Genomic DNA, 72089 nt, shown 5'->3' with positions numbered 1-72089 from the left:
GATAGTTTCCCTGCAAGTCTTTTTACCGATATGCTATAACTTACTTAAACTCACCATGCATCAGTGAATTTTGATTCATTTGAGATAACGATGTTCCATGATTCCTAGACAAATAGTACCACCAGTTGAATATTGGGATTAAAAAGACAATCTTTGGCAACAGGGAACAGCTTTGGGATTGTTGAAAACACAGTGAAATTTCCCAATTGTGAGCCAGCCTAGTCTTCTCCTCCTTTTCAACTCAGGGCTTTGTTCTTTATCCATCAGCAGTGTCTGTCCAAGATACTGGTAAATTAATTCTATGAACCACCCAGTTTACCACATGTTATAATCTTAGCAGTATGGATTTTTCACAAACTTGTTTTTTCCTGGGTGGAGTGCTAGTCCAGTCTCTTTTGAGTGGCTAAGTGGAGGCTAAGACTGTTTTTGGAGACTGATGCAACTAGCACAGATTCACCTGTAAACAGAAACTTGTAAATATCATCACCCTAAAGTAATGTAGAGACTCTTGGCAGGGTATCCATTAAATGGAGTGTGGACAGTATTTATTTTGATAATAACATTATTATTTGGATAGATCTATGATTAATATAGATATTCCCACACATGGAAGGCATCTTAGTATAATGGAAAGACCACTGGCCTTGGAGTCAGAAGACCTGGGAAAAATCCTGCCTCTATTACTTATTACCTGTGTGACTTTGGACAAGACATTTAATCTCTCTGGGGCAATATTAGATGACCTTTACTTCCTGGCCATTTCAACATCTTGCTACTTTCTCTCCTTCCCAACCTGCATTTGACCCTAGAACCTGCCCCTGGGGTGCCAGGCTCTAATAGATGAGCTTTTTCTTTATCTGGCCCAGAACCACAGCCACTTCTATACTATACCTCTACTCTCTGAATTTCATCTCCATTTCCCTTAGCCTGAACTTTGGACTTTGCCCTGGGAGGCAGGGCTCTGATAGATGATAATTTGCTTAATCTTGCCTGGAACCAAGTCTCCACACTACTTCCTGGATGTCTCCACACCATACCAGCATGTCAAGAGTTCCCCTTTATGTGTTCTCTTCCCTGATTAGAACATAAACTCCTTGAGGGCAGGGACTGTCTAGCTTGCTTGTAATTATTTGTCCAGTCTTAGCAGTTAGCACCTAGTAAAGTCTTAGCACCTAGAACATAGTAAGAGTTTAATAAATGTTCTCTTTCTTCTCCCCTCCCTTCCTTTTCTCCCTCTCTTCTTCTCCTCTATTTTTCCCTCTCTCTCTTTCTCTCTCTCTTCTCCCTTCTTTCCTTCATTGCTCCATTGGTGTGGAGATGGACCTAATATGCTGGAGGCCCTCTTCTATTTATTTACATTTTGAGAGCACCAATGAAGCACTTTAGCTATCCATCTGTTACCCTTCACTCATGCCACATGACTGCCACATCTCCTTTTCCAATTATATAGCTATCTCCTTTCTTGAGTTTAGCTCGTTATTGGAAACATTCTGCTGTACTTGTGCTCACCCTTCACCCATCCATTGATCTTTTCATTACCTGCAACTTTAATTCCACAAAGATTGGCATCCTAAAATTCACAACCATAGAGGATCATCTGGGAGAATGTTTGTATTGAAAAGAAGATGGGCTTTCACATCAAGGAGGAGCTGAGTATCATTCCGAGCACTGCAGTTTTCTAAATGCAATCAACCTTCTTTCTATTTTATTCAGTCTAATTGACTGTCTGTCAGTAGTACCTTTCCTCAGGTATGTACTCATTGATATACTTAGCTGTATGAATTGGCTATCCAACTGCATAACTGGACAATAGACATTTTTATCCATTTAGCTTTTTTTTCTTGTATAGATGGTTAAGCTGATGTCTTTTGAATAATCATAGTTCTCATTAAGGAGGCTCTGTAATGTTCTAGGGATTTATTGATCAGCACAAAATCATTTGCAAACAGGGACCTCCCTTTTCTAAGCAATCTGTCTTCTATTTGGACTTTGCACAAGACATCCTCTGTAACAGTGGCAATTCATCTTTGGCAAGACCACATCTCCCTGTTTTAGTTCTTATTTGAAATTAATAATCAGAGTATCATTCAGCAGAGTCATTTATGTAGTTGTACACATCGAGGAAATCTTTTATGTTCTTATACATGTTATTGTTATGGGAAAATCTAAAACGACTTTGTATTCAGATACTGTCTGTGTGAGGAAAGTACATCTGTAATGACCCATGTGAAGGGGCACCTCTCCGTTTGCAGATGGGTATATTTCTCTGCAAATGGTCAGACTGATCTTGAGCAATTTATAAAATGATTTAGGACCATTCAACACCATCAGGACTATTAACTGATTTGTGATAAATACAATGAAAAAAACATTTTGCAAGTGGGAAGCGTCTTCTCTATCCATTCCTGTTTTTCAAATTCATCAAAACAATTCTTCTCAAAGCTTAAAAGTCTAAATAAATTCATCTTAAAAATGTATTTTGTTTATATGAAGTCAGAGATAACTCGATACTTAAATTGTAAACAGACCCTTTTCAAAGTATGTTGACATGTTAGCTAGTCTTGAATATCCTCAAAGAGCTTTCCCTATTTTGGCATTGGTTGTGTATATATTGGCATCTTAAAAAAGATATGGATGTTAACATCAAATAATGGAATCTCAGATTTGAAAGGGCCCTCAAAGTTCATCTAGTCCAGCTCTTAACAATACAACAAGTAGTAGTTCAGGCTCAAACACGCTAATTGAACTTCCTATCTAATTAGATAATCATTACATTTTTACATAGCTAAGATGGCTTGAGACTTCTTTCTTCCTTAATTGCCTAGGGAATCCTAGAGCACAAAGACTTGATACCTTGCTCCTTCAATCAAGGAACCATAGACCACTTAGAAGAAGAGAAAGCTCATGGTGCCTGGGCATCAGCAGAATCTTTTTTGACCCTTCTGCCCTTAAGCCAGAAATCTACATCACAGAGCCCCAAGGACCTACTCCTTTAATCAAGGACACAACAGACGTGGAGGAGGAACTTTTAGGCAGCACACCCTCTAAAACAAAAAAAGTTCTAAATTCTGTCTTTAGCTCTGGGAAGAATGAACTGTGCAAATACTCTGTTGGTTAAGTTCAACACCGTACTTGTTCCCTAATTCCAGTCATCCAGCCTCCTTACCAAAGATGCAAACATCATGCCTGTATGGCCTTTCTTTGAATACTCATCCCTATTTTGAGCACCTCTACTATCCAGGCTAATTCTTAACAAATTCTGTCATGTTCTTTGTAACCCCTTTATTGTCAATAGGCTCCCTTACTTTCTTGAATTTTTCAACCAACATTTCTTCTGTCTCCTTGCTTTAATATAAGCTTGCCTATGCTTTGAGGGAATCCTATCCTATGCAACCATCTCCACTGCTGTCCAGTTTTTCTCCCATTCTCTGAGCTCATAGGACCAGGAGGAAAGGTTCTCCATGGACTCTTCCAAACTGTTCCTAAACCACCACCACTCAATGGAGTTTTCTATTTGAGAGATGTGTAGTTTCCTTGTAACACATACTTCTCATCCTTATTGCTGTTATCTAAGATAATTTGTATGGCTATTCCCTAATTAATGGGGACCCACTTTCTTCTTAATTCTTTACTACCACAAAGAGTATTACAACACATATATTTTGGCATATTTTAAATCTTTTTTTTTAATCTTTCAGGTATATGCCTAGTAATAAGATCACTGGGTCAAAGGATATGAACAGTTCAGTCGTTTTGCTTGCTCCATTCCAATTTGATATCCATAATAGTTAGCTCAATTAACAGTTCCAACAGTGTTTATTGTTCCTGTTTTCCCACAGCCCTTATAACATTAACTGCTTTGCTTTTTTTTTATCTTTGCCAATATACCTAATGTGAGATAAAATCTCATAGCTGTTTTCATTTGCATTTTTCTTATGATTAGTGATTTGAAGTGTGTTTTTATGTGGTCATTTATAGATTCAGTTGCTCTTTTAAAACTTTAAAAATAAAACATCCTTTGACCAACTATCTATTAGAGAATGGCTCTTAGTGCTATATATTTGTGACAATTTCATGTATATTTTAGATTTCAGGTAAATATCTGAGATATTTTATGCAAATATTCTCCTCCTCCATGGTTTCTCTTCTAATTCTATCTTTGTTGATTTTATTTGTGCAAAAGAACTTTCATTTTCAATCGTTTAAATAGTTAAAATATAGCTAGGTTCTGCCAGATTGCTTTCTACTTTTACCAGCAGTTTTTGTTAATTCTTGCCTTAATAGTTGGGCTCTTTGGGCTTATCAAACACTAGGCTATTATGTTCATTTGCTTGTATGTTGTGTACTTAATCTGTTCTACTGATCAACCTCTGGATTTCTTACCCAGTACCAAATCTGAGATAGTTTGAGACTTGATACTGCTAGCCCCCTTTCTTTCCCATGTTTTTAATTCATTTTCTTGATAATCTTGGCCTTTTTCCCTCTCCAAATGAATTTTATTATTATCATTATTATTATTATGACCTCTATAAAGTCATTATTTGGTAGTTTATTGGTATGGCACTGAATACATTAATGTAGGTAGTATTATTATTTTTATTTTATTGGCTCTGGCCAATAAGCTATTACTATCTCTTCCATATTTAGATCTGTATTTGTATAAAGAGCATTTTGCAGTTGTGTTCATGTAGTTCCTGTCTCCAGTTATTTAAAGGGCTTGTGACATGGAATGGGGATTAGGTTTTCCTTAACCCCAAATGGCTGAAAGTAAATAAGTAGAAGTTGTAGGGAGGGTAGAGTTTGGCTTGAAGTAAGAAAAAATAGTACCTTAAGAATTTCCAAAAGTGAAATGCACTGCTTCAGGAGGTACTGAGCTCTTCCTCATTGGATTTTTAAAGTAAAATACAATGGTGTTTTGGCCCATTCCAAGACCATCTAAAGTGGAGTCATCTACATGGAAGATGCTAGAGACCTGTGTCCTGGAGACTGGAGGAGTGTAGCATGTGTGGTTTTTCTGTGTTAGTTGGGAGCAACCTCCTTCTACTTTCCATGGCTGGAACCCTCTGTATCTTTAAAACTACCTGACTGAACACTATTGGGACTTTTCAGTGAGTATGAATGGACTCCTTCACTCACAGCTGGTAACACCATGCAATCAAGGCAGAATGCCTGAGTGCCATCTCTTTTTCCTCCTCTTGTTTAAGGAATATGTTCCCTGGAAACTGGCCTGGGGTTTTGGTATTTTCCTTTTTATTTTCTGTTATGGTGTAAGGAGTAGAGTCTCCTACCCGAGATTTCAAAGTATAGAGAGTTGGAAGTTCAGGAATGTGTCGCAGCCAGCCCAGCAACAAAGGCCCTGACGAGCAAGGGTTAGGGAAGCTAGGGCAGTGTGCCTTTGGATTTGCACCTGGCAGAACTGATGTCCTATAGGAAGAGAGGTAAACTGTGAACCTAATTTCCTCCTCTTCCCGGAGATTGAGGAGGGGTAGGGGAGCGTTATGCTCCTGAAGTATTGGAGAAAAATGCTTGTTCTTGATATTTTTAAAAATAAATATCCCTTCATTAAAGCTAATCTGAAATTAAGTGGTTAAATGGAACTGGAGTCACTAAGCACAAGTCATGGGACCTCACACTGATGGCAAAGAAGACATTCTTTTACCTCTTCCCCACTCCCATAGGGTAACAGAGAAACCAAGGGTTTGTGGAGATGATGGAAGGGAGTCTGACAGGCTTTGCCCTCAGACAGTGGGGCCAGAGTTAATTCCTGTTCATCAGGGGCAGATGAACCTTGTCAGGGAAATTGTAGAGGGGACTCTTAGAGAAGTACAGGTTGGACTAAATGTCCTCTGAGGTCTCTTTCAACTCTGAAAATCTATTATTCTATCATGGTGTAGTCATCATTCAGGACTTCTTCAAAGTGAGGGCTATTTTACCTAACACAAGAGTTTATTGGAGTGGGTCAAGCCACAGTTATCACCTGGTGATAACTATGCTTTTTCAAACGAGAACTTATTTTGTTGCTACTCTCCAAGTTCTAGGTAACTTGGAGGTTATTGTAAAAGATTCATGGCCTGCATCCTTGTTTTATTTTCATCTTTGCTGATATCTGTACAAAGGAAATACAAAGATTATTCAGGGGTAGGAGGAAGGGGAAAAAAGAAACTATTAGTGACAAGAGGGGAAAATCCTCCCTGGGAGCATCAGTCTTCTGTGTAGCTTAAGTGATATATAGATGGCAATAAGGAAAGTCAGTTTTGTTGGGCGAAATAGATTCTGTCTGAGTTGTCCAATTAACTAGGTCATACACCATCTGTTTTCATGAAGCTGGCTGTATTGGGAATCAGCCAGTTTTTTTTAGAGCACTTAACCTGGTTCAGGAAAATATATCAGGATCAAATGTTTGCTGACAAGAGAGTCTCACTGGAAAGGTACCACTCAGGTCTGGCAGTAGCTTAAACATAGTATGAGAAAATTCTGAGAACACTATACTAACTGGAAAAAAAATCCTCAACAGAAACACATCTGGCATTACTTGTCTATTTACAAAGTCATACTCCTCTCACTCTGCACCTCCGCCCCATCCTCTCAAAGACAAATGACTTATGCAAGTGACCTTTAAGGATGGATAAAATGGGATGAATGTCACCACTGATTGACAGGGTTCAATAATTTATGGACAAATGCAAAGACCTTTTATGTCTGTTCCTATTTTTTTTCAATCTCACTTCAGTTTGGGCCTTATGGAAAGCATTTTAGAAGACTGTCATTCTTGGGTCTTATTCAGCAATGAGGTATTAATAATGATAAATCAATAAGCATTTATTAACTGAGTCTACTGTATACCAGGGTTGTGTTGGCTGTCGAGGATTCAAAGACAAAAAAGAAATAATAATTGTGTATGTGTGGAACTTGAAACTCTAATATCGAGAGTGGCTTTTGAGAAAATACTTGTATCATCTGAAGGAAGTGAAAAGTACTATGCCCATTTTATACAATAATAATTAAATTAAATAATAATTAAATTATTATTTAATTAATAATTAAATTAATAATTAAAACAAGTAAATAAATTCATAGGAGTTTTGAGGTCGATGCAGTATTGGAAAATAATTCAATTCCTTTGTTTTATAACACTTCAATAAATGTTAATTTATTTATTTATAAATCATTCATTCATTCATTCATTAATTCATTTATTTATTTATTTTTAATGGAAGGGAACTGTGGCCCAGAAGGGCTGTGACTTGTTTATGGTCGCACAGCTTAGTTGGCCAGAGAATCATAGATGCTAACTGCAAGGGACTTTTTTTGTGCATAAGGATTGTTTTATTTGTACTTGTATTCCCAGCTCCTAGTCTACTTCCTGCCCCCATAGTAGGTGCTTAATAAATACTTGCTGATTAATGTGTTCATCCTGATTTTACAGATAAGAAATCTAGGGAGACTGAATCATATTCCCACTGTCACATGGGTAGTGGGCATCAGAGGCAGGCTCTAAAGGCAGATCTTTTAATTCCAGTGGAGTTACTGTGACTCCCAGACTAGCACTTTCCCCACTAGACCTTGTACTGAGTACTTGTATATACATTGCTGCAGGAATTTTCCAAGGAGTTGCCTCAAGAAACTGACAATTTATTCCATTGGTTATAGTTCTTTTTTACAACTGGACTATTATGTAAATAAGTTCAATGTGAAGGCATACGTAGAACCTACATTGAATTACATGCTGTCTTGTGGGAGAGGAGAGAGGAGAAGGAGGGAGAGAAAATTTGGAACCCTAAAACTTGTGGAACCAAGTGTTGTAAATAAAAAATAAAAGATAAATCTATTAAAAATTTAAAAAAAACAGAAAAAAAGAGACTTAGAATTTTGGGGAGAAGATAATAAAATGAACCAGTTAATTAATAAACAAGTGGTCACCCCATACAGTGTAGCCCTTGTTTATACACTAGAACTAATGAACCAATGCCTGCCTTTTCCCATCTCTTTCCATTATCCTAATTACTGATTTATCCCCAAAAGTTTTCAGTTTCCTAGTCAGACATTTTGGATCAATTCAATTTTTCAATAAGCATTTATTATTTGCAAGACTCTGTTCTAGATGTAGGGGATGCAAAGAAAGACATGAATTTATATTATACTGAGGAAGAAGGGGTAGGGATTCTATATGTACAGAGATAAATACAAAAAGTAGTTTCAGGAGAGGGAGGGAGGGAGGGAGGGAGGAGGAGGAGGAGAGAGAGAGAGAGAGAGAGAGAGAGAGAGAGAGAGAGAGAGAGAGAGAGAGTGAGAGTGAGTGGGGGGAGGGAGTTGAGGTGGCAAGCACACCAGTTGTCTGAAAGGCTTCCTCTAAGAGTTGGCACCTGAGCTGAGCCTTTGGGGTGCAGCAGAGGGGATCAGTGAGTGAATTCCTGAAGTGGATAGACATCCTTTGCAAACGCAGCAGGAGATAGAAAGTTGAGTGCAGAAACCAGCTAGTAGGCCAATATGTCCAAAATATAAAATGTGTGAATTATATCTCAAAAGCTAGATAGGAATTTAGTCAATAATTAGGATAGTTAATTTATTACCTTTCATTATTGTTATATGATCAATTTAACATATCTTTAAAAATGCAAATGTATGTAGAAATAGTAATAATGGCTAACATAGGATAACTGCTATGTGCCAGGTATTGTGCTGAGTACTTTAAAAATGTTATGCCACAAGATGCTCACAACAACTCCGAAGGTAGGTGCTAATATTATCTTTGTTTTTACAGTTGAGGAAACTGAATGAAATTGAAGTTAAGTGCCTTGCCTGAGGTCACACAGCCTGAGGTCACACACAATGGCCAGATTTGAACTCAGGTCTTTCCAACTCTATTAACTCTGCCACTTAGCTGCCTCCATTTCACACATACGCAAGCATATACACACATATACAATATAGATCCATAGAGATATTTGTCGTAAGCATACTGAGGCAATTTATGTTGTTGTTCAGTCATCTTAGTTGTGTTTGATTCTTTGTGACCCCATTTGGGGTTTTCTTGGCAAAGATCAGCTTGCCATTTCTTTCTCCAGCTCATTTTACAGGTGAAGAAACTGAGGCAAACAGGGTAAAGTGGCTTGGCCAGGGTCACACAGCTAGTAAGTGTCTGAAGTCAAATTTGAATTCAGGTCTTCCTGACTCTAAGTCTGACACTCTATCCACTGTGCCATCCAGCTGTCCAGCTATGCCTGTGCCTTTATAAAGAAACAGAGATAAGTCCTAAGAGTTTAGGGAAGTATAAGATATGGAGGGACTAATTGAAATAAAGCTTATTTGAACTACTGTACTTTGGAAAGGCTTCATCAAGGAGTCGAGACTTGAACAGTGATGTGGAGGCAAGGAGGACTATAGACTATGATGGAACGGAGTAGGGAGGATATTTTGGGAAGCAGAATGGACAGGAAGTGGGTGTCTACGTGTAATGTCTTTCTCTTGTCTCAGAAAGTGGGAGATGGTGGTGATTGTGAGACAAGGTTTGGCCCATTTGCTGAGTGGGAGTATGCCACTGCTCTTCAGTTTTCCAATTCTGTGAGGTCCAATGACTTTTCTCCGTAATGAGGCCCATTACCCAATTACATTTGGCTAATTGAATCGAATTCATTCCACTAACACATTTGAATATATTATAAATTTACCTCTACTTGGTTCTGCAATACTAGGTCCCACGCAGCAGTTAGTTAAAAAGCAAATTTATTTACTTTGGCCCTGAAAAGACAGAGAGGCCAGTTTTTGGCTAAATATACTGAATCAAAGCCCACCAAAGTCTTAAGAAATGCTGATTAATTTTCTTAGCATGTTTTTCTTTTACCTGCACACGGAAAGAGTGAGGGTTGCAACATTTTGTGGTCCCCAATGCAAATAATTACATTAATATTTCCCAATGTAAATACGTAGATTGAAAAAATATTTCCTTCTGTGATCCCAATGAAAATTTTATAGGCCTCTGGAGCAGCCTCCTAATGTGGAAGTGGAAAACATATGAAGTAGAAACAGCTCAGAGACAGTGGGAGGCAGAGCAAGAACCCTTTTATGGAGAGGTCAGGGTTGTATGTTCGCCTGGCAGCAGAGCTGGATTTGAGGATCTCAGCTAAAATGTCTCAATCTATTCCCTCTTAAAGGGCTTTCTAGCTGTGTCTGAGAGCCCCCAAAGCTTTATAAAATAGGTTCAAAATTAGCTCTTAGAGATAATAGTTATTTAAATGGTGCTTTGTGTTAGTTGAGGTGGGTCTTCCAGCCATGCTGAATGTGATTCTGTCTTCTCTTTTGCTGTTCCTCTACTTTGATCTCCAATGACAGCTTTGAAGTTGGACTCATCTTTTGATTTTTATGCATGGGTTCTCAAATATTTGTTTGATTCCTTGGAAGAGGCAAAAAGGCTTATATTCCTTTTGCGCCTGTTTTTCTTTTCTTCTGGAAAGTTTATATACAGTTGTCTTAATTCTGCTCTCTTCCACACGGGGTGGGCAAAGCCCCCTTTGAAGGCAGTGGAAGCCTAGTGAGGGAGGGAGATTAAGGGCTGTGTGGAAAAGATCTAACTGCATAGGAGTTCTTTCCTATGTTTGATGTTATTTTTTTAAAAATCTCAATCAACTTTTAAAAATGCAGCTATCAGTTACTACGTTATCTTGAGCAGACCTGGAAGCCTTGCAGTGTAGTAGAAAACAGACCCAGGCTCTGTGACAAATTAAAGCCCTTTGAATAGAGGTGGCTGGAAATGTGTGCTTTTGAAATATTTCTGTGGACTTAGAAATCATCCTTTGTGATACAACAGAAGTCTGTTGTAACCCAGTTCTTGTTACAAGAATTTAAAATTATCCCAGGTCAAAACATACTCCGATGTTCATATGAATTTGTTATCTCATTGTTGTGCATACTTCCACGGTTCCTGCCCTCATCCTCCCAAAATTTGCCATAGTGGGGGTAAATGTGGACAATGAGGCGACTAGGTGCTGCTGTGGATAGAACACTGGGACTGAAGTCACCAAAGCTCATCTTCCTAAGTTCATATCTGGCTTTAGATGCTTCCTAGCTATGTGACCCTGGGCAAGTCACTTCATTCTGTTTGCCTTGGTTTCCTCATCTGTAAAATGAACTGGAAAAGGAAATGGCAAACCACTTCAGTATCTGTGCCAAGAAAGAAAACCACAAATAGGGTCACAAAGCGTTGGACATGACTGAAAATAACAGAACAACCATAATATGTGAACGACATGTTTCAAGTCTTTTTTGTATTCTTTTGAAATATGAGGATCTCTGGCTCTTAAACTGTCTTTTTCATCTATGTATACATATACACACATACATACACACAGACATATTATATATACATACATACACATATGTAATGACATGCTTGATTATTCTCACACTTAATTGTTCATAAATTATTGCAGTCTAATTATGGCCACCTTGTTTGCCAAAATGTCTCTCTTGAAATCAATTAATCAATAAGCATTTATTAAGTGCCTGCTATGTGCTCTAGGTAGTTTGCCAGTCCTGCCCTCAGGGAGCTACAATCTAATGGGTGAGACAACATACGAACAAATGTATACAAGGCAAGCTATATACAGGATAAATAAGAAATAATTAAGAGAGGGAAGGCACTGGAATTAAAGGGGGTTGGGGAAAGCTTCCTGTAGAATGTGGGATTTTTAATTGGGATTTAAAGGAAGACAGGGAGGCCAGTCTACAGAAAGGAGGAGGGAAGATCATTCTAGGCATGTAAGATAGCCAGAGAAAATGCTTAGGGCCAAGAGAAATATAATTGTAGTCATAAAAGAAAGATAATAATAATTTAAAAAGTTAACTTACAAGGGAAGGGATCAACCTGGTCCCCTAACCTCTTGTTAGAAAGGGATTGATTGAAGGATTTAAAGGTGAAAGAGATTTTAAAGATCTTATAGGTCAGCCCCCTCATTTTACAGCTAAAGAAACTGACTTGATTACAGAGGTAATAAGTAAAGCAGTGGCTTGGTAGTCAGAGGGCCTGGGTTCAAATTCTGCCTCTGCCTCTTATTTTGAACAAATTAAGAACATGCCCTTGATCATGGGAATAAACCAGGAACTCCCCATCTGGCCTCTTGCCACTTACGTACCCCCTCCACTTTTCCACTTCTTGTTCCGGGATTGATAGCCAAACAAACATTATGATTTATAAGTTACTGTTCTTTCATATGGAGCCATTTAATGAAAAGGCCAGAAAAATAATTTTTATGAAAAGGAAAAAATTAAGTGAACTAGTGAATTGTGTAAGATATTGCCTCATTCGTAGAAAAACAGTTTGATTGCTAAAAGGAATAGTAAAAGAACTAAGATTTATTTTAAAAATATAATTTATGTATCAAGATAGTTTTCAGATATGATTTGAGCAGTTTGGGACAGAAAATGGACTGTGACATAAACATAAAGGCTTAAATCACCTTTTGAAGGATGTAGGATGATGCTTTGTTTCGAAATAGTTTTATGCTTAAAGTAGGCAGAGAAAAAAAACCTATATTTATTAACTACTAATGCCATCAGAGTATGAAAAAACACAGTTTTAATAACACAGAATATAGTGGATTGCTATGAGACTTGAAAGCTATAGGTCTTTGTGATCCTCCCAGCTCATTTATACACAACTGCTTTAAAAATTAAGAGGATAAAACTTTTAAAAAAATCAGACAAATAACTGATGAGTAGGTAAGGATTGTTGATATCATAGGGGAAATTTGCTGAGTGGTTATCCCATGAGTGAAATGTGAGTTCATGATTACTGTTAGGCCCCCAGATAGTGCAGAGGACAGAGCATCAAGCCTAGAGTCGGGAAGTTCTGAGTTCAAACGCGACTCAGACATTTACTGGGCAAGTCAACCTCTGTTTGCCTCAGTTTCCACATCTGTACAGTGGGGATGATAATAGTGCCTACCTCTCAGGACTGTTGTGAGAATCAAATGAGATGATAACTGCAAGGCCTTAGCACAGTGCTTGACAAATAATAAGCACTATATAAATGTTAGCTATTATTATTCACTATTGTCATTTTTATAACTACTAGGAAACTCATTTAAGCCATTGGTGATGAAGGAGGCCAGAGGGAGAAGATAGGCTAAGTCTGAGTCTGGAGTGATCAAACACAAGGAGAGAAAGACCTAAGGAGTGGAGTTGAAATGTAGCTCTGTAAGAATTTTTGGAAGAAACAAACAGCAAAAGTAGTCAGATTAGCTGAATAAAGAGTGTGCCTGTTAGGCTATAGAGGAAGAAAGCTTCAGTTCTAGCTATTGGCTTCTAGCACCATCTTAAACAGGGATTCTTAATATTTTCGTGTGCCTTGGACCCCTTTGGTGATCTGGTGAAATCTATGGATTCTTCAGAATAGTATTTTTAAATGCATGAAATAAAATAAAATATACCATATAGGATTGTATAAGGAAATAAATTATATTGAAATTACAATTAACAAAGTTTTAAAAAAAAGCTCAGGGAACCCAAATGACAAACCCCTAACCTAGAGCTTAATAGAGCAGAAATTTCTCAGAAGCATCTGTTGCTTTTTATAGCTGCCTCTAGTTTGCTAGAGAAAGCAGAAAGAGGAATAATAAGCTCTGTGGCTGCTTTGTTTCAAAAGAAGTCAGTCTGGTTTGCTTTACCCAGAGAGTCAACCTGAACTGTTTTTCTATGAGCTTTGTTCTGATTGGATGTCACAGAATCTTATTGATTGAATAACTGGCTGGATTGGCATATTATAGACATACCTAGCTTGATGTGCTTTTCAGATATCTGACTAAATGTAAATGGAGCTGATCCAATGTTGTTTAAGTGTGATTGGGTGTTAAAGGAGATTGTAAATGTTACATAGGTCCAAAAATAAAAGAGAAGAGGATTCGCCCGGATGGGGAACAGTAAGAATCTGTACAATAGGCTTCCATATGGTACAGATGATTCTTGTAAGCAACTTGAGGGCAGGGACTTTTTGTGTCCCTAGTGCTTAGCACAGTGCCTGGCACATAGTAGGTGCTTAATAAATGTTTATTGAATGATTGATTGAATGGACTAATACCATCATCAAACGCTGAAATCCGGTTATGAGTTGCCCCTAGCACGTGGATTTTCCTATCTCATGTATGTTTTTTCTGTCAAATGTCTGTTGTGTGGGCCACCTCTACCCCACAGATATCAAGTATTTTGGTGAGAGAGTGTATTGTGAGATATTTATTTTCCTGTCATTCTGGATAGCATCAGAAAAGTTAATTCAATTTATTTAAGACTTTAAGACAGGAGAACAGATTAATGTACTAGTTCTCCTAGGGAACTTATTTGCATTTTAACACAAGACCTTAATCCACCAGAATGGCAAAATCTAAAGGGAGGGCATTTTGGGTGTGGGGCCTTCTTGGTCTCCTTAAATTATAACATATTGACAGCTGCCCCTGGGACCAGCTTGCAAGATTAGTCCAGACTGTGTAAGAAATCTTCTTAAGACAATTGAGTTTTCTGTAATTTAGGTATCTTAGCATTCATGTGTTGAGGTTAAGGTGAATTTTGGAAATGATTGCTTCAGCCCAATAAACAACCACCTAATTAGCGCTCAGTGAGTAGCTTACTCATCTGAAAGTTCTCACTCATTATGGCTGAGTAATCTCTTTATTTAATGCACTGATAGAAGTAAATTTCTTTCTTGGACCAATAATAGAAAGCCAAGAGACAAAGGATTATTTAGGAAGTTTGTACCAGGGAGTTGTTCAGTTGTTTTCAGTTGTGTTTGACTCTTTGTGATTCCATTTGGGGTTTTCTTGGCAAAGATACTGGAGTGGTCCAGGAGAACATTGTACACAGTATCAGTAATATTGTATGATGACCAACTGTGAATGACTTAGCTAGTCTCAGCAATACATTGATCCAAGAGAATCCTGAAGGATTCATGATGAAAAATGTTATCCACCTCCAGAGACAGAACTGATGAAGTCTGAATGCAGATCAAAGAATACTATTTTTCACTTTACTTTTTGGTCTGTGTCTTCTTTCACAATATGACTAGTATGGAAATGTGTTTTGCATGATAGCACATGTCTACCCTGTATCAAATTGCTTACTGTCTCAGGGAAAGGGGAGGTGAGGGAGGGAGGAGAAAATTTGATACTCAAAATTTAAAAAAAATGAATGGTAAAATTGTCTTTATGAGTAATTGGGAAAAAATAAAATATTAAAAAATGACACTGGAGTGGTTGGCCATTTCCTTCTCCAGCTCATTTTATAGATGAGGAAACTGAGGCAAACAGGGTTAAGAGACTTGCCAAGGTCACACAGCTGGTAAGAGTCTAAGGCCAGATTTGAACTAAGGAAGAGGAATCCTCTGACTCCAGGCCAGGCTCTCCATCCATTGTACCACCTACCTGCCTTGGGGAGGCAACACTTGGGTGCTAAGGATAGCAGTGGTACACTGTGCTGCTGTCAGCATGAACTGGCATGCCTGGACCTACTGTAGCCATCAAAATGATCTTCATAAAGTAGTTAGTGGCTCCCCATTCCTTCCAGGATCAAATACAAAGTCCTCTGGCCTTTAAAGCTCTTCATAACCCCGCCTCTTCCTACCTTCCCAACCTTCTCACACTTTTCTCCCTTCCACATACTCTGTGACCCAAGAACACTGGCCCCCTTGCTGTTTCTGCCACAAGACCCTCTCCATCTCCAAGCTGAACATTTTCTCTGGCTATTCCTACCCCAGGAACTCTGTCCCTCCTTACATCTGTCTCCCAGATTCCTTCTGGCCCTACCTAAAATACCACTTTCCTACAGGAAGCCTTTCCTGATCTCCTTTAATGCTAGCACTTTTCTTCTGAGATTATCTCTAGTTTATCCTAGATATATCTTCTCTGTACATAGCCATTGCATATTGTCTTCCCCATCAGGCTGTGAGCTCCTTGAGAGTATGGTTGGTTTTTAAGCTATCTTTGCATCCTCAACGCTTAGCACAGCACATGGAATATTGTTGCTATTCAGTCAATGAAATTATGTCTGATTCTTCATGACCCTGTGGACCATACCTTCCATGGGGTTTTCTTGGCAAGGGTACTTGAATGGCTTGCCATTTCCTTCTCCAGTAGATTGAAGCAAATAGAGGTTAAGTGGCTTGCCCTGTTAGTAAGTGTCTGAGGCTGGATTTGAACTTAGGTCTTCCTTTTTTTAGTTTTTTTTTTAGGTGCATATCCAATTCATTGATCTGTTCTTTTTCTATTTTGTTGATGTAAGAATTTGGAAAAATAAAATTTCCCCTAATTACTGCTTTGGCTGCATCCCATAAATTTTGGTATGTTGTCTCATTGTTGTCCTTCTCTTTAATGAAATTATTGATTGTTTCTATGATTTGTTCTTTGACCCACTTATTCTTTAGGATTAGATTATTTAGTTTCCAATTAATTTTTAATCTATCTTTCCATTGCCCTTTGTTGAATGTAATTTTTATTGCATTATGATCTAAACAAAATAAATTTAATGTTTCTGTTTTTCTACATTTGATTTTGAGGTTTTTATGCCCCAATATATGGTCAATTTTTGTGTAGGTGCCATTTGCTGCTGAGAAAAAGGCATATTCCTTTCTGTTCCCATTCAGTGTTCTCTCAAGGTCTGTCATATCTAACTTTTCTAATATTCTATTTACTGCCTTAGTTTCTTTCTTGTTTATTTTTTGGTTGAATTTATCAAGTTCTGAGAGAGGACAGTCAAGCTCCCCCACTAGTATAGTTTTGCTGTCTATTTCTTCCTATAACTCTCTTATAACTTCTCCTTTAAGAATTTGGATGCTATAGCACTTGGCGCATATATGTTTAGTGTTGATTTTGTGTCATTGTCTCTGGTACCTTTTAGTAAGATGTAATTTTCTTCCTTATCTCTTGTAATTAGGTCTATTTTTGTTTTTACTTTGTCTGAGATCAGGATTGCTTCCCCTGCTTTTTTTGCTCTAGTTCCTTAGTTTTATTCTGTGTGTTCCTCTCTGCTTCAAGTGTGTTTCTTGTAAATACCATATTGTAGGATTCTGGTTTTTGATCCACTCTGCTATCTACTTCCTCTTTATGGAAGAGTTCATCCCATTCACATTCACGGTTATGATTACTGTGTATTTCCCTCCATCCCATTTTTCCTCCTGTTTGTCCTTTCCTTTTACCTTGTCCCTCCTCACCAGTGTTTTGTTTCTGTCTACCACCTCTCCTGATCTGCCCTCCCTTCTGTCAGTCCCTCCCCCCTTTTGCTTAACCTCCTTCCCCCTACTTCTCTTTCAGGTAAGACAGATTTTTATATTCAACTGATCACGTATATTATTCCCTCTTCAAGCCAATATTGATGAGAGTAGAGGCTCAAGCGATGTCCATTGCCCACCCTTTCATCTTCCTCTCCAGTGTAATAGGTCTTTAGCTCCTCTTCATGTGAAAAAATTTACCCGTTCTACCTCTCCCTTCCTTCTGCACTCATTGTATTCCTCTTTCTCATCCCTTAATTATTTTTTGTTATTCCCTCAAATCCACCTTATACCTGTACCCTCTGTCTATGGATATTCCTTCTAGCTGTACCATTAGTAGTACAATTTTTAAGAATTACAAGTATCGGCTTCCCATGTAGGGATGTTTAGCTCTATTGAATTTTTTATGTTTTCCTTCCCCTTTTTACCTGTTTATGCTTCTCTTGATATTGGAGATCAATTTTTTGGTTTAATTCTGGTCTTCTCCTTAAGAAAGTTTGAACTCCTTCTATTTCATTGAATGACTATTTTTTCCCTTGATGTATTATGCCTATTTTGCCGGGTAAGTGATTCTTGGTTGTAGTCCTAGCTCCTTTGACTTTCAGAATATCATGATCTATGACCTCTGATCCTTTAATGTTGCAGGGCTAAGTCCTATGTAATCCTGCTTGTGGCTCTCTGATATTTCTTTCTGCCCACTTGCAGTATTTTTTTCCTTTACCTAATACTACTGACATTTAGCTACAAAGTTCCTTGGAGTTTTTAGTTTGGGGTCTCTTTCCTGAGGTGATTCTTTCAATGCCTAAATAGGCATTGCTCTCTGGTTCCAGGATATGAGGGCAGTTTTCCTTGATAATTTCTTGAGAGATGCTGTCTAGGTCCTCCTTTTGACTATAGTTTTCAGAGAGTCCAAAGATTCTGACATTGTCTCTCCTGGATCTATTTTCCAGGTCAGTCGTTTTTCCAATGAGATATTTTACATTTTTTTCTATTTTTTTCTTTCTTTTGAATTTGATTGATTCTTGATGTCTCATAAAGTCATTAGCTTCCCCTTGCATAATTCTAACTTTTAAGGAGTTGCTTCCTCAGTTAGCTTTTATACTTCATTTTCCATTTGGATAATTGTACTTTTTAAGCAGTTGTTTTACTCAGTGGATTTTTGTATCTTTTTTTTTCCATTTGGCCAATTCTACTTTTTAAGCAATTATTTTCCTTTTCCAAGCTATTGACTCTTTTTTTCATAATTCTCTAACATCCCTCTCATTTCTTTTCCCAATTTTTCTTCCGCCTCTCTTCTATGATTTTTTAAGCTCCTTTTTGAGCTCTTCCGTGAGTTCTTTCTGAGTCTGAGATCACTTCTTTGTTTTTGTTTGGGGCTTTGTCCATAGATATTTTGACATTGTTGTTCTCTTCTAAGTTTGTGTCTTGGTCTTCCCTGTCACCATGATAACTTTCTATGGTCAGATTAATTTTTTGTTGTTTTTTGCTCATCTTTTTAGACCTTTTCCCTTTCTTTTAAATTTGAACTCTGCTCCCTGGACAGAAGTAGCACAGTCTCAGGCTTTTGGTGCCAGGGGCTGCAAGACCCTGGCTGAACTCAGGTCTTCCTGACTCCAGACCCAGTGCTCTCTTCACTGAACCATTTGGCTACCCTCATGGAACATAGTAGGCACTTAATAAAAGCTTATTGACTTAGCTTGAAGCAGACACTAATGAAGCTCTAATTTGGCATCTGTATTTTTTACATTTTTTAATTGAGTCTATCATTTAAAAAATTTGAGATCTGTATTTTCAGGTAAAAATTCCTTGACTTCAATTGAATTGAACACAGTGAGCATTTATTAAGCATGTGTCCAGAGAATACACAAATATTCAAGTAGATCTGAAGGCAATTTATTAAGATGCTCCTTAATTAGATTGTTTTGCTTGAGTGACACTTTTTTTATAATTAAAATTTTTTTATTTTTAGTTTACAACACTCAGTTCCACATAATTTTGAGTTCCAGATTTTCTTCCCCAGTGACACTTTCTACATGAAGCCTTGAAAATCCCTCTGGCAGCTGCCATTGCCCCTGCCCCCAATTTCCTTGTATTTACTTTGTATATACTTTCTATCACTTTCTCAATGGAGTATAAGCTCCCTGAGGGTAATGGCTGTTTGGTTTTTGTCTTCCCATCCCCAATACCCATAAAGCACTTAATAAATGCTTGTTAGGTTAATTGATTTTCTTCGTGCAGATCACACTCCATCTATGCCTTGGGAGACTCTTGTGCATTGGTGATATAAAAACAAAAAAATTGTCCCTGCCCTCAAGAAGCTTATATTCTACTGGATGGAAACCAAATGTACACAGATTACAAAATAATCAAGGGGGGAGGGAAGAGCACTGAGAATGGGGAGATGGTCAGAAAAGGTCTCATCTGGGAGGGGGCACTGGAGCTGAAGGGAGTTATGAAATCTAAAAGAGAATATTCCAGGCCCAAAGATGGGGAGATAAAATTCCTGTATGACTGGAATGTGAGGAGGGCAGGAGGGACAAAGTCAGCATGAAGATCAGTATGAAAAGAATATGATCATAGATTTGGAACTGAGAGAGATATCAGAGGCCACTTGGTTCATACCCCTTCACTTTAAAGATGAGGAAACTGAGGGCCAGGGAGGTTAATGTTCTATCCATTCCAAGCTAAAGGATAAGTGACTTGCCCAAGGTCATATATGCAAATAAATGGAAGAGATGAGATTTGAACCCAAGTCTTCTGACTCCAGAACCAGTGCTTTTTCCACTCTGCCACTGAGACTGTGAAAGGCTTTTATTACCAAATTGAAGAGTTGGAATTTTATTCCAGTGTTGATAGGGAGGTGGCAAAGATTCCTTATGCAGCTATATTAGGGACTGTGATTGAAAACCTAACAATTAATTCCATAGATCATTGCTTTCTATAAGAATTTACAAGCTATAAGTCAATGACTGGAAAATAAAAAAAATAAAATGAAATTTAAAAAGAATTGCTCCATAAAAAGAAAGATTAAATGAAAATTCCCTACTGTTATTGTAAATAGGATGGTAACTTCTTGCCTCAGATCCCCCACCTTCTTCAACCTAGACTGCTTTTATTTCTTGAGATTTTAGGCTCTGCTATTATCTAAAAATAATAACATCTGAAATGACTTTAGAAGTTTCAGATGCATGGACTCTACTCTTTATGAGAAGCTAGAATGTGAATTTAACACATTTGTGTCCCTCTGGGTGAACAAGGAGTTCACTTATCTCCTTTTCCAGAGCACAGCCCTACCAGGCCCCAGCACTGTATTCATGGGTGTGTCTTGGGTTTTGTTTTCCTTAACTGTATAATCAATCACTTAATCATTAAACAGTTATTGAGTACCTGTTATGTGAACAGCGTTCTGTTAAGTACTTTGGGTGATATGAAAAAGAATAAAACCAGTCTCCAGAATGCAAGGAGCCAAAAATATAATTAAGGAGGATAAACCAGTTACTTAACTGATAGAGGGAAGAAAACCCACATTCCAATCCTGCATCAGTCTGTTACTAGCTGTGTGACCTTGGGTAGGTCACTTTAACTTTTCTCAGCCTCATTTTTACCATCTGTAAAATGAGGACAATAATAGTGCCTATTTCACAGGGTTCTTGTAAAAATCAAATGAAATAGCATGTATAAATCACTACATAAACATGTTATGGTGTTCTTCTCTGCCTCCTCCTTCTTCTCTTCCTCCTTTTCCACCTTCTCTTTTTCCCCCTTCTCCTCTTTTTCCTCCTTCTCCTTTTTTTCTTCTCCATCTCCTCTTCCTCCATCTCCATTTCCTCCTCCTCCTTCTCTTCTTCTTTCTCTTTTTCCTCCTCCTCCTTTATTAGTATTATTATCATCGCTTGGATTACAAAAGCTTGACTTTTTCTACTGAAACTTGTTTGCTCTTTCTCATTTACTCCAACTTCTTGACTTCTAAACACTTGACTTTTTTCTTTTCTGGACTTCTATTCCTCTTCTCCCCTTCTAAGGCCTTATACAGAGTGTCTCTAAAGTCTGGACACATAGGCAAAAGTGCACATTTTTCAAGAAATGAAATGAATGAAATTTTCAACAACATTTTATTTAATTGGAATATTAACAAATAACATCTTTGATATGATTTCCATCATTTGTGATGCAAAGGTTGATGTGCTTTGCAAGATCCATGTGAACTTGATGCAATAACTTCACATTGCCATCAATTTTAGCACATTCACTCTTTATGTGTTCAATCAAGTGTGTTGCATCTGTGATTTTCATTGAGTACACCTTCTCCTTTAGCATATGCCAGAAAAAGAAGTCAAGGGGACTAAGGTCTGTTAATATTCCAAATATTTCAAAATATGCATCTTTGCCTATGTGTCCAGACTTTAGGGACACCAGGACCAGAACTAGAACTGGAATGTTGCTTCACTTGCATGGCTGTTCTACTTGGGTAACTGAGAAACTTCATCTTAATGCCATTAAGTAACACACGGCTCTGCTCTCTTCTGTTCGAAAGGGCGTCATCCCCAGACTAAAAAGGCAAATTAAAGTCTTGCATAAAACTTGACCTTGAAGCTAAGCTTTTTTTTCTCTAGAAATATTGTTCTTCAAATGGAATTAACTTAGAGTAACTCAAGCTCTTTGAATAACAGGGGGTAAGTAGATGTCAGTCTCAAGTTAACATCCCAACAATAGAGTAGTAAAGTTGTATGTTGTAGTGGGAAACCAAAGAAAACAAAAACAAACCCCAAGATCCGAAGTCAGAGTGTGTGGGTTCAAATCTTGGCTCTGCTTCTTATTCCTTGAGTGATCTTGGACAAATCATTGAAACTCTCTAGCTCTCATTTTCTTATGTGGAAAATGAGAGGGTTGTACTAGATGACCTCTAAGTGTCCTGCCAACTTTTAATCTGTATTACTAAATCTTATGATTCTGCTTTCTAGGAAGTAATATTTACAATGGAAGTTGCTGACTGTCCTTTGTAGTTTAATGAAAGAAAGGGTCTAGTCTGGGAGCAAATGCTTAAAGGAGGTAGAAAATTGAGAGAAAAATTGTATTTGATATAAAATTTGCTTTTCTTGAATTGTAGAATGCGTAACACATATTTACTCTTCAAGTTGGGGTTTAAAACTCCCACCACATATATGTATACCTATGATAAGCACATGTACATAGGCATGCAAAGTGGGTAATGGTTTCTCTTTATCTTGAACTCTTTAAACTCTGTGAATACAATCTAATAGATAATGATCACTGTATTCAATGAAGTTCCTTTTGCACATTTCCATATTAGTATGCTTAATTTCTTCATTTAAATTAGCTCATTCTACTTTACTACATGTACAAATGAAATGAACTGAAATGATCTGGAATATTAATATATAAATATAGCCCTGCTTGGGTCACTGCAGCCAAACACTGAGAGAGGTGTCTGGAGAACTGATCTTTCCCGCTCACTTTAGGTAAATTGTAGGCAAGCCCCAGGGTGTACATCTCCATACCTGTGGTGGGATTAATAATTAGTATGAATGTCTGATAGTCTTAGGCCATTAAAGTGATCTCACCCAGATGCTTAAGAAGAATAAATTGGAGAAAATTTAAGTTCCCCCTAAAATCCTGGACCTGAAGAAATCAGTCTCTTGGGGTGGATGCCCAGCCACAATATTTCAAGTGGGAAGGACCTTAGTGCAGAGTTTCAATTACACACCGCCTCATTTGTGCAACTAAGCACAAATGTTAGCCTCTGAAATGGAGCTCAAGTGGAGACCATTTTTGGATAAATCTCTTGTGTGCAGAAAGAATAATGGGCAAGAAGATAAAATGACCAACTTTTGGTAGAACTGTGAACTCATCAATACAAGTACTTCCTCCAATGAGTCAGACCACAATTCATCCATGCTTTCTGGCACCACGTACCCTTTGTTCATTTTGTTGTTGTTGTCATTCAGTCGTCTCAGTCATATCCGGCTCTTTGTGACCCCATTGGGGGTTTTCTTGGCAAAGGTATTGAAGTGGATTGCCATTATCCTCTTCCAGTTCTTTTTATAGATGAGCAAGCTAAGGCAAACAGGGTTAAGTGACTTGCCCAGGGTCACACATCTAAAGCCAGATTTGATTATCATTAAGGAGAGTCTTCCTGACTTTAGGTCTAGAGTTTCTATCCACTCTATTCATTGTGCCACCTTGCTGCCCACCTTTTATCCATACTCTATAGTAAATCTTCTATTGGTGGTTTACCCAATACTCTAGGAGTTTGGTTCTAGATTGCTTGATACTGTATAAATACTAAAGTGGCACTTAGGCAGTTCATGTTTATCTTTCTCAAGACATCCCTCGTGGGCATGCTTTTCCAGTCATATATCTTTCTGATGACATTCTTTTTATTAAAAGTTTATTTATTTTTATTTTTCAACATTCACTTTGTTAAGTTTTAAATTTTTTCCTCTTCCCTCTCCTCCCCCTCCCCAAGATGGCATGCAATCTGATATAGGCTCTACATATACATTCCTATTAAACATGGCATTGTTTTTGTAAAAAATGGTTTATGATGCCTTTTGTTTTTTTGTGTCTTTTTTAAGTCATGTCCAACTCTTCGTGACCCTATTTGGGGTTTTCTTTGCAATGATACTGGAGTGGTTTGCCTTTTCCTTCTCCAGCTCATTTTTACAGATGAGGAAACTGAGGCAAATAGGGCGCAGTGACTTGTCCAGGGTCACACAGCTAGTAAGTGTCTGAGGCTAACCTTGGACTCAGGAAGATGAATCTTCCTGACTCCAGGCCTGGCATTCTACTGTGCTACCTAGCTGTCTTTACCTTTTTTTTCTTAATTCATAGTTATTTTGGGGAAAATTATACTCTCTCTTGTGATAAAGAAAAACAGACCCCTAAACTACCCTGTTGGGTACGGTGAACTCTTATGACAAGGTAACAACAATTTTTTTATTTGCTTAGAGTTTAGCTTTCTTTTGGTGACCTTTTCACTTATTTTGTTGTTGTGTAGCACAGACTTTTGGTGATATTGGTAGGATATCATCTTGTTGTCAGTCACTATCCCTATGCATCTCTCCATTGCCTTATGTGTGAATCACAACTTTAGTTACCTGGGTCTGTGGTAGTCTATGATTCACACCCTGAGAGTCTATATGATTCATTGGAAGAACACTGGTGTTAAAAAGGATAGGCCTTTGTTTCAAGGAGAATTTGGGGATCATCATTGTTTTGGTCTACGCCTGTAATGTCATCAGTGTGGGGAGCTCCATGGTGAAGAAATTGCTTTTATGTCCTGCCACTTGTTATCTTAAATATTTATCTGGGGCACTGAGAGATAAAATAACTAACCCATGGCTACACAGTCAGTATGGGTCAGAGAAGAGCCTAGAACCCTGGTCATCCTGATTCTAAAGCTGTCTCTCTCCTCCTGTATCGTTGGGTACCTTAGAGTCATTAAAAGCACTATGCAACTTCCCAAAGGCAGTCCAGCCTACTTTCTTCTTAATAATTAGTATGAATGTCTGATAGCCTTAGGCAATAAAAATTAAAAAAAATTCAATTCTGGACCCAGATTCAGAATCCTTAATGTCTGTTCAGGATATAAATGAATGAGTCACCCTCACTACCAAGGATTGAGTGAAAAAAATAGCATTTATTAAGTGTTTACTATGTACTAAATACAGTGCTAGGTTCTGAAGATAGAAAATTTTTTTTAAAAATGAGATAGTACCTGTTCTCAAGGAGAAACTTTCTTTATTTGGAGAAGATAAAACATAGGGGAATTCAGCTACAGAGCAGATGGAAAAACCTACAGGTCCTTAGGGTATACCATCAGGGCATATGACTGTCCAGGGACCTGGAGGGCATAGAGGGCAATTAGGAAGCAGTGAGAAAGGCAGGTGTCACAGGGCTTGGTGGATCTCCATCTCACTGGAAGGTGACTCTTGTATCATCCAGCCAGGTACCATAGCAGCTAGAGTGCTGGACCTGGAGTCAGTAAGAACTGAGTTTGAAGCCAGCTTCAGACATTTACTAATCCTGGGAGAGCCACTTAATTTCTCTCTGCCTCTCAGTTTCCTCGTCTGTAAAATGGGATGATAGTAGCATCTACTTCCCAGGGTTGTTGTAAGGATCAAATGAAAGTATTTATAAAATGCTTTGCACATCTTACGGATCTATCTACCACCTTCCTGTTCTCCTTCCCCTTCCCCTTTCTTTTCCCTTCCTTTCCACCTTTCTTCTCTCTCTGTCCATATAGGGTATCATGCCATTACCTGCGGGAGCTCTGCCCAAAGAAATATAAATTTTGATCTCTGAAACCTCTCAAGATATCTTGGGGTTACAGGTAAGATTTCTTTGTTAAGGATGATGCCTTAAAACCAAACCACCCTGGCTCTCATTGATTGGCCAACGAGCCAAGTCCGTGGGGTCCTTATCCGGGCCCTGATTGCTCAGTGAATGTAAATAGCATCTTTTTTTTTTTTCTAGAAGAACGGGTCATCCTGAAACCTTCCCTTTCACAAGGTTTTGCAACTGTGGCCACAGAGGCCTATATTCACTAACATGGGGCTAATGATGAAATAAGTATATTATAGTGGCAGTACCAGACTCTTCTGAGAACAGCATGGGAGGGGTGTACTAACAGCAGAGACCACATTCTGTACTTTAGGCATCCATCTGGATCCAAGGGAGAACTCTACATGAGGATGGAGGAGGCTATTTTTTTTAACTGAGTTAAGAGAAACTTGGTGCATAATGAGTAATTAGCTTTACATTTTAAACATTTTCAAAAAGAGTAATTGAAGAGCAAAATAAGTATTCAATCCAGGCAAGGAGAACTTGTTCCCACAGGGTATGCACACTAATCTTTTCCCCCTAATTAGGGTAATACCTGGAATAATAATGGTAATAATATTACCTAGCATTTCTATAGTTTGTTAAGAATTTTACAAATGTTCTCATTTGATCCTTACCACGATCCTGGTAGGCACGTGCTACTATTAGTCTCCTTTTTACAGACCAATAAACTAAGGCAGACAAGGGATAAGTAACTTCCTGAGGGACACACAGATTGTAAGTGTCTGAGTCACATTTGAACTCAGGGCTTCCCGAGGTCCAGCCCTTCTTGGAGGTCCAGTACTTTCTCCACGGTGCCACTTAGTGGGGCTTATTTGCCTCATTTTCAAAATATTTGTAACTTGACCGCTCTTCTGGATGACCCAACCCTAAGCTTCCCCATGCCTCTAGATATCCTTTCTCCATATCCTGGACCAGCGTCTACAGTATTTAGACATTTCAGTCACTTGAATTTTAGATGCTGACCTTCTGGTCATTACTTTCTTCTGTTATTTTCTTCTGTTTCCTTATTTTCCTTTTTGAAATCCTGGCTTTAGTGTGCTTTCCTAGCAATAACATTTCAGGCAATCTGTTCATTTATTTTTCATGTTTCTATCTGTGTATTTCTACGGTATGTATCACCATGGTACCTAAGTTCTCAGGTAAACACTGACTAAAGTCAATACTTTTTTGACAAGAAAAGCTATTCTTCAGCTCCTTCTCCTTTCAGATGGATTTTGAGTGTGTGTGTGTGTGTGTGTGTGTATACATATGTGTGACTAAGAAGCAGAGGTGGCATCAAAAATATCTTCCTGGATTATTTATCCCAAGGAGCTGGTACTTGGATGGAGGAAGAAGTTGGGGGAAGCAGGAGGCACTGCCCCCTTTTTAGAGTTTAGTACTACTAGAGTTCAGAAAAGATCTCTGGGGTCTTTGGCAAAGAAATTTCCCATTGCTTTAGTTTCACCTTGGGGACTAATTATAACAAGACTGTCTTTAGCATACTTCAGTAGGATAATAAGGGGGGCAAACAGTTGTGTCTTTTGTCAAGGCCCTAGTCCCCCAGCTGTTCTAAGACAGGTTACACTGCCAAAGGACATGTGCTCCTGCCAGTTCCCAGGGTAGGAGTGAATGAAGGATCTATGGTTTATGTTCTGGGCCCGTTCTATGAATGGATTCCATGTTGAGTTATATAATCTAAACAGCCTTGCAAACTGGCATCTCTCCAGACTTGAGAGGGGGAAGCAAGGAAGGGCTTGTGCTAGGATTAATGACTGGTATTTTGAGCTGCTTCCCAGCAATGCTTTTAAAATGCTTAATACCGTGATTGTGCTCTTGGGCTGCACTGATCCAAAAATAAAGAGGCCACCTACTAATTCCCCCAGCACTGCCTTTCCCCTAATGCCTCCATGTGGAGGGGGGTCGCTAACCAACCAACTAAGGGTCATATCAACCTGTACAGATTATTTCCAAAAAATGGACTAGGATGTTGGTCACAAGGGAATATTTGGGCAGAATTAGAAGTGATTCTTTTCCCTTCCTCTGTAACCTTTGGAGGACATTCAGGAAAACAAAGCAAACACCTCTGCTGTGTGAATGTTTGCACATGAAGAGAAGGGAAATTATGGCCAAAGCCTGTGCACTGAAATATGGAGGTACGAGAAGTACAAGTGGTTGCTGATTAGGAGGCTAAGGACCTTTCAAGTCTTTTTTTGGAGCAATTAATTGTCCTCAAAAAATTTCCTCAAAGAATTAGTCCTTTTTTTTCTTTCTCCTATGTTGTACTGCTGGAAATATTTCCCAGCAGTCAATTCTAGAGCCAAGAGGCCTTACTATGAATATTTCCACTGATTGTGTCTCATCAGCTTTCAGATGTGATGTTTGCTACTTTCGCTCTTTGACCCATTTGGCTTCATCTAATATTCTAGCATTTTGGGAGATTGAGAGGGTATTTCTTTTTGGATTATTTTCATCAGAGTTAGAGCCAATAAACAATTGTTAAGTACCTACTATTTGCCATGCACTGTGCTAAGTGCTAGGGATATTAAAAAAAAGGTATAAGACATTTCAAGGAGCACATGATAGGGTCTCTGTATTTTCTTCTATTTCATTTGGATGAGTTAGGTGGGTGGGGGGCGATGAATTAGATAGTCAGTGACTAGGTAGAATGCATATAGAATACCACCCCCCCTGAAAAAAAATACTAAACATCTTTGCAGTTAGGTCTGATTGGCAGAGAGTGAAAATGGGCTTGCAATAAGTTTGATTGGGTACTATGGTACCCAAGTAGGTAAATCCAAAAGCCATTGATGCCATTCTTTTCTTTTCTTTTCTTTTTATTTTTTTTATTTAATATTATTAGTTTTCAGCATTGATTTCCACAAGATTTTGAATTACACATTTTCTCCCCATTTCTACCCTCCTCCCACTCCAAGATGGCGTATATTCTGATCGCCCTGTTCCCCAGTCAGCCCTCCCTTCTGTCACCCCACTCCCCCCCATCCCCCTTTCCCTTACTTTCTTGTAGGGCAAGATAGATTTCTATGCCCCATTGCCTGTATAGCTTATTTACTAGTTGCATGCAAAACCAATTTTTTTTGAACATCTGCTTTTAAAATTTTGAGTTCAAATTCTCTCTCCTCTTTCCTCCCCACCCACCCTCCCTAAGAAGGCAAGCAATTCAATATAGGTCACACATGTATCATTATATAAAACCCTTCCACAATACTCATGTTGTGAAAGACTAACTATATTGTGCTCCCTCCTATCCAGTCCCCCTTTATTCAGTTTTCTCCCTTGATCCTGTCCCTTTTTGAAAGTGTTTGCTTTTGATTACCTCCTCCCCCATCTGCCCTCCCTTCTATCATCCCCCTTTTTTATCCCTTTCCTCCTTCTTTCCTGTGGGGTAAGATACCCAGTAGAGTGTGTATATTATTCCCTCCTCAAGTCAAATCCAGTGAGAGCAAGATTCACTCATTCTCTCTCACCTGCCCACTTTTCCCTTCCTACAGAACCTCTTTTTCTTGCTACTTTTATGCGAGATAATTTACCCCATTCTATCTCTCCCTCTCTCAATATATTCCTCTCTCATCCCTTAATTTAATTTTATTTTTTTAGATATCATCCCTTCATATTCAACTCACCCTGTGCCCTCTGTCTATATACATATACGTACATATACATACATACATACATATACACATACACATACACATACACATATACACATACATATACACATACACATACATATACATATACATATACATATACATATACATATACATATACATGTGTATCTATCTATCTATATATCTATATCTATATCTATACATATATAGATATAGATATAGATATAGATATAGATATAGATATAGATATAGATATAGATATAGATATATAGATAGATAGATAGATAGATACACATGTATATGTATATATGAATTACACATATCATCTTTCCATGTAGGAGTGTAAACAAAACAGTTCAGCTTTAGTAAGTCCCTTATGATTTCTCTTTCTTGTTTACTTTTTCATGCTTGTCTTGATTCTTGTGTTTGAAAGTCAAATTTCCTATTCAGCTCTGGTTTTTTCACTGAGAAAGCTTGAAAGTCCTCTATTTTATTGAAAATCCATATTTTGCCTTGGAGCATGATACTCAGTTTTGCTGGGTAGGTGATTCTTGATTTCAATCCTAGCTCCATTGACCTCAAGAATGTCATATTCCAAGCCCTTCAATCCCTTAATGCAGAAGCTGCTAGATCTTGTGTTATCCTGATTGTGTTTCCACAATACTCAAATTGTTTCTTTCTGGCTGCCTTCAATATTTTCTCCTTGATCTGGGAGCTCTGGAATTTGGTGACAATATTTCTAGGAGTTTTCTTTTTGGGATCTTTTTCAGTAGGTGATTGGTGGATTCTTTCATTTTCTATTTTATCCTCTGGCTCTAGAATATCAGGGCAGTTCTCCTTGATAATTTCTTGAAAGATGATATCTAGGCTCTTTTTTTGATCATGGCTTTCAGGTAGTCCAACAATTTGTAAATTATCTCTTCTAGACCTATTTTCCAGGTCAGTGGTTTTTCCAATGAGATATTTCACATTATCTTCCATTTTTTCATTCCTTTGGTTCTGTTTTATAATATCTTGATTTCTCATAAAGTCACTAGCTTCCACTTGCTCCAATCTAATTTTTAAGACAGTATTTTCTTCGGTGGTCTTTTGGATCTCCTTTTCAATTTGGGTAATTTTGCCTTTCAAAGCATTCTTCTCCTCATTGGCTTTTTGGAGCTCTTTTGCCATTTGAGTTAGTCTATTTTTTAAGGTGTTATTTTCTTCAGCATTTTTTGGGTCTTCTTTAGCAAGTCATTGACTTGTTTTTCATGGTTTTCTTGCATCACTCTCATTTCTCTTCCCAATTTTTCGTCTACTTCTCTAACTTGCTTTTCCCAATCCTTTTTGAGCTCTTCCATGACCTGAGACCAATTCATATTTTTCTTGGAGGCTTTTGATGTAGGCTCTTTGACTTTGTTTTGGTCTTCTTTGTCACCAAAAAAAGATTCTAAAGTCTGAGTCTGAATCTGAGACTGTTTTTGCTGCCTGTTCATGTTCCCAGCCAACTACTTAACCCTTGAGCTTTTTGTCAGAGTACAACTGCTTGAAGAGTAAAGAGTCTTGAGGGGCTTCACTGCTATTTTCAGAGATAGTTCTACACAGCAAGCTCCACCACACCAGAAGTCCTTCTCCCCAAGAACCACCAACCAGGATTGCAGCCCAAATCCAGGCAGGGCAAAGCAGGCTTTGTGTTCCCTTTCTAATCCACTGCTTAATTCCTCCCACCTGGTGGGCCTGGGGCAGGAAGCAACTGCAGCTGTAGCTCTGGAAGCAGCCTCAAAGCTGCACCACCTCCAACCATCCCCAGGGTGTTGGCCCCATGAACTCCTTTCACTCTGTCCCAGAAGCTTTTCCCACCAACCTCCTCTGTTGTCTTTGGCGTTTGTGGGTTGAGAGGTCTGGTAACTGCCACAGCTCACTGATTCAGGGTGCTATGCCAGTTCTCCCCAGCTCTGGGTCTGGTTGGTCCTGGTGTGGCCCAGGCAAGGCTGTGCTCCGCTCCGCTCCCAGCTCCATGTGATAGACCCTTCCCAGCGACCATCTGGGCTGTCCTGGGCTGCAGCCCTGCTTCCCTCTGCTATTTCATGGGTTCTGCACTCTAGAATTTGTTTAGAGCCATTTTTATAGGTGTTTGGAGGGACCCAGCGGGGAGCTTAAGCAAGTCCCTGCTTTCCAGCTGCCTGATCCCATTCTTTTCTCAGGCCATGAGGGAACTATTTGCTCTGTTATGGAGCAGCCAGTCTAAAAAAGATTATGATACAAGGTAGCCTGGGGAACTGCAGCTAGATAGAATGCATTGGGAAGTTGAAGGATCACACAGTCTGGGACTCAGTGGTTTTCTTCTATTCACATTTCTAAATACTTTACTTTGATTTATTATTTATAAGTTTTTCTGTTATGTTTCCCTGTATAAATAAGCCCTAGAAATGCTTTCTTGTTATCTGGAGTTTGTGGCCCCAGTGGAGGTAGATGAGAAAGAGGAGGGGGATGATGTCAAGCTTGGGCATTAGTGGGGTATTAGGAGATGAGAGAGAGATCTTAGGATCTAGTGAGGCAGTGCTTTGAATTGAACATACCAAGCAGGCTTGGGGCCCAGAAAGTTTTAGGAATATTGGTACTGGGAGTTGTCATTTAGTGGTCAGAGAATGTTTGACAAGTAGTAAAAGCCCCGAAGCCGAAGTGCCTGGTGGTGTAAAGAGGTACTACAGGAAGCAGATGTTTTCCAATGAAGTCCACGACCTGGAGATTGGGAAGTTCACACTGCCTCCGTCCATCGACTATATTATTTGTTCTTTGATCTGTCCATTTTAACTTTCATTCTTTCCTTTTCCTTTGGTATAATTCAAAGATGCTTATCACACCCTCACCTTGACAATAGTTGTTGGCTTGCTATTTCTGATCATTTGTAATCAATCATGCAATTTGCAAACAATCATGACCTTACTGACTGTCTTCTGCCTAGCCAATGTACCTTTGACCCAAGGCAGGTCATATGGGATCAGATGGTGGTGGAGGGTCTTCAATGCCATGTCAATGATTTTGACCTTTACTGTAAGAAAATGGGGAACTATGAGAGATTTTTGAATAATGGATAGACATGATCTTCTAGAATTATACTGTAGGAAAGGACCCGTTAACCTTTTTTGTATCATAGACTCCTTTGGAAATGTGGTGGAGCCTACGGTCCCCTTCTCAGAATATTTTTAAGACATGAAATACATAGAATCACAAAGGAAACTCATCTTATTATTGAAATAAAACTAGTCTCTTCTAAAATCTATCCATCGACCCCTGCGGGGGGCCAGGGTCTGTGGACCTCATGTCAAGAACTCTCACTTTAGGATGTTTTCTCTGACTGTAGTATATGGGATGTACTTGGGATGGCTTGAAGTATGGGTGACTGATAAGATGATGGGGCCATTAACAGGAATATTAAAGTTAAGGAAGCAACAAATTTGGGGAAAAGATGATAAGTCTAGTTTTGGATATGTTGAGTTTGAGATTCTGGGGGGAAATCCAGGAAATTGGAAATTTATGTCTGGAGTCTGGAAGAAAGGCTATAATTCTAGCTACAGAGTTGGAAGTCATCCAAATAGAGAGATGTTATTGAAGCCTGGAGAGTAAATAAGATCAACAGTGTTGAGAAGTTCTTTCCCATAACTGTGGATTTATGCATCTGGACTTTGTTCTTTAACATTAACTCCTCTTTATCTACATATACACACATATATGCACACTTGTACTCACACACATGTAATGTATACACATGTACACGTAGTCACACGCAATTATATATACACATGTATACATGTGTGCACACATACATACGTGTATAGTCATACACTGCCAGTTTCCTTGTAATACTGAAAGCTCCATTTATGCTTCTGTGTTCCTTCCTTCCACTGCAGATTTATTTTTACTTCTCAAGGAATCAAATCAACCAATATTTATTGAGCTTCTTCAAGTATTTTCTCTAAATGTTGGGGTTACAGCCGAGGAGCAGGATAGACAAGAAAAGACTCTGAAGACTGAGCATTCCTGAATATATTTCGTGGCCTGGTAGAGAGAGCTCTTTCTATTGAGCCCCAAGGAGTCAAACCCAATGGTCAGGCAGTCGGCAGAGTGCGGCTGGGCTGGAGATGGCTTTCATGGACAATACCCTGGAAAATCAGGGACTTGCATCAAAGGTTACACAACACGTTCCGGTCCACCCCCCACTATTAATAGAGGAAGCTGAGAGGGATGGGGGAAAGCCTTTAGGAGCTGGGAATGAGAGAATGCTAATATCTCACATTTATGTAGTGCTTTTGTGAGGTAGGTAGTACAACTATTATTATTTAATCAATCAATAAACATTTATTAAGCACCTATTAAGTGCCAGGCACTGTATTTACAAGTAAGGAAATTGAAGTTCAGTGAGATTGAGACCTGCCCAGTATCACAAAGCTGGTAAATATCTTAGCCAGAATGCAAATCTAGGGCCTCTGACACTAAATTGAGAGTCCTTTTCACTACAGCTGGGCACCTTTCCTAGAGGAAGCGAAGTAATAATTACCTAGGGCCAAGAAAGTGTTCTGAAGGTCCTTTATAGCCTTCTAGTTGCATAGGCCAGGGGAGGGGGTGGAGGCGGGGTAGAGGCAGGGAGGTAGGGGCTAGAGGGAGGGGTTAAGATAGCTGGGCTTTCCTACTTCTCTGACAAGATGCCAGATAGCCTCCCTATATAAGAAAAATATTCCCTCTATACGTCTTGGAGTTACTACAGCTAAAGATTGATTTGTTTAACAAGCTTTCTTTTAAACATGCAAATTCCTTTGAGAAGGGGAAAGTGGTTTTCAATCATTCACATCTTAGAGTAAATTAGTTCAAGCAGCTTGATTTCCTCAAAACACTTAGCTGAGATTTGTGGCTGAATGGATGGCAGTTTTGATTTGAGGAGGGGGAAGAAAGAAAAAAAAGAGAGGTAATTTTGGAGCATGGGGCACTATAGCAAACAACTTCTTGTATCAAGAGGGACTGTATAAGGGCAAAGGCAAGTGAGGTCTAGGGTTTGGGGAATAGGTTGTACCAGAGGTGAGGGAGGGGTACAAAAGGAAGGATGCAGTGATGTTAAGACAAAGTATTCTCTTTTCCTAGCGACAGGACTAATCAGTTCCTCCTTAAAAATGGGGCTTTGGACCCAATGACACTAGCGGTAACAATGGGCTAGGACATAAACCTGTGACTTTTTCGCTATAGATGAAGACTTCCTCTACTAATAAATGTTGGCACCTTCTCTGCAACTTACAGTCCTAGAGCAGTGGTTCTCAGCTGCTTTTTGTTCTATGAATCCCTTTCAACAACAGTAAAAAATGTGTTGTGATCCCCTCCAGGGTAATTGAATGTATTACTTATAATCTGCAATTATTCACCATTTAAGGTGATGTTGGAGAATTTTTGGTTCAAAATCCATGGATCATCATCAACCCCCCAAAGGGTTCACAATCCACTCAATGGGAGCCAGTCTCCTAGGGTATGTTGGGAAGTTAAATGATTTGCCAAGAGTCTTGAAGCCAGTGTATGTAAGAGGAAGAACCTGAATTCAAGTCTTCCTGGTTCTGAGACCAACTCTGTATGACATACTGACTCTCAGTAACCTAATGTTTATATAGCATTTTAATGTTTCCAAACTTCCTCTGTGTATATTATTTCACTTGACTCGGGAAAAATGGGAAGAAAATGTAGGGGAATTTCAGTCTTGTCCTGGAGAGCCTGGGATCATGGGTGAGTGGGAGGTCAGAGGGACTCTAGCTGCTTCTTTAGTCTTAGGATCTAAGTACTGTCTACTTACTTCTTTGCTAAGGAACCAGAGCAGAAAGGATGCCTCCTTGCTCCCTTCCAAACCTGTTTTCTGACTCCACCTGTGAACCATAGGATTTAGAACTAGAAGAAACTTTAGAGAACATTGAATTATAGAACAATACCCTCATTGCTCACTAATGAGGCAAACAGGATTCTGAGAAGTTTCAAAGCATGAGTCTAGGGGCTAGCTGTGTATGGCTGAAACAGCCACCCTCTTGACCTGATTTCCAAAGACCATGGGAAAAAAAAAAGACTCTGGGACATATTGCCCATTAAGTGTAGGGCTCTGTGTGTAGTGCTAACACAATATAAAGAAACAAAAAATCATGATTCCTGACCTTGAAAAGTTGATAAACAGGAGACACAACATAAACATATGAAAAGTCAAATAATTAGCAGTCTGTTGTCATAGTGCTTTGCAGAGAAAGAGACTGAGTCTGTGATGTAATTGGTAGACAGAACTTTGTGGTGAGAAAACTCCCTCTATCAATGTCCATTCTTCTCAGTTAAAATCATAAAGATTAATTTAGAAAACTAGGAAGTTAAGCAAATTGCCCAGAGTTACATTACCAGCATTTGTCAGAAGTGGGATTTGAACGCCATTCTTCCTGGCTCTGAGGTCGGCTCTCTATCCACTTACACTATTATGCTGAGCAAGATTAGATGCTTAATCAGTGTTGAATGAAGATTTTAAATGGCACCTTGAGACAGTAATATGAGAAAGTGGAATATAAACTAAAAATGATAAACAGATTAAGATTTGTTTGACATTTGGGCAGGTAGAAGAGGAAATGGGCAACTATCCCACTATTTGGGCTGAAAGTTATGTAGAATGTCAAAAACATATGTTAAATTAATTTTCCCTTATGTAGATGCAGATGGAAGTGTCATCATATGGTAGAGACTGGGGAATCTTAGATTCAGAATTAGGAGAGAAATTGGAAGACAGAGTCCTATCTGAAGTACAAGTGTTGGAACTTTCATTAATTCATCTACGTTTCACTTAAAGCTTTGATATTCCTCTTCTCTTCCTCCTGGGCATCAATTTATCAGTCTTGGAAAGACCAAACTAGAGTCCATCCCCTTTCTGATACTTTGCTTCAAAATCAGCCACTCCATTTACGTTTATTTCCTTAGATCTTTAAAGAGAAAGTGTCATACTTCAGTATATCCCAATATTCTTCGCTGTATCCCGATGTATCATTGACGATACCAAATCTTGAGAAAATTAAGCTTTTCTTTCACTTAGCCAGAGAGCAAGAGCTAGAGCTACCTTCTGACCCTGGTGCCCTGATTTTCATGCTGACAAGCCGGGTTCCCAGGATATGGCTCCTCTGTCTCTCTAGATGCTGGCAGGTAGTCTTGAGAGATTAAGGGATTGTTTTTTAATACTTTATAGGTTGTGAACCCCTACATGTGTGCTTCTTCCCCATGATTAACAATCAGCCAGACTTCATTAGCTTTCTAGAAAAGAATATTTATTGAGGTGTTGAGGTAAGAATAATTGTTAGAAAACATCTCCCTAAAAGTCTGACCCACTCACCCACCAAAAAATTTATTAAGTAATCTACTATGTGGGGGCATGTAGGTGTTGAAGTAGATAGAGTGTGCTGGGACTGGAGTCAGGAAAAAGACGTCTTTCTGAATTGGAATCTGGCTTCAGACACTTACTTACTAGCTGCATGGACCTGGGCAAGAACCTCTTTGCCTCAGTTTTCTCATCTGTAAAATGAGCTGGAAAAGGAAACGGCAAACCATTCCAGTATCTTTGCCAAGGAAACCCCAAATGGGGTCATGAAAATTGGACACAACTGAAAAACTATTGAATAACGAGGACAACAACAACAAACAACATGTGCCAGGCACTGTGCTAAGTGTTGGAGATACAGAGAGGGCTCAAATTTAGCGACAACATGTGGCAAAGGGTTAACTCACAGGTCCTGATTGCTAGGAATTCTTCTCTTCTCTTCTTGGAGGTGCTGAGGAAGGTTCTGTTTTGGTACAGTGTCATTTTTCTTTTGTCTTTTTTCAGGATTTTTTTTGGAGCTGTGCATCTTCTTGCTTTTGTATCCAATCTGTACTCAGCTCCCAATGCAGACGTTGCTGCTAACCCTTCTTGGTGGATGATGCTAAGAAGCTGAAGGGAAAATGGGAAATTCAAAATTCTCCACCTGCAAAACTCACAAGATTCCTCTTGCCAAGAGGGTAGGGAAAGAGGCTAGTTTCTTCTCAGAGGTGACTTTCTTTTCTCTCCATTCTTGCATAGCTCCATGGTCTCTGAAATTCTCTTGGGTCCAAACTGGCTTGATATTTTGTAGATGACTCCAAAGATATTATTAAGCTTCTTCGTCTTATCTGGACTACCTTTCTTTTGCAAAGTCATCCAGTAGCTAATCAGAAACACTTAGTTCGATTAAGGCCTTTTCACATTTTTTCATAGTGTCTTTAAAAGATTGGATTCAACCAAGAGTCATTCTGCTGGTTAAGGTACCAAGGTGCTTTTAAATTTTTTTAAATTTTTGATTAATTTGTTCAATCATTTTCCCCAAAATTCTGGAGGAGATTTCTGTTTTGGTATAGATTTGACTAGATTGATTCTGAGATCCTTACCAAATTGTAAGTTTTGTGATTTTTATGAGGATGGTGGGCATTGGCATGTCTAAATCATTCCAAATCTGCGAACCACCCCCTCCCCTAATACTTAGCATAAGATTATGCATACTTTGTATATCTTAAATATTTGTTGTCTTATTCATTAATCTCTGCCTTAAGAGTAAGTGCTATGTGGAGCAAACAGATTTGAGGTATTTTTTTTTTACCTATTGAGACTTGTGAGCACTGTTCTTCAGCCTGCCCTTCAAAGACATAAAATGTTTTTTAATATGAAAACCATTGGTGCTTAGCAAAAGATCTAGAAAATATTAAATCTAAAAGCCACTTATTGAACTGCTTAGCTGTACCCAATAAACCTTACTCCTTGCGACATACTCTTTGATTCGGTGACACTGGCCTCCTTGCTTGCTGCTCATACAAGCCATTTCATCTCCCTAGTACATTTGCCCTGGTTGCTCCTCATTCCTGGAATTCTCTCCTTCTTCATCTCCATCTTTTGTCCTCCTGACTTCTTTCAAACCCCAGCTAAAATCCCTATACAAGAAGACTTTCCTACTTCTCTGTTAATGCTAGGACCTCTCCTTTACTGATGATCTCAAATTTATCTTGTATGTATCTTGTTTGTACTTAGTTGTTTGCTTTGTATTAGATTGGAGGGCAGAGACCGTCTGTTGGTGTCTCCAGGGCTTAGCACAATGCCAGACGCAGAGTAGGCACTTAAAAATGCTTGTTGACAGGGCAGTTAGGTGGCGCAGTGAGTAGAGAACTGGCCCTGGAGTCAGGACCTGAGTTCAAATGTGGCCTCAGACACTTGACACATGTACTAGCTGTGTGATCTTGGGCAAGTCACTTAACCCCAATTGCCCTGTCCCCCCCAAAAAACAAACCCAAAAGGCTTGTTGATTGACTGACAAACTAGAGAAAGGGGGATTTGAGGAGGAGAAGTTCAGCTTTCAGGTGACACCACCAAGGGGTGAATATCTTTCATAGAATTCATCAGCCTTGACAATCATGCACAGCTCTATGTTAGGGACTATGTAAAATGAAGACACAGATTCATATATTCACATACAAGAGGGCAAGACTTTAGAGGCCATTTCATCCAACCCCAACATTTTATGGGTGAGGACACTGAGGCAGAAGTTATGTGACTTGCCCTTCAGGCACACAGATAGTAAGAAGCAGACCTCAGATTTGAAGACAAGTCCCCTGATTCAAAATCCCATATTTATTCCATTGTGCCATATCATGCCTACTATCTGTCCTGTATAGGGTAACCCTGCTCTCTCTCTCTAGTTTCAGAGCATATAAAAACGATGGTATCAGTATAGACAACCACTTAAACTACATATGTAAAAATTCAGGATTTCAATCTGGCCAGCCTGCTCACAATATAAGTGGATCCCATGTGACATGAACGAAAACATTTGCTGGCCCGTGATTGACACATGATGCAACTCCTGGAAGGGCAGGTATACCAGAAGGAATTGGGACTGAAGTTTCTAATTTGATTCAGAAATCCTGCGCAAGACAGTCATAAAAGGCCACATGGGATAACCCAGGGATAACATCATAGGGTAGAGTTTGCCATAGCCACATATCACACAATACCTGGGAATGGGGGATGAGGGAGGTTGGATGGAGCTGACAACTCAAGTTTAGCTATGAGAAGTTCTGGCTTTTGGACTCAAATTAACCATTGATCGGCAGAGGATGCCAGGCAGGGTCTTTTTCCTTTATGCTTTATTTGATCCTTGAATGTTTTCCCCTTCTCCTTCCCCCATTGCTTCTTCTTCTTTCCTCCCTCTCCCAATCCCCATAGTTTTCTTTGTAACATGAGAACTTCACGGGGAAAAGTGAGAAAAAATTCATATAGGATAATGGATTGAAAGCTGGGAGGGACCTTAGAAAGGCCATCTAGATCAGTCCTTTCATTTTACAAATTAAAAAATGCTTGGCCAGTCATTTGCCCATGGTCACTGAGATTATAATGGAAATAGGACCTGAACTCAGAATCTATAGTCCCAAATTTAACACACTTTCCATCATGCTACTGCCGTCTCTCATTTAATTGGTATAGTGTTTTTACCTGTTTGATGCCAAATATCTGAATCTTTGAAGGTTGATCAGGGAAAGCCTGATGCCAGCCAGTTCTCTGTTAATTCAGGAACCAAATAATGCACTCATAAATGTTGAAACAGTTAACAAAAGGAAGTTTACTTAGTAAGCACATGCAACCAAGACCCATTAGTACTTAGCTTCTATAAATGCTGCTTTCCCCCACCCCCTCCATCTCCATATGGAAAGCATCTGTTCATCTGGGCAGGGTATTGATCTTCAAACATCCACCTAGTTGAAGGGGCACCAACTTTTTATGCAGGGAGGCAGGGACTGATCAATTCCAGAGGCTGGCTTTTTTTACCTTTCATGGAAAACTAATCCCTGTTTCAGGGAAACGGGAAGGGAGAGGGACCCTGGTCCTTTCACAAAAGCATTTAAGTGATTTTTTTTTATTTGGCATGGTATAGACACTAATTTTATATTTATACTAGACAGAAGGTAAAGAACTTAGTAATGGTGAATTTAGATAAAAATATATGCTGTGCTACTCAAATACCCTAAGTTCCTATTAAGATTTTAAACTCATTCCATATTACTGTGGAAATAACTTTTCCAGAAGGATGACTGACTGGATGAATATTGCCATATTTTGTGATTAACATAAGTATTTGAAAACGCCTAAAGTTCTAGAAGACTTTGTTTTAGGATTATTATTTAAATAAAAAGAAAAAAAGAGAGAGAGAGAAGATTAATGAACTATGCTCAGTAAAGATGCTACAGAGATTTAAACTTAATTAAAATAAGACTGAAAGAATTAAAAACCAATAAGTTTTAGATCATTTTGTATCTATAGATGTGTAACAGAAATATTTTTGAGATTGCAACAAGTATCAAATTTGTATTATCTATGTGAAACCAGATTAAAGATTGGAACCTTGCATACTATTGACTTTATAAACTTTACCAAAAATCTAATGAATATGCATTTTGGGAGGTTTCTGTCATACTGAGGACCATCACTTTTTACTCACAACTGAAACATAGCACTTTAAAATTTACAGTATCATCAGCTAAATGGCTCAGTGGATAGAGCCCTAGGCATGGAGTCAGGAAAATGTGAGTTCAAATCTGGCCTCCCAAACTGTGTGACCATGGGTAAATCACTTAACCTTTTCCTGCCTCAGTTTCCATTTCTGTAAAACAGATGTAATAAAAGCATCTACCACCCAGGGTTGTTATGAGGATCAAATGAGATATTCATAAAATACTTTGTAAGCCTTAAACGATGTTCAGCTGCCTTTGTTGTTAATATCTTTGATAAGCCTCAGTCCTACTATACTGTCACTTCTCTTTAATAGATGAAGAAACCGAGGGTCAGAAAGGTTAAGTGACTTGCCCCACCCCCGGCCACAGAACTAGTAACTTTCAGAAGTGGAATTTGAGATTTTTGTGCACTCAGTGCAGCCTCTGAAGCTGAAATACAGCAAAGTATGAATGACTTCTCTGCTGCTTGTGCTAATTTTGGCTTAACAATTAACACCAAGAAAGCACAGGTGCTCCATCATGCACCACCACTCCATCCATATGTGGAACCATCAGTTACAGCAAATGGAGAAGTTTTGAATGTTGTGGATAAGTTCACTCACTTTGGTAGTGTACTTTCCAGGGATGTACACGTTGATAATGAGGTTGATGCACACATTGCCGGAGCTAGCTCAGTGTTTGGGAGGCTCCGAAGGAAAGTATGGGAGAGAAGAGGTACTAGACTGACTACCAAACTGAAGGTCTACAGAGCCATTGTGCTGACCTCATTGTTGTATGCCTGTGAAACCTGGACAGAATATCAGTGCCATGCCAGGAAAATGAATTGCTTCTATTTGAATTGTCTGAAGATCACCTGGCAGGATAAGGTACCAGACACTGAGGTCCTTTCTCGAACTAAACTGCCAAGCATTCAGACTGCTTCAGATAATGCAGTTCTGATGGGCTGGCCATGTTGTTCGAATGCAAAATGTCCACTTGCCAAAAAGACTATTTTATGGACAACTCACACAGGGCAAGCATTCACACAGTGGTCAGAAGAAGCGATACAAGGACATTCTCAGGACCTCTCTTAAGGACTTTGGAATTGATTGTGTGACATGGGAGACACTGGCACAGGATGGTATGCCCACTTCAGAGAAGGTGCTGTGCTCTATGAGCAAAGCAGAATTGAAACAGTTCAATGGAAACGCAGGATGTGCAAGTTTGGAGTATCCACCCCAAATGTTCACACGGACTATTTGTGCCCGACCTGTGGAAGAGCATTCCAAGCTTGTATTAGTCTGATCAGCCACAGTCAGACACACTGACTCTTGCCTCGAGCATAATGATGCCATTTTGGTCCTCTTCGAGAGTGAAGGACAACAACTAACCAAACCTATCTAAACAAATGCTCTTATTTTGTAGATGAAGAAAAAAATCCCAAAGCCCAGAAAAGTGGTGTGACTTGGCTAAGACCACACAGTTAGTTATTTGGGGGTACAGTTCAGCTGTATCCCTTTCCTACCTTTGAAGGTTTACTTGGTTCAATTCCTTTCTTCATTGGCCAGACAGTTGTATTCAAAGACAACGGGATTGCTGGCTTTTTGTAAAATCTACAGGCATTCTATCAGTGTTACTACAAAGTAGTAATCATTAGCATGATTTGGGGAGGGAAGGGGAGAGAAAAAGAGAGAGGAGAGAGTAAAAGAGGAAGACAGGAGAGAGAGTGAATGATAGAGCAAAAGAGAGGGAGGAAAGAGAGAAAGAGAGGAGGAGAAAAGAGTAGAGAGAGTGAAAGAGAAGAGAGGTTAGAGAGATTAATGAACCAGATTAGATACACAGAATACAAAAGCAAACAAATACAGTAGCATAAAGTTTGATAAATCCAAAGACTAACTCTAGTTACCAGGGGAAAGACTTACTATTTGGTTAAACTTGCTGGGAAAACTGGACAGCAATCTGGCAGAAATTAGATTTAGACCAACATCTTATACTATATACCAAGATAAATTCTAAGTGTATGTATGACCTAAGTGGAGACATGACATATAAACAAACTAAAAGATGAAGGAAGAAATTACATTTTCGATTTATTGATAAGGGAAGAATTCATAATGAAGTAAGTGATAAAAAAGATCAGTCCAGATAAAATGGACAATTTTGATTATATTAAATCAAAAAGTTCTTGCACAAATAAATCTGATATTGCAAAAATTAGAAGGGAAACATGGCCAGGAAAAGTCTTTTGCAACAAGTTTCTCTGATAAAACTCTCATTTACAAGATATACAAGGAACTAATTCAAATTTATAAGGCTAAGAATAAGAACCATTCTCCAATACCTAAATGGGCAAAGGATAAATATAGACAGTTTTCAAAGAAAAAAAACCCTGTTATGAAAAATTATGTGAGAAAAATGCTCTAAACACAAATCATTAGAGAAATTCAGATTAAAGCAGCTTTGCAGTTCTACCTCACCCGTGATGACAAAAGGGAAAATGACAAATGTTGGAGAGGCTGTGGGGAAACACTAGTGCATTGTCATCAGGGCTGTGAATTCATCCCATCATAATGGAAAGCCATTGAAACTATGCCTAGATAATTACCAAACTGTCCATATCTTTTTGACCCAGCTATACCACCAATTGTCCTAGACTACAAAGAAATTTAGGACAAGAAAAATCTATATCTACAAAAATATTTAAAACAGTTCCTTTTTTTTGCAGTGGCCAAAATTGGAAATGAAAGAAAGTTGTGTGTCTCCTATTGAAGAAGGGCTAAACAAAATATGGACTGTTACTGTGCCATGGATAGAGTGCCAAGCCTGGAGTCAGGAAGATTTATTTTCCTTAATTCAAGTCTGGCCTCAGACACTTACTAGCTGAGTGACTTGCCTCAGTTTCCTCATCTGTAAAATGAGCTGGAGAAGGAAATGACAAAACCACTCCAGTATCTTTTCCAAGAAAACCCCAAATGGGGTCATGAAGAGTTGCACATGACTGAAATGATAGAACAATAAAATTGTGTCGTAAGAAATGATGAAATGGACAGTTTTAGAGTAAACTGGGAAACCTTTTATGAATTGATACCGAGGGAAGTGAGCAGAGCTAGGAGAATAATTTATACAATGATAACAGTATTATATTATAAAGGAAAAACAATCCAGAAAGACTTTAGAACTCTGATCATTGCAGTAATAAATCACAAGTCCTAAACAAGGAAAATAAAACATTCCACTTGCCCCCGGCAGTGAGGTGATAAACTTAAAGTGCAGGAAGTCATACCTTTTCAGTCATCATTTGTTATTGTTCAGTCTGACTCTTCCTGGAAGACCTTTTGGGATCTTCTTGGCAAATATACTGGAGTAGTTTGCCACCTCCTTCTCCAGCTCATTTTTGTAAATGAGGAACTGAGGCAAACAGGGTTAAATGACTTGCTCAGGGTAACTCAATTAGTAAGCGTTTGAGGCTGGATTTGAACTCAGGAATGAGACTTCCTGATTCCAAGCCCAGTGTTCTGTCCACTGCACAACCTAGCTGCCCTTTACAGACACTGATAATGCAAAAATTTGTTTTTTGCAAGAATATATGTGTGTGTTTATGTATCTACGGATTTGTTTTTCATGTTTGTTTTTTGATTCGTTTAGTGTTGGGAGGGAGGGTAGTGAGGGAGACAGATTTTAAAATGCAAAAAATATCACTTGCAGCAATAATTTCCCTTTCTCTAATGTCCCAGCCTAATATGGCTTCTGCAAGTCACTAAAAAGGCAGTACAATTTATCCACTTCCTCAGCTCTATTAGGTTTCCTAATGTATTGTTAACAACAAAATGGAAGGACAAGTTTCCAACATTTCAGAACAATATATCAACTATGATTCAAACTTAAAATCAAGTGAAGTAATACTGTAAGTTTTCTGAAGGGAATAGAAAAATTTGGTTTTTGTTTAATTAAAAATAATTTATGTTTTTTAAGAATGTGTTTGAAATTAGCTTCACTGATAGCATGAGTAAGGGGTAAAAACACTCTTGGAAGTTTGGGTCTGCACCTACATAAAATTCAATCTTATTTTATGGGATGTCAAGTAGTCCATTTAACTAGTTTTTAGAGCCAAGGAATGGATTCACGTGGTGTGCCCTTCCTCCTTTCCCTCCAGTCTGTAAGCACATTGGGACATATAAAGGCATTGTCCCATATTTGGGAATGCTGTGTGTTCTCATCCCATCACCTACGTTTTTATATGCTATAAAAGACTGTTCTTTCTGCCCAGAAACAGTATATAATCTATGAGGTTGGGGAGGTAAGAAATATATATTTGAAACAGTGCAAGACAGGATTGTATATGATGTTAACCTATATCTGTACCAAACTGTGTAGCACAGACCTCAACAATAGATTATATTTATATAGCGGTTAATGGGAATGCATTTTCCATCGGTACTGCTTTATTTAAGGTCGGTAGTATATTATTTTTTACATTTTGCAGATTAGGACACAATTGCTCAGAGAGGTTTAATTACTAGAATTAATAGAGCTGGGAATAGAACCCAAGTTTTCTGACTCCAAGTCTGACTCTTTCCACACAACGATGCTTTGTCCAATTACAACCACAAAAGGGGTCCCTTCTTGAATTAACAGAATAAAGCAGAAAGTATATTTCAAACTTGATACTGCGACATTATGATCTATCCCTGATGGAATTATTTGGTTGTTAGTTACTCCTGTCCTCATTTGCATTTTCTGACTTCGGAGGACCAAGCAAATGTTGTATAGCTTGGGGTGGGGGTCAGGGGCACAAGGACAGAGTTTTAGAGGCAGGAGGGACCTAAGGGAATTCATTTTAATTTAACAGATGAGAAAACTGAGGCCCTAATAGATTGTGTTTTGTCTCTCTGAAGTGTGTGTTGCTAAGAACTCTAAGAGGAAGAGGGATGCACTCCCAGTGTGAAAGGGTATGTCCTCCATTGCGCCTATGAGCATCTTAAAAGTCATTCAATGGGTGCACCACTCAGCCTGCCCTTGACCCTGGATCTTTCCTGGACCTCTTCCCCCTCTTCTGCACTTGGTTTAGCTCTCAGGAGCTGCTCTGGATTGTTCCTTCAGTTCTGATGCTCGGTATTTTCCATTGCTACCTTTTGCTTGCTCATATTTTCATAGTGTTAGATCTGGGAGGAACTTCAGAGTTTATCTGTTCAATTACAAATGAAGAAACTGAGGCTAGAGAAGTTAACTCACTTGCCTGTGGTCACACAGGGTAGTAGGTGTCAGAGCAAAGACTTGAGCTCAGGTCTTCTGACTAAACCCAGAGTGATTTTCTACTGTAGCACGTTACTGTGAATTTTCTTAGGTCAGTTTTAAAGATTTCTGAGCCCTAGACCCTGGATATGATGTTCAGCAATATTCTGGAAGCAGCTCATATCTTCAAGAACAGATTGTTATATTTTCAATGTAAGCATTTACTTCCCAGGTGACTTGCCCAAGGTCACACAGTTGATGCGGAGCCAGGACTAGATTCCAGGAGACCTGACTCCCAGTCCAATGTTCTTCTCTGTTACGCTATATTACTAAGAAGTCAAGGAAGCTTTGGATTGTAGTTTTCTTAAGTCAATATAGACTAATTATAGAAAATTATGAGAATACTTTATGCAGACTGCTACTTCCACCAAGCCTTGGGATTATATTTTAGTTGTGAGGAATTGTAATGTGGAAGATGTTCACATAAGATAATTTCTGTAGGTCTTTATTTAATTGAATCATGTGGTTGATAGAAGCAAGTGACCAATTCCTCATGGGATTCTTGCAACTTTGGGCTATACTGTAACAAATAATGTTGGTTAGGAAGCAAAAAATGGAAAAATAGAATTTAGAAAACTTTCTATTTTCATAGCCCTCCCTCTTTTTATATGGTTTTTGGCATGATGGAGGTTGTCAAGGGTGGAACAGGGTAAACGTTAGAGTGATAGTACCAGTCTATTATATCTTTTTGAGGATATTATGGATTGGAGGTCTTGATGACTTGTGAGTATTGGTGGGGTTAGTCTTAAGAGTTTCATCATTCTTTGTACATGTTACAAACAGTAGCATTTTGCAACTGAAAAAAAACCCAGAGAGGAACATGGGAAAATCTTTATAGGAGAAATAACCTTTATACCTTATTCTAGATTCATTTTTATAACTATGTAGTTTTATTTGTCAGTCTGGGGCCCACCCCTGTCTTTTATGGTGTGTCTATGCAGTGAGGGGGAGGAATATTATTTTAATTACTGTTTGGTTTTCTAATTACAAACCCTTAATTCTAGAGAAATGGTCCCTGAGGACTTGTGTGTGTGTGGGGGGGGGGGAGGAGGGTGGGAATATAAGCCATGATTTTGTAATCTGATCAGAGGAGTGATTAAAGTTAGTTACTGGGTGGGGATTGGTGGTCATTTTTCATTTGCTCTAAGAATGATCAGCAGATAGTTAGTTTTGGGAGCCAGGAGAGGTCTAACAAAGAATCAGAATAGCAGCAGTGGCAGCTGGGAGGCACGCTGTGTTTGAAAGTGTAGGGATGCCAGGAGAGGGGAGAGAAGACTCAGGGAGTTCTAGCTGAATGGCTCATGTTCACTTGGCTTTTTGGGAATAAGAGGACCCAGTTGCCAGTCTAGTGCAATAGGACATAGAAGCCAACTCTGCCAATCTGGTCAAGGCCAGCTGGTTCAAATGGCTAGGGAATGGCCTTCATTCAAGCCAGCCATGTCTAAGAGCAAGAGAGAAAGCTCTTGGGGGCCATAGGCATCCGTATCTCTAGAAGATGAAAAAGATGACTTCTGAATTAGGACAGAAGGACTAAAGGCCTGGGACAGAGGATTGGAGTCTATATAGTGGAGTCTTTTCTACAATCTAAGGGGGGCAAGGACAGAATTTCCATAGGTTCAAAGCCAGGGAGTCTAAGGTGGAGGAGGAGATAAACTACATTTATTTCAGGCTAGCCCTGGAGAAGGACTTGCCTGGTTGGAGGGTGTAGGGGCAATGGAGCCGCATATAAACAGGAGTTTAGATTATATGCCCTTCATCCAGGCACATAGTTCTAAGTGCTTCACAAATATTTTTTTTTTATTTGAGACAATAGCCCTGGGAAATACGTGCTGTTATTATTCCTAATTTACAGACGAGGAAACTGAGACAAACAGAAGATAAGTGACTGGCCCAGGTTTGCATAGCTAGTAAGTTTCTGAGGTTAAATTTGGAACTCAATTCTTCCTGACTCTAGGTCCAGGGTTTTATCTACTACTGCACCACCTAAATAACCCAGATCAGCTGAAACCTAACATCTAGTCTGGGCAAATTTGGGTCAGCTGACAACCTAGTCCAAACCCTAGAAAAAGGGCATTCAAGGAAGAGGTCGCCAGTCAGGCAAAAAAAGAAGAAACTAAGAAAGAATAGATGTCCTTATAAGGACTCAGAAGAGCAGGAGTAACTGATAAGACCTTTGTAAACTCTATAACTTTTCCCTTTGTGATTTTAGTACTTTCTATGCTTCAAAGAATCCTGTGGATTGTTTGGCTTGTAGTAGAGTGCTTCATATTCGTAGAATTGTAGACCTCAACTTGGGAAAGACCTCAGGGATCCTTTGATCCAATGACTTCATCCTACAGGTGAGGATACTGAGGTTTATGAAGGCTTGTTCAAGTTCACGGAGAGGGTAGAAATCAGAAGCAGCATTTGAACAAAGGTCCTCTGTCTATATAAAGCATTTTGTTGTTCAGGTGTGTCCAACTCTCCATGACTCCATTTTGGGGTTTTCTTGGCAAAGATACTGGAGTGGTTTGCCATTTCCTTTTCCAGATCACAGATGAGCAAAATTGAGGCAAACAGGGTGAAGTGATTTGACCCAGGGTCACACAGCTAATAATTGTCTGAAGTTGGATTTGAACTCGTGACGATGTTCCTGGTTCCAAGCCCAGTGCTGTATCCACAGCAGCACCTAGCCGCTCCCATAAAGCAAAAACACCTACGAGTAGTGTTTGCATTTCCCAGGAACTAGGGCAAAGGGAAAATGAAAGGCCTGCATTGACTCATAGGTTCCCAAAACAGGTGATACCACCCTCCTGGGTGGCCACTGGACTGCTGGAGGGAGGGGGCGGTAGTAGCCTTGGGTGCCATTGCAGAGCTCTAAATAAAAATAAGAGGGCAGTGGAAGCAGAAGGAAAGAAGAGAAGATAAGAAAATTTTGAAAAACCGTTCACACATGTTTCATCTGTTGCATAACAGTTAAAGTTATAGTGATTATAGTATTTTTCAAATAAACCCACAAAGTGCAAGTTATAACTGATCAGTGGTCAAATCTGCCAACAGGTTTTAACAAGCAAGTATTAGCAGGTGAGTGTGTACTGCATTGTCAGGAAGTCCAGCATGTATGGGCGGGAATATGTGCCTTTAATGATTTTTTTATAGTACCATACTATATGGTTACATAATGCAGTATTGCATCATCAAAAATTCAATGCAGGAAAAACCACAGATTTACAATAAATTATTAAAGATATGTCATTTAAAAATACATATATATGTATCTCTCTCTCTCTCTGTATGATGCAAATAAAAAAAAAACATTAAAGGGCTAAAGAAAGTAGATTTCCCGGGGGGGTGGTGCTGAGTATTTTTTTTAAAAAGGGGGAGGCAAGCCAAACAAGTTTGGGAACCTGTGTTCTATAGGGTAAGCAGACAAGGTAGGGAATGCAATAGATGTATTGTCATTGAGAAACCTACAGGAGGTGACTGTGAGCCAAGTTTTGGGGCTTGCTATTGAAAAAGAGCAGGAGGTTTGGAACCAGCCAAAGGAAGGATGCAATGAGAAGGAACTTAGGACCGGAACTCTTCATTTTTGTCTCTGTATCTTCTCAGTTTAGCGCAAAGGATGTGCTTGATAATGCTTGTTGAATTGAATGGAATCGATGGAATATTGGGGAAATTAGAGTGCAGGGGAAGGAAGCTCTGTATTTTGGAAGTGTTTTGTGTGGGTTTTAATAAGGACAGCAGGGAATACCTTTGCCATACTCTCTATAGGCAACCTGGGGAGGAAGCCGACCCAGTTAGTAAATATGGAGAGACTTCCATCTCTTCCAACCTCCAGGGAAAAGAGAAATGTCAGCTGTTCTTACCAATTTTTAAGTAACATATTTTTTTGAGAGTTGTAAATCTTTATTACTTTAACACTTCAAAATGAACACAACTGAAACCAAATTGAATTGTTAGGGATCTAAAAATGTTGAGCTATTGTTTTCACACTCTCCTCTAAGCTTCCCTTTATTCTATTTATTTTTAATGCTGAGTGAGCCTCTGAGTAAACCATTCTTGGGTTGGAAATGTAGGCCCAGGTAAGAATCTTTTTAGCCCTATGCAACAACACTGCTTAGTAGGGGTGTCACTTTTCTTAAATGCTAGTTGGGAAGACCTTAGAGACCATCTAATCCACCCTTCTTATTTTACAGATGAAGACCTGGAGGCTCAGAGAAACTAAGTGATTTATCTGACGTCACACAGCTAGTTGGTGGCAAATTTAGACCTAAAACCCAGATCCCCTGACAACTAGCTTTTCTTCCCTATATCAAAATACTCCATACTATATAGAAGTCTTTTTGCATCTTGGACTGAGCCTCCTTTGACAATAATTTTAGAGCCTGAAATTATTAACCAGATTCAGAGTGCAAGTATTTGCCCTAATTATTTATTCAGTTTGATTTCTTTTTTGCTCTTTCTTCTTTTACCAGAACCTATACACTTCTTATTCTTTTCATCATAACTAAAGTAACTGCAGAAAAAGAATCAACCTCAGTGGTGCCACTGACCCTTCATACAAAGCTTTTGGCAAACAAGACTGCAGAAGAGACTGGCTGTAAAAATTGTTTAAATGTCATCGGCAACTATCACCTTTCTTGAACCTGATTACTCCAGGGCATTAAGGTATTCTGGTATCCAGCATACTTAACGCTAAAAAGCTGTGCATGCAATCTCTTTATATTTTGTTGAGAGTAATTACTGGGCAGATAATGAATTCTCCTTTCTGTCTGCAAGCAGATGGGCTCCTATTATCAGGGTCTTAGAACAAACTGATTGTGTTAAGGTGTTGTGTCACATCTAATTCTAGAAGCCAAAGGGGAAATAACCTCATTTATTAATGATAGGGGAAAGTATGAGAAATTCATTACCTGACACTTATTTTCTGTAATTGAAGTATTTTTCTTTTTTTCCCTGTGTTAAGGGTTAGGCTGGCCCAGCACAGAAGGGTATGCCAAAATTGCAATGGGCCTGAAATAAGCCTGTGATCTGTGTTACTTTGGATTTTTCTAGGCAACTGGTTTTCTGAAAAGTAAAGATTTTCCCCATTGATCTTGCTTCCGTAAGGCTGCAATATTCATTTACCTTCTTAGGGATAAACACACTTACATCAGGGAAGATTCAGAAGCCTGAATTACATATACGATTTCTCTCTCCCCAGAGAAAACATTGCATTTTGGGGAAAAACACACTGATTTTTTTTTCTGCTTCAGAAATTGCTATAGTGTCAGTAAATTAGCAAAACAATTCAAGAAGAGAGGAGCTACCGATTTAGAACCAAAAGGGAGCTTATCCAATTCAATCCCCCTTCATTTTATAGGTGAGCAAACCTGAGTGAGGCCCAGGGGCCAGGCTCAAGGTCACATAGGTTGAATGGGTCCAATTTACAGAGAGGAAAGGCTTTCAATTTACGTACTTGATGAACCAGTGGAATAAAGATATTTTATTAAGGGCCCACACTATATAGATGACAGGTGACTGACTGATTAGCTGTCCACATAATGTGATCGACTGGATACAAGAAAGACCTTCCCTATCAAAAATAGACATTTCACTGATCACAGGATTTAAAATTCTACCTTTTAGAGATTCATTCTTTTTAAAAACAGCATCTATAAAATATATTTTCAAATAATAATAACTAGACTTTATATAATGCTTACTATGTGCCAGACACTGTCTATACTAAGTGTTTTACAATTATTATCTAATTTGATCCTCCCCACAACTTGGGGTGGGGGAGGTGCTATTTATTATCCCCCTTTTACGGATAAGAACACTAGGCAAACAGGGCTAAATGACTTGCACATGGTCTTGCCAGTAGAAGGTGTTTGAGGCCACATATGAACTCAGGTCTTCCTGACTCCAGACTGGGCGCTCTATCCACTGAGCAACAGCACAGAAATGGACACAGAGCAATTTTGTTACTGCCTTGTTAAATTGTGTGTGTGTGTGTGTGTGCAAACATACACACACATATATACATGCATGTTGTTCAATTGTATTTGACTCTTGGTGACCCCATTTGGTGTTTTCTTGGAAAAGATACTGAAGTCGTTTGCCATTCCCTTCTCCAGCTCATTTTAAAGATAAGGAAACAAGCAAATAGAGATAAATGAATTCCTCAGGATGACACAGCTAGATAGTGTCTGAGGCTGGATTTGAACTCGAGAAGATGAGTCTTCCTGATATTAGACCTGGTACTCTATCCACTGTGTCACATAACTGTCCATAGCCATCAATTCCCCACCAACCCCCAGACATACATGTATGTGGGTGACATATATATATATATATATATGTATGTATGTGTAGTTATACACAAATATACATACATATACGTGCGTAGATATAGATACACACATTTCTCTCTCTCTCCCTCTCTCCCTTTCTCTCCCTTTCTCCCCCCCTCTCTCTGTCTCTCTGTCTCTCACACACACACGCACACACACGCACCCGGAGCTAAGTGGCACAATGGATAGAGTGCTAGGCCTGAAATCAGGGAGATTCATCTTTCTGAGTTCAAATCTTATTATATTAATATGTATAATTAATATATAAATATGTAATACATACCCACATTTGTATATATAACGTATACATATAATGCAATATACATTATCTATATCTAAATCTCTCTTTAAAACCCTGTATATGTAGCAGAGGTTCATGTTTCTCTTTCAATCCTTTCTTGTTCTTTACGTAGTGAAATATTTCTGTTTATTCAAAATTAAATTCAAAGTAGGGGATAGGGAATGGAACTATAGTTTCATTGATATAGAGAACTCCCAGTTAAGGAAACTCCTTTACCTGTGGCTTCTGTTGTTTAGTTTCACAGAATTGTCTAGAGTGTGGGGAACGTGTGGCCCTTTAGGTCCTCAAGTGCAGCCCTTTGACTAAATCCAAACGTCATAGAACAAATCATCCCTTAATAAAAGGATTTGTTCTGTAAAACTTGGACGCAGTCCGAAGGCCATGCCAAAGGACCTAGAAGACCACACGTGTCCTTGAGGCTGCAGGTTCCGCACCCCTGCTCTAGACAGCACTGACAGCCAGTGTCAGAAGCCAGTCTTCAACGCAAATGCTCCCTCACTTCAAGCCTAACTTTCAGTCCCCTAAGCCACAATGCCTCTCTAAATTCACATTTTTTTTTCCAAAAAGATTCATCTTTTTTTACAGGCTTTCTGGTCTTTAGTTTCACTTCGTTCCTTTGTGAAATGTAAATACCCCTGGGGCAGAGTAGCCTCTGGAACTTTCGCAGGCCATTAACACCTTGGTGGGAATTATATGGACTCCTCTGAGAACAAAGGGTGGACACCAAAGCTCTAGTCACTCACTTAAAAGGAGCACTAAATATTGGAGATAACTGCTAAATATACAATTTTGTCTTGGGCCAAGCCTGTCAGACTACATCAAGATGATTAAAGTGGCTTTCTGTGCCTTCCCCCCTTTTTTTTGTTCTAGAATGGAAACCTGCCAGTGGTCCCTACACATGCTCAGTCCTGAGTGCTAGTGTTAGCTTAGAGAGAGAGAGACAGGAATGGCAGTAAAAATAGAAGGACATCTGAAAGAGGTCAGAGAATGGGGAGGAAAGATGGGAGGTAAGAAGCACTGATAGAAGTATCAAATAAAGTTAACAGAAGTCCCACCCCATTCAATGTGGGTGTTTTCTAAACCCTGAATCCTAACTTCTTTGATCTTCTTTTTCTATACACGTTCCCAGATAGTCCCCAGAGGTGTTCTGGAGCCAGCTGGAATAGGATCCTGATTGTTAAATTTTCAATGTGAGCATTTACCCCAAGGAAATTCTCAAATGCTGCAGATCAGAGCTTGGTTTATTGTTTTGGGGATTGTCAAGAGTGAAGAGTCAAGAGTGAAGAAAGTGATAAAGTAGATAGGTAGATTAAATTTAAATATATGTTCTGAATACATCCCCCACCCTCACCTGAGAGCTGGTTGTTAAATCACCATACCCCTGCAAGTCCCCTATTCTCAGGGATTCATCGCTCACATCTCCCCGTGAGAAGTAGTACATCTAGGGGGAACCAAACGCAGTGGGAAATATACTAGACTGATTCAAAAGCCGTGTGTTTGAGTGAGTCTGTTGGTAACTAGCCATTTAATCATAGGCAAGATCCTTAAACTTTCTGAGCTTTATTTTCCTCATCTGAAGAATGGGCCTATTGATAAATGCTTGCTACCTGAGATCATAACCCTAGAATGATAATCATAGTTTACATCAAACCTTTAACCACATAGCTGCAAAAGGCGGGGTGGGGAAAAGATGTGAATGCAATTTGAGAAAACGGTGAAAAGCTCTACAAATGTAAGTTACTATAATGACTCCTGTAGCTTCCTTTCCAAGCTCTCCTAAGCACTAACCCTGTACATTGTGTACTGTACATTTCCCCTTAAATTGCCTGCTGTCAGCTGAAACTTGACATGTGAAAAACAAACTCATTATCTTAGAGGCACCGTGACATAACGAAGAGTATTGGAAGCACGAAGAGCTGGGTACAAATAAATCCCGTCTCTTGTCGCTTTACCAGCTGTGTGACCATGAGCAACTCACTTCTTTCAGTCTCAATCTCTTTGTCCATAAAATCTGAATAATACGGGTATTACCAAGTAGTTGTTATAAGGCTTAAAGAAGATAAGATGTATAAAACTTCACAAACTTTGAAACACCATATGTAATTTTATTATTATTATTAATTTCCCTCAAAAGTGATTTCCCCTTTCTTCCTATTCCGTTAATTACATCATCTCCCCACCAGTGAAAGACAACCATGGTCTTTCCTAGGCATTCTCCCTAGGAAGAGGACAAAGGGGCAGCCTTAGAGTGCCTCTTTTAAACAAGAACTCAATTAGTTTAGTATGGGGCCAGTTCTTAGCAACTGCCGCCCTCTAGTAACCTGACCAGTGGAGACCAGTCTTCTGATTTTTTCCGGCCATTCACAGATTAGTGATCCTACCTTTTAGGGATTCTCACTCTCCAGGGTACACTTTTCTCCAGTCTGCCAATGCCTGAAATTGACCCAGAGGGAGGCTGAAATTCATACAAAGGGACAAGGAAGGAAGGAATTCTAAAATATTGTTGGAGACTGGTTCCTTGGGGACACAATGTATCTGGTGTGAATGTTCTAGCTGTGGGATCACGTGGAGACTTCACCACTCTCTCCCCTAACCTGCCTGGTATTCTTTTTTAACTATTTCATGCCCTCAAGCTTTGACCATCTGGCTAGGTTCTTTCAGGATAGAGACCTTGGCTTCTTGGGTACACCTCTAGTACTTAGGACTATTCCCACAGTAGGCATTCAAAAAGGAATTGTTGAATTTTATACAGCGCACACTGGTTGTGTTATCTTGGACTTTTGAAGTTAAATGTTTTTTTTGTGGATGCTGTAAACTACTCCTTCCACCATTTCTAACCATCTGTCCTGCCCACTAGGGAAAGCTCTTTTGTCTGATTATAGCCCAGCCTTTTAAGTTCTTGGCCTAGAGGGCATTCCTGTAAATAGTCCTAGCCATCTGAACATGCAGAAATATGTTTATGGAAAATGTTTCCGTAGCCACTTTGTTTTCTTACAAGTCAGGTAAATTATCAACATGGAATGAGGAAAAAACATCCTGGGATTAATGGATTTGTGAGTGTTTAAGAGCACAAAGCCTATAGACATACTGCCTTATATAAATATAAATAGTGGCACTATTTGACTGTGAATTGCCTAGGTTTCTAAACGTTGGTTATTGATGTATGTATAATATGTATGCATGTATGTATCTGCAGTGTGGAGTTGGAGTCAGGCAGGATCTTCCTGGGTTTGACATGCAACCACAGACAAATCATTTAACTTCATCCGATTCAGTTTCCTCACCCATTAAATGAGTGTGGGTACTAGTCATAAATAGGGCAGAATGACTGAGCTTTGCCCCAGGTCACTGAAATTTGGAGGGTGCTACTTATATGCCTTTGGGAGTAAAGAAATAAATGAGTTAAGGACTTAGCAAATGAGAATAATTAGTGAAAATAAGAAGCCATCAGACGGCACACATCGACATTGACTTTTTTCTGACCTACCCCATGATAACAGCATCTTCCCGCAGTGACCTAGCAGTGTCCTGGAGACTTGGTTCCAGGGAGTACTGAAATTCCAGGGTCTCTGTGGTGTCTTGGGATCTCTCCACCCAAATCCTCTTGTGTCCTGGGGACCTGTTACCCTCAATCGAATTTGTCATGAAAAGTTAATTTGAGAGTGTGCTTCAGGCTGCTTGTCATGGCTATATGAATTATTAGTTATGGCTCTGACTGCTTATGGTTGTAAGGATCATATGAGGTGTATATAAAATGCTTTGCAAACCTCTCAGTAATTGGTGCTTTTATTTCTTTAAATCATATATATACTTATCTGTATATATTTTGCATTCCCTCAGAAGAATGGAAACTCCTTGAGGGTAGGAATCATTTTGCTTTTTTTTTTTTCAGTTTATGATCTAGCATAATGGCTTGCACATAGTGGACTTTTAATAAGTATTTATTAAATTGAATTGAAGCCCTATATGAAGGAAAAGGGAAGCCTTTCTAGAATCAGTTATGAAATCTCATATTGCATTAGACTTATGCGAGATGAGACTAACACATATTCAGTTACTGCTGTTGAAAGTCACCAGGCTTAGACTTCTAGGCATTTTATCACATGTGTCACATATTGCTATTTTTCTGGGTAGCTGGGATTTGGTCTAAGAAAGTGCTATTGAGGTTTTCATTTCAGTGATTCTTATGTGAATGCTCACACAGGAGAAACTGTTTGGTAGATGAATTACTTATTGATTGGAAAGCACAACGGATTGCTGAAATCCCCTTGCAATCCTCTTCAAAGTTTCTCGGATTATCACATTTATGGTCGCAGTAAATGCTTTAAAAGAATGTGTTGGTGAATGGTATCTCAGAGAGCTGTCATCATCAATTTAATATTTATTGAACTCAGTATAAGGCTCTGAAAAAAAGGGCTGAGACTGTATGGGAGAGAAGCTGGGCAATTTCTGAGTTTTGACTAATGGAGTGTTTATTTCCATTGGTGATGTTAAATAAAACAGCTTACCATCTTCTTGATAAGTCCACATATTTACAAAGAACAAAGTCATGATAAAAACTTAAACATCACCTATAAACATATGAAAAATGCTCTAAATCCTTATTGATTAGGGAAATGTAAATTAAAACAACTCTGAGGCATCATTCCAAATCTATCAGATTGGCTTATATGACAGAAAAGGAAAATGACAAATGATTGGAGGGGATATGGGAAAATTGAGACAGTAATGCACATGGTTGATGGAGTTGGGAACTGATTAAACCATTTTGGAGAATAATTTGGAACTTTACTCAAAGGGTTATAAAACTATGCATACCCTTTGATCCAGCAATGCCACTAGTAGGTTTGTATTTCAAAGAGATAAAAGACAAAAAAGGAAAAGGACCTTTATGTCCAAAAATATTTATAACAGCTCTTTTATTGGTGGCAAAGAATTGGAAGTTGAAGAGATATTCATCAATTGGGGAATGGCTGAAAAAGTTGTGGTATATGATTGTAGAGGCATACTATTGTATTATAAGAAATGACCAGCAGGATGCTGTCAGAAAAAACCTGGAAAGACTTACATGAGCTGATGCAAAGTTAAATGAGCAGAATGAAGAGAACACTGTACACATCAATATTGTACAATAATCAACTGTGAATGACAGCTATTCTCAGCAATACAATGATCCAAGATAATTCTAAAGGACTTATGGTGAAAATTGCTATCCATCTCCAGAGAAAGAACTGATGGAGTTTGAAGGCAGATCGAAGTATACTTTGAAAAAAAACCTTTCTTTATTTTTCTTGTTTTTTTTTTTGTGGGAGAGGGTTTCCTGCATTTTCTTTCACAACAGGACAATTATATAAATATGTTTTGCATGACTGCACATGTATAACCTATGTCAAATTGTTTGCCTCTCAATGAGTGCGGAGGGGAATGAGGGAAGGAGAGAATTTGGAACTCAAAGTTCAAAAAAAAGTTAGTATTTGTTTTTACATGTAATTGGGGAAAATATTAAATAAAAAAACTAAAAAAGAAGACTTAAATATCAAACATATTTAGAGTAGTGCTTTCCAAGTTCCTTCGGCCACAGGAAACTTTGAGGCTTGAAGTTCAATAATGGAACCAACAAATACTGGTCTAGGAAATCTGGGGATCTGAAATGTTCCTGGAATAAAGGGGAAGTCAGGAAAATTTTGGTGCAAAACAGGAAGTAAAAGTGATATCTTAGCATACTACCATACTGTCACATTCAAGAAACATTTCTCATATATATGTAATTTCATATTTAATATTTTAGGGGGAAAATATGTCTAGTCTTATTTTTTTTTAAAACAAAACTAGTCAAAAAAAGACCAGGAGTATTTTAAGAAATAGTTTGGGAAAAGCTAGTCTAGGTGAATGGTGAGCCATTGGTTGGCTGCAGGCAATACATTTGAAAATTTTAAATGCTTTTTAACTAGAAGGTATTACAATTAGGAACTGGTAATTCCTTTACTCAAGAGGATTTTTTTTTGTATTAGAGTATGCCTTTCCAGGTTATGAGACTGAATTAGAACCCGACTTCCACTTTGGGCTTGAAGTACTGCTCATTTAGTAAGGATAATTCTGCTATGGAAAGGAAGTGTTTGTCCAGGAATGGGATGAATTGCATCATCTTGGTTAAACTCCTGTTTGTAGGTCAATAAGAATTCTGCTTAATACCAGATTGCCCCTATACAAGGGTGTGGGCTCTGTATATATGTATTTATACAATCAAATAGAACTGGGACTATTGCTTTGAATAAGATCAGTAGTCCTGTGTGTATTTTAATTTGTAATAGGGTATTTTAAAAAAAAATCTTTAAAAACTAAAAAAAAAAAAAAAAAAAAGAGAGGCATTGTGTCTAGTGGATAAAGGGTTGGTCTTGACTCAGGAAGACCAAGGTTCAAATTCTGTTCCTGTTGATTGTTCAAACTGGGGAAAATATTCATTACTTAATAAATGTAACAGTGGGAAGATTGCTTCTCAGTTTTCACGAATGGGATTTGTACTCACCTTTTACACTATATATCATAGTAAATTCTAGCTGAATGAGAAAATTAAATATAAAAATACAACTGCTGGAAAAGATAAGGAAAATGGAGTCAAGTATTTATCTCAATTGTGGAAAAGCAGCAATTTTTACAATTTAATAAATGGAAGAAATTATTGAATTATTTTTGGAGAGCAAGCTGGCAGTATGAAATAAAAATTAAAAAAACAATCATTTTCTTTGACCCAGTAATTACAATGTTGACAGCACAATCAAAAAAGAAATTTAAGCAAGAGATATCTTGTTCATGATATCTGTGTGATCACAGGCAACTCATTTAACCTTACAAGATGCAGAGCAGAGGTGGCTGGAGGAAGTAACTTGATGGCATAGTCTGCTTCAGATTTATGTTATTTAAGCTCAACTGGGCCTTCACTGCAGAAAGGCAATCCTTTTATTCTTCCCTTTTGCATTCTGTATTGTAGCTCTTGCAAACTTTTATTCTCTCATCAGGCCTTCCACACTCCACTTTCCCACTTCCTATCAGAAAAAAAAAAATTGTTTGAAGAGACAGCTTTTCTCATCCACCTCTCTAACTTATACCCCTTGGTTCCCATCCCCTCCTTGGTTAGCTTGTTCCCTTAATCATTCCCTATTTTCTCTAATTTTCAGTCTCTCCTTATCTACTGGCTCTCTCCCCAGTGCCCGCAAGGAAGTCCAGGACTCCCCCAACATTAAAAAAAAAAAAAGCAACTTTCGCTTGACTCTGCCAATCTCTCTTAGGCTATTGTTTCACTTCATCTCCCTTTAACCATCAAATTCACAGAAAAAATGCTGCCTATTCTCATTGCTTCCACTTCCTCTCCTCTTCTCAAACATCGAAGTTTGGTTTTTGTCTTAACCATTCTGCTGAAACTGCTTTCTCCAGAGTTACCGACTTCTTCATTGTTAAATATGATACCCTTTTCTTAGTCCTTGTTCCTCATGAATCCTCTGAAGCATTTGCACTGTTGGCACCTACCTTCTCCTGAATATTCTTTCCTATCAGAGTTTATATAATATTAATTGCTCCTGGTTCTCCTCCTACTTATCTGGTTGTTCATACTCAGTATCCTCTATTGGATCCTACATCCAGCCCCTTCTGTGCAACCATGTCCCAGGAAGGGTCATGCTGGTAAATATTTGATAAGTGAAACTCCGGAAAAAAAGATGTATGCACACTTTTAAAATGTAAATAGTGTTTTATTTTTTTCCAATTATATGTAAAGATAGTTTTCAACATTCATTTTTTATAAGATTTTGAGTTACAAATTTTTCTCCCTCCAGTCCATTCTTCCTAAGACAGCAAGCAATTTGATATCAGTTATACATGTGTATGCACATTTTTAAGTTTAATATATATTATTAACATTTTTCATCACTCTAAGTCCAGATAATCAACAAAACAATACATACATCAAGCCTTGATTTGTAGCATTTGTCAGTTTCTAAAGTGTAAACCTTTACACTGAAAATTTCACAGTTGGCTCTCCTCAGTACAAGCTGACTCCAGCATACCTCTGATCCCAAGGCACTATCCTGGGACTTCTCTGCACTCATATTATTCGTGATGATTTCATCAGTGTCTGAGGGTTCAACTATCTATGCAGAACACTCCCAGATCCAGCCCTAGTCTCTCTCTGGTGCTCTTGACATACACCAACTGTCTATTGGCCAGATCCAACTTGACCTCCTTCAGGCACCTCTAACTCATATCTAAAACAGAACTCATTCTTTGCCAACCATTGCCTCTTCTGAACTTCCCTGGTTGTCAAGGACATCACTATTCTCCAGTGAACTCAGGTTCACAGCTTTGGAAACATTCTTGACTCTTTATTCCTCCCCATTCCTTGTATTCACTTGGTTGCCACATCTTATTGATTCCACTTTGTTCTGTTTGTATGGGTTGTGTCTTTGTACTGGTCCTCTCCCAAGCTTGGAATGCATTTCATCTTTACCTCCATCTTGTCAAATTCCTATCCCTATCCCCTAAGAACACAGTTCAACTGCCTCTTGCTACACAAAGCTACACACCTCAGTTACTAGCACCCTTTCTGCCCCAGGGATCCTATGTTTTACTTCATATTTTGCGTTTACTTGTCTGTAATTATGTTGTTTTTCCTACAATCAAATGCAAAGTCCTTGAGGGCAGGGACTTCTTCATTTTTTGTTTTTGTATTCCTCAGTGCCTATTACAATGCCTGGCCTACTTTAGGTGCTTAATTTAGGTGCTTAATAAATGGTTGTTGAATGAATGAACCTGTCAGTGTTTCAAGCAGCAATCTAAGACTATTATAAATTACAGATGAATTGCTGATTTACTTTAATATACTAGGACTTCCCAGATCTGATGAAATCTTAGGTTTAGAACTACCAGCCCTCCTTAGGAAAAAAAGAGAAGAGAGGAGAGAAAAGAAATTAAAAATGAGGCATGAGGGGATTATTTATTCATCATGGGGTAACTGAATTTTGTGCTGAAATGATAGAATTTTTTCTTGTCATACAGAGAAAGTTACATTGGTCTTCAAGCTTAAGGCAAATAATACTGGGTAATATTTTTATTATTTAAAAATTTTTAAGAGAGCATGCTCAAGAAATGTAGAGACAGGATTATGGCTACATACTGACTGCAAGATAATCCTTTCATTCTCTCTAGTTTGGGGACCTGGGCTTAAGATGTATAGGAGAGCTGAAGACGGCCTGAAAGGGTGTGATACATTTTTTAAAGGATTGGAACATAGAACCTCTGAGGAAAAGCTCAAGGAGCTGGTATTATTGATTCTGGAGAGCAATCTCCTAGCCCAGAGAGATATGTTGTTGTGGGTATGAATAGCTGTTCTCTACTTGTACTGAAGACAGCACCTGAGACAATGTATCAGTGGGAAAGATTTGAGTGAGCCAAAAAGAGATTTCCTGGTTTGAAATGTTGTGAGACCCAGCAACTGGTAACCAAGGGAAGCTGTGGAATCTCCTTTCCTGGAGATATTTATGCTGAGGATAAATAATGGCCTTTTTCGGGAAGGCACTCTTAAGTTTAGCCCTGACATGAAGCAGGAGGGGGGTTAGCCTGGATTCTGGGTCTCTAATTCTATCATTATTATTTTTAATAGAACCATCTACTAGGAAGTCTTTTGTTTTCCATTTTTAGTTCAGTTGGCTCTAATTTTGAGGTCCATTAGTGAGTTGTTTAATGTGTGTTCCATTTGTTACAGCTCTTCTGTTTTCAGAAATAAGCTTTAAAAATCAGTTTCTAAAAATATCACTGAAGTCCGATTGCTTTTGGCATTTTAGACATAGGCAAGCTTTCCTGTGAAAAGTTTAGCAAGCTGCATATTTCTGTACACTCATTCTCAGTTATAGTCATCACTTTGCTGACAGCCATCTGTGTAGACCTGTTTATTCCTTCCCATTTTGTTCAAGGGAAATGAAAATAAATTGACAGAAACAACTTGTGCTGGGAAAGCAGAAAAGAAAGTTAATGGAGGAATAGATATTAGGAAGGGAGCTTTGACATGTAAGCCTCTGTGTTTTTCTCATGTGTTCAATTATATTTGTATTAACAATATGCGGGAAATGATATATTAACAAACTTGTTTTTCTGAAATAACATCCTTGTTGATGTTGGAAAAAGCTGGGGTAACATAATGTGCTAAACAGTGTGGATGCTTCTGTCTGCTCTGCAGTCAGGACAGATGTGCAACTCCTAAGTGTAAAATACAGTGATAAAAATGGTTTTCTAATACTGTCCAAAAAGGCAAGCTTGGTGGTTCAGCGGTGGCCCAGATCACAAGACCTGGAGTCAGAAGGACCTGAGTTCAAATACAGCCCCAGACACTATCTAGTTGTGTGACCCTGGGCAAATCATTTCACCCTCTTTATCTCAGTTTCCTCATCTGTAAAATGAACCGGAGAAGGAAATGGCAAACCATTCTAGTACCTTTGCCAAGAAAACCCCAAATGGGGTCAGAAAGAGTTAGACATGACTAATTGATAAAAAAAAAAATGACCAAAGCTAAGTGAAATTTCATTATGCTTAAATTAACTGAGAAGCAGAATTGTTAAAAACTAAGCTTATTACTCTAAGTGAGAAACAATAAAAAAATTAGTTTTATGCAATGTCAATGGATTGAAATTTTAAAAATTGCATCAAAACGAATGCAGACTCTGTTACCTACTACTTTTGTGGTCTTTGGCAAGTCTGCTCAACATTGGGCCTCAGATTATTCAACTGTAAAACCAAGGAGTCGGACTCATTGTTTTTTAAGGTGTCTTCTGTATCCGTTTAACTAGTATGATCAACAAGCTTTCTCCCTCTCTCTCTTTTTTTCCTCTTCCACTCCCTTTAATAAGTGGTATAGAATAACTGATAATGAATGATGTCGAATAACTGATGGAATTTATTTGAAAGAAATTAATTGACTATGATTTGCCTGAAATGTTCAAAATGGCTGATGATTTTAATATTGTACACAGAACCCAAACCTTAAAGTCCTTGATGCTGAATAACACACAGTTAACTAGAAGACTCTGTGTACCTGGGTGGATTGGATTGATGATTTCAATTGAACCAACTGGTTAATAAAGTCAAATAGTTGTCCAGGTTAGGCAAGTGATAGGATTAATTTTGATTGTTCAATTGGTCTATTCTTTGTATTAATCCATCAATTCCACCCAAATGGTATTTAAGGCCACCTTCAATTCAGGCAAATTGGGCCATTACCCTACCCAGGCCTGTACAACATACAGCCTGTGGACCACTTGTGGCCTGCCAAAGGATTTTGGGTGGCCCTCAAAAAATGTAGAGAATGTAAAGGAAAAGAAAGATGTAATGAGTGCTTTGTCTGTGCCCTGCTTAAGCCTGAATGCCCCACTTAACCCACCTTCCACTAGTCATTACTGTACCTGTTATGTGCCTGTCATTGTGCCCCCATAACTTGGCAAGTGGGTTGCCACTGCATATTCTCTCCTTTTGTCATGTGATCCTTGGAAACTAACCATCCTCAGTCTGTCTCTAGTCTGAGAGGAGGGAGAGTTGTATCTTTTCGCTGTGTTTTTGATAGTTACTAAATATAAACAGTAAGAAAACCTGAAAAAAATGTATTAAAACTTGTACCACTTAGCAAAGTAATTTTTTTAACAATGTGATTTCATGATAAATAAAAATCTTAAGTAATAAGTATAATTAGTTGCTATTAATTGAAATTTCCCTTTTTAAAATATGATTTATTTGCAAAATAGTTTAATCATTAATTGTATCTTTACTTGGAAAGTGAGCTGCTCAAAACCTATCTGTGGCCAGAAGAAATTTAGCCTATTTTAATTTTGGCCCCTACCTACTGCCAAGTTGTGCAGGTCTGCCCTAAGCCATGATCGTGCTAAGATTTTAGAGCATTTTTTCATTGTCTCATTTAGGGAGCATTGAGTCATGTTAGAACTGGAATGCACCCTCAAGGTTATTTGCTTGGTGCTTAAATAAAGCATATTGGATTTAAATCCAGGGGAACTGAGTTTGAATCACAGTTCTGATAATTGCTACCTATGTGACAATGGATAAATCACTTGCCATTTAACTTCTTTCAACCTGACTTTACCCACCAATAAAATAAGTGGTATGGACTAGATGACCTCTAAGGTTCACTTCAACTGTACCTCTATGGGCCTGATCCTGTGACCCTCCAGGCCATCTTAGAGATGAATAAACTAAGGCTCAGAGAAGTTATGACTAGCCCAAAGTTAGCAACAGAGCTAGGATTTGAACCTGGGTCCTCTGACTCCAAATTCATAATTCCTTCTACTGTACCATAGTGGCGCCAGCTAGAAGTGTCCCTTACCCTACTTTTCATGTGCCTTATAACTATTTCTGAGGTCCCAGTAATATGAAATTCCTGCATGACTCTATTCTGTTGACTGAATCTGCAAATAAACATCATTTTTCATTCGTGTTTCCTTACGTGTAGAGTCTCCTCCCCTCCACCTTTTTTTCTTGGAGAAAAAATGCTTAGACAGTTTGCTCATCGTGGGAAAACAGTACATTTATGATTACATAAAAAGCTCTGTGCTCTCCCCTAAGGAAAAAATGATCCAGGGCTGCAGCTGTGAGCAAAATGCCTTGACTATTTCTTAAGTCTGAAAGCTTGGTTTCCTTACAGGGGAAGTTCAAATAAAATTTCAGTTGTAAAGAAAACCCATAAATCTTCCAAAATGCATCCATGGATAATTTCTTCTTTTCTGTTCCAATTCATTGAGACATTTCTCCAGAGTGCCCTATTAGGAACCATGAAATGAGGCAGGCCTATGTGATGAAACTCTCCCATTCTTCTAGAAATTAGAGAAGGTTACTTTCCTGACATTCTCTCTCCCATGCAGCTGACCCAAATATGGTCCTTTCCTTGTCTTTAAAGTTATTCCTCTACTCACATTGCTTTTCAGGCAATATAAGAAATTCAATTGTGGAGAGAGAAATTTGTGGAAGTCAGTGGCTAGTTTGTCAGTTTTGGAACCACATAGTTCCCAAAGAGCATAGCTTTGGTAGCTGGGAAATGTACTGTTCAAATCTAAGCTCTGCCACTTAATATTTCTGTTATCTTGGATGACTTACTTTACCACTCTATGACTCAGCTTCCCCCCTCTGCAAAATGATGACTCTCTCATTTCAGCTCTGATGTTTTATAATTCTTGATGGCCTTTTGAACTCAATGTCCCTCCCCTTCATCCAAGATCCCTTCATGTGGAAAGAGTGCCCTCAAGGGTTGTGGGGACATGGATGAAGGTTTAGAAAGCATTTTTATTCCTGTGGCTGATGAAAACCTGGAAGGGAATAGTTAACATGTGGGATGATATGACCAAGATTTAAAGAGATCTTCAATACTCTAGAGAAGAGATGTTAAACTCAATAGCTTAGTAATATTGCCTGGCACGTGGTAGATGCTTAATAAGCATTCTTTGAATTGAATTGAAAAGTAGAAATAGGGCCCACTAAACTGTATATAAGGATCTCTGAGGGGTGCATAGATCTAAGTTTAAACTGCAGTATTATTTGTATTTTATTATAGTTTTATTTTGTTAAATATTTCCCAAATTATATTTAAATTAAAAAATATTTATCTATTTTTAACATTCTTTTCTTTTTAAATTTTGAGTTCCAAATTCTCTTTTCTGCCTATTCCTCCTCACCCACAGAGAAGGCAAGCAAAATGATATCAATTATACATGTGAAATCACGTAAAACATATTGCCATATAAGCCATATTATAAAACAAAGCAAAAAAAAAGCAAGAAAAATATACTTCAGCTTGCATTCAGAGTTTATCAGTTCTCCCTCTCTGGAGGTGCAGATAGTATTTTTTCATCATGAGTCCTTTGGAATTTTCTTGAATCATTGTATTAATCAGAGTAGCCAATTTTTTTCACAGTTGATTATCATTACAACATTGTGGTTACTGGATGCAATAATCTCCTGGTTCTTCTCATTTCACTTTGCATCAGTTCATATAGATTTTGCCATATTTTTCTGAAACTACCCTCCTCATTATTTCTTATAGCACAATAGTACTCCATTGCAATCATATGCCACAGCTTGTTCAGCCATTCCCCAATTGATGAGCCTTCCCTCAGTGTCCAGTTCTCTGCCACCACAAAAAGAACTGCTATAGATATTTTTTGTACAAAAGGTCCTTTTTTATCTCTTTGGGATACAGATCTAGCAGTGGTATTGATGGATCAAAGGCTATGCACAGTTTTGTAACCCTTTGGGTATAATTCTAAATTATTCTCCAGAATGGCCTAATTACTCCACCAGCCGTTCATCAGTGTATGTATTTTCCCCCCACCTCCAAACCCCTCTAACATTCATCATTTCTGATAGATGTGAAGTAGTACTTCGGAGTTGTTTTAATTTGTATCTTCTCTAATCAATAGTGTTTTAGAGCATTTTTATATGACTATAGCTTGATTTGATTTCTTCTTCTGAAAACTTCCTGTTCATATCTTTTGACCATTTATCAATTGAAGAATGGGTCATATATTTGACTCAGTTCCCTATATAGTTGAGAAATGAAGCCTTTGTAAGAGAAACTTGCTGTAAAATTTTTTGATATTACTTCATTGTCCATGGCACCTTTTAGCAAAATGTAGTTTCCCTGGTTTTCTTTTTAAATTATGTCTATTTTTGCTCTTAGTTTGTCTGAGATCATGATTGCTCCCCCTGCCTTTTTTACTTTGGCTGCAGCACAATAGAGCCTGCTTTAGCCCTTTATTTTAACTCTGTATTTGTGTCTTTCTGTTTCAAGTGTGTCTTTTATAAACAACATATTGTTAGATTCTTGTTTCTTATCCATTCTGCTATCTGTTTCTATTTTTTGGGTGAGCTCATTCCATTCACATTCACAGTTGTAATTACTATGTATTTCCTTCCATCCTATTTTCTTCTATTTAGCCTTCTCTCTTTCTTTTTATCCTGTCCCTCCTCAAAAGTCTCTTTTGTTTTTGACTGCTACCTCTCTTAATCCCCCTTCCCTTTTCTCACCCCCCGCAATATCTCTTATCTCCTTTCCCTGCTATTTCCGTATTGGATAGGATAGATTTCTATACCTAAGTGTTTATGTATATGCACACACATATACACATATGTATTTATAGGTATATATATATATATATATATCCCCATTTTAAAACCAATTCTGATGAGAGTGAGATTCATTAAATATCTATTCCCTGCTCCCCTCCCCCCCCCCAGGATTATACTCAGTTTTTCTGGTGGGTTATTCTTGATTGTAATCCTAGCTCTTTTTCCTTCCAGAATATCATCTTCCAAGCTCTTTTGAGCCACTTAATCTCGTGTGATCCTTATTGTGGCTCCATGATATTTGAATTGTTTCTTTTTGGCTGATTGAAGTATTTTCTCTTTGACCTGGGAGCTCTGGAATTTGGCTATATTATTCCTGGGAGTTTTCATTTTGGCAACTCTTTCAGGAGGTGATTGGTGGATTCTTTTATTTTCTTTTTTACTCACTAGTTCTAGGATATCCAAGTAGTTTTCCTTGATAATTTTTTTGAAATCTGATGTCTAGGCTCTTTTTTTTGGACCATGGCTTTCAGATAGTCCAATAAATCTTAAATTATCTCCTCTCAATCTATTTTCCAGGTCAGCTGTTTTTCTGATGAGATATTTCACATTTTCTTCTTTTTTCATTCTTTTGACTTTGTTTTGTTGTTTCTTGAACTCTCATGGAGCCATTAGCTTCCATTTGGCCAATTCTTCTTTTTAAGGTCTTCAGTGAATTTTTATGCCTTTTTTATTAGGCTAATTCTTTTTTTAAGTGTTATTTTCTTCAGTATTTTTTGTACCTTTTTAAAGAAACCAAGCTGTTAATTCTCTTTCCATAATTTTCTTGCACTGCTCTCATTTCTCTTCCCAGTTTTTCCTCTACCAGCTTTATCACTTTTTTTTAACTCATCCAGGAATTTTTGGGTTTTGGGTCCAAATAGAATTTTTCTTTGAGGTTTTGCTTGTAGCTATTTTTACACTATTATCTTCTTCTGAGTTCTTACATTCGTCTTCCCTGCCACATAGTAGATTTTTCTTGTTAAGCTTTTATTCGCCTGATTTCTCTAGCCCATTTCTTGACTTTGAACTTTATGTTAAATATGGGCTCTACTCACTTGGGTGTGGGGAGGCACTGTTCCCAGCTTTAGGCTTTTTTGTGTGGCCAAATCACAGTAAAACGATCTTGGCAGACAGGCTAAACCAGGTTGAGGGTAACTGACAGGCCTCAAACCTGTCAGTGAGTTAGGGGGATATCTACTCCAAGCATGTGAAGACTTTCCCCAGAGGAATGGGAAGATGTGAACAATCTGTCTCAATGGCCTTGAAGGTAGCTGAAGCAGGTGTGGTGGAGCACACAGAGCTTGGTTAGGCATCAAAGATGACAAAGTCAACTGCATCCTGGGCCATCGCCAGTCATCTTGACTTTTGTCTTGCCATTGCACTTCAATGGCTCAGGAAGAGAGAGTGAGACTAATGACTTTGTGCAGCTCTGCCTCACTTAAATCCAGTTTGCATACATGTGAAGACATTACCCTCTGATGTCATTGGTCCTCTTCAAAAACAAAGGATAAACAACAATAGCCAAGTAGAGGCAGCATGTCAGGGATGTTGTAGAGATAATTCCTTCTTTCAGTGGGATGCTAGATTATGTGGTATTTTAAACACAATTTTATGATTCTATGAATTATATTTTAAAATTATACTAATTTATTTATGCCCTTAAAAACAGGCATAAAATTGAAAATAATTTAATGGCCCTTTCAAAAATCTAATAACTAATGACACGGTATCAACGTATGAAGAAACTTATGCATTTACATTTCAAAAAATATTTAATTCCTTTTATTGTTTTATACAATATGACTGCATCTTACATTATACATTTACATTTTCTTCTAGTATGTTTGTTCTTCTTCCATACTTCTATTGGTGTTAAATTTTATTTGTATACTTGAGTTATTGTCAGAGGAGAAATACCTACCTCACTCAGGTTAGGCTAGTTTATTCTCTACAGAGCAGGGAAGCTGCCCTAAGAATTGATTGGTTCAGGGGACTAAGGCTCCATTTATTGTCATGACTCAGACCTTTAAGCTGAGCTAGTTTTTCCCCAAAAGACTGTGAAGCTATGTCTGAGATTTGATTGGTTCAGGAGACTAAAGCTTCAATTATTTACAGTTATTTACTCGACTTTCCCATTACTCAGCAGGATTTCTTAACCTAGGGTCTGTGAACTTTTATATGTGTGTGCATATGCATACAGACATACATATTTGACATATAGGTATATATAATATTATAGATAAGTATCTCTATACAGAATGTTCCAAAAATCTTAGTTTTGTGCTTTATCAAATTAGAGTTTTGGTACAGTTTTAAGTTATTAAAGCTTAAAACTACACTAAGACACTTAGGATACTCTGTATAGTTAGTTTCCCTTATAATCCTATGTATTTTATTTTGTATGTTTACAGACATTATTCTGAGACCTCTCACGAAGTGTGACTCATTTCTAAATGTCTATAATATATAAATAAAGCACATCAATAAAACTGAAAGTAAAAAATAAAAAAAGAATTTTCCCCTGAAACTAAAAACAAACAAAAAAAATAAGTACGTCATTCCAAGAAAAGGTCCATAGGCTTCATCAGACTGCCAAAGTGCGCGCTCTCTCTCTCTCTCTCTGTCTCTCTCTCTCTCTCTCTCTCTCACACACACACACACAAAATTGAGAACTCCTTAAGTATAAAATAAATAGCCCAAGAGAAGTCAGTGCTTCTCACACCTAATAGGCATTCTGCTGCTGTCCAAGTAGGCACATCTCTCTGACCCAACTTACCCTGCTGTCCAGAGTCATTTCTGTATGGAGGTGAGGAGGCTGCGTCCACCTGACCAGTGCTGTATTCTTGGTGAGCGTGCTGTGATTGAGAAAACATCTTTTGGTTAACTGCTAGGTGTTCTATGTGTATTCCTTCCAATCCCTAATTTGAACTACCAAACCAGTTGGAGTAAGGCCAGGACCACAAAGCTATCTTAATCTGAATCTACAGGAGCTGCTTATAACAATTAAGTACATACACCAGAAAATAGAACTCAAGTCAAACAGAGTGGCAACAAATACTATCAATAGGCAATTTTGCATGACAAAAGGTTTCCATACCCAAGTCTACCTTCTTCATTATTATTTAATGTCCTTAAAAAAATAAACAGTACAATAAGAGAATCTATACAATCCCTGGAATTCCATTGGTATGACTTTTGATCTGTAATTTCCTTTTTCTGCCAAAGGATAAAAAATCTGCATTGTTTCAAATAGATAAAGTCCACTCTAATACTTGGTTTATCAGTCTTCCATTGGCATTGTAGATCTAGGACTAAAAATAGCACAACTGGGGAATGGAGTGAAGTTCTGAGAGCCTCTGTGTAGCTGTTGTTGTAAGGAAAATCTCTTCTGTGATATCTTGTATGTGGAACATCTGTTTTACGTTTCTCTGGCATTCTCAGAGATAACAGAGCAAGATGGAAGGAGACTGAAAGATACGCAACAATACAAATGCTTTAAAAATACATTTAATTCCATTTCCTGTTTTATGTATAATGATTCGAAATTAGAGATGCCAGAAAAGGTCAGAGGAGCACCAAAAAGTAGGGTGTTTACTGGTGTTTTGAATTCCATTTCAGGTCACTAAGTGAAGCTTGGAATTATGGGTACTCATGTATAAGGTTTGGTTCCTTAAATAGGATAATTAGCTTAATTCTATTTTGTAGTCAATGATTAAATGCCAATCCCTATTCAGCTTTATTCCAAGTGAATGCCATTGTCATGTGTTGAGAGAGTATGGATGAGTCACTGCAAATTCTTCACTTTTACTAGAGAAAACAACAGAACACACATTTCCCTGCTGATAGTGGGTTGGCAATACTGTATTTCTATATGGAGGAACACACATTGGATATATTACCATTAAAAGTATCCTGAAGCCACAAATATGTCTATAGAGAAAGAGCAAAATTTTACACTGGTTAAAATGCAATGTAAAAGTCATTTTTTATTTTATTTTTTACTGACATATATAATAAAGACAAGATTGTGGGCTGGGGAGATAGAGACAATGGCCTTGCCTTTTTTTAAAAACTATTTTTTTAAAAAAATATTTATTTTTAGTTTTCAACATTCATTTCCTTAAGTTTTAAATTTTCTCTCTCTCCCCCCCCAAGACAGCATGCAATCCAATATGGGCTCTATACATACATTCCTATTAAACACATTTTCACATTAGTCATGAAACTAGTTTTTTTGTTCTTCAATTCATTTGCTTGTTAATCAAAGTGGATTTGGGGAGCAGTGACATAATCTATGT

This window comes from Trichosurus vulpecula, chromosome 2 (genome assembly GCF_011100635.1).
Source record: "Trichosurus vulpecula isolate mTriVul1 chromosome 2, mTriVul1.pri, whole genome shotgun sequence".
Classification (NCBI taxonomy): domain Eukaryota; kingdom Metazoa; phylum Chordata; class Mammalia; order Diprotodontia; family Phalangeridae; genus Trichosurus; species Trichosurus vulpecula.
The sequence above is the reverse complement of the archived record's forward strand: the minus strand, read 5'-3'. Positions refer to the sequence as shown.